The 72,089-nt window shown below is 38.4% G+C and overlaps 1 protein-coding gene and 1 long non-coding RNA gene across 5 annotated transcripts; one reads left to right on the top strand and one right to left on the bottom strand.

Moving 5' to 3' along the window:
- Window positions 1–10,203: 10,203 nt before the first annotated feature.
- Window positions 10,204–19,027, bottom strand: AMIGO2 (adhesion molecule with Ig like domain 2). Of its 3 annotated transcripts, XM_086884604.1 has the most exons (3): window positions 18,607–19,000; window positions 15,366–15,484; window positions 10,204–11,949 (listed from the first exon to the last, which is right to left on the bottom strand). In XM_086884604.1, the coding sequence occupies exon 3, from the start codon at window positions 11,874–11,876 to the stop codon at window positions 10,311–10,313; it is 1,566 nt and encodes a 521-aa protein (XP_086740730.1). In that variant the 5' UTR covers window positions 11,877–11,949; window positions 15,366–15,484; window positions 18,607–19,000; the 3' UTR covers window positions 10,204–10,310. The 3 variants fall into 3 exon arrangements, with proteins under 3 accessions (XP_086740730.1, XP_023786989.2, XP_023787006.2); XM_023931221.2 differs by lacking the exon at window positions 15,366–15,484 and having other exon boundaries at window positions 18,607–19,027; XM_023931238.2 differs by lacking the exon at window positions 18,607–19,000 and having other exon boundaries at window positions 12,631–15,484.
- Window positions 19,028–26,407: 7,380 nt separating this feature from the next.
- On the top strand, window positions 26,408–44,763 carry LOC111932228 (uncharacterized). 2 transcript variants are annotated; one of them, XR_015285570.1, is made up of 5 exons: window positions 26,408–27,652; window positions 28,398–28,553; window positions 29,312–29,410; window positions 33,871–33,998; window positions 44,526–44,763. It is a non-coding gene; the product is annotated as an uncharacterized LOC111932228 (long non-coding RNA). The 2 variants fall into 2 exon arrangements; XR_015285569.1 differs by lacking the exon at window positions 44,526–44,763 and having other exon boundaries at window positions 33,871–37,302.
- Window positions 44,764–72,089: the final 27,326 nt, after the last annotated feature.

Raw genomic sequence — 72,089 nt, 5'->3', positions numbered from 1 at the left:
ATGAATTCATGTAGAAACTAAATAAAAGCAAAATTTAAAGAAACCTCAAAAAAACCTTCCAGATGTTGCTATTTTTCCAAGAAGGAAGTACAGCTGACAGAAGGCAAAGCCTAAACTCTAGTTGTGTCAGCAGATTAATGTCAAGAATATGCCAGTGTCACTCCATGGAGTGGTCAGTGGTGACAACTTTTTCTCAATAAGAAGCAATAAGAGGCTTCAAATCCATACAGCCAAAATCAGCATTTCTCTGTCAGCCTAGAAATGTCAGCTGGCATCCAATCTTCACTGATCAGTAAGGCTCCTTTCTGGCTACCACAGCACACAGCTCAGCTTCAAGGACTGGCTTAGTATGTGAGTTTTTGGAGAGCCTTTCAGAGTGAATATCACAGAAAAGTGTTTGTCACAACTACAAAAATGGCCCTTTGAAAAGATTCAGAGCTAGGCTCAAATGGTCCATTATGGCAAAATTCCTGCAGACTAATATATGCTAAAGGACATTAGTCTTCCATTTATTTTCCCATGTGGTCAAGTGCAGAGAGAAAGGCTTTCTGAAGCTTTAAACTGTCTTCTGGAGGAAAAGATCTCTCCTCAAGCTAAGCAGATGGCAGGAGGCTACAGTATGGGAGTTCTTGTATTTAAATGCAATAGTCGTAGCAAGAATGTCATGATCTCTTTGAAAACACAGACACTGTATATTAATAAATACCTACCTGTAAACATATTTTCTCCTCAAAGTACAATGCATGCTTACTGTTCTTCATAAAAACATTCAAAAATAATCCAGGGTGTGGAAAGATCTTAATATGCTACACGCTACTATAATGCTCCCTGTCCCCAGAAATCAAAATGCTTTGCTACTACTAATGAAGTACTCCACAAAGATGCTCAGAGTCAGATTTTAAAGTAGACATTACCAAAATATCATTAACACAGTATTCTACAGTGGTTATCAGTAATCAGGAATAGTAGCTTGCAGCTTCCTGGACGTACATTAAGCTCCTTTTTTAAGTCCTATAAGCCTGGTCAAACTCCTTTCATGTGCTCTAGGAAAAAGAAGCACTCCCTATCAGAAAGATAAGGCTAATCCTACTTTGCTCTATATGAGTGTATTGGAATACCTGAAATGTGGTACCTGTGCATTCTGCTGACAGGATACAGTTGGTCTAGAAGAATAGTGTTTCTTTTGCCTTCCATGAGCAGAGAATCTCCCATACTGGCTGTTCAGAAAACCATACAGAGCAACCAACATCTTCTGTATTTAGTCTCCAGAGACACACATGCATTTTCCCCTCTTACTGTGTCAGTTCTTCTCCTCCCACTAAAAGGGTGAAATATTAATTGGCACAGCTGACAGCAATAAACATACTCTGTTGCAAATACATCTCTAAAGAAGAAAATGTTACATTTTCTCTATGAAGCAAATTAAGTTAGTAACTTCATTTTCTTCAGGGGAAAGAAATAAAAATCCTGAACACTTCTACTTCAATGACAGTATTTCAGTACATTACAAATGATGGCTTGGAGAGTGAGGCAGGCTCCATGCAGAAAAGTGTGGAGGGAGCAAAGTTATGGTAGTCCTGTGTTCCCCTTGGCATGCCTTTCACAGCTGCACCGTGCCTGGAGCTCTGGGCTTTATGGTTTTCTGAACCCTAATTGTTGGCAGAACCCTAACCCTAGACAGAGAACTACTCAAAACCAGAAAAACTTAACAGAAGTTTCCAGGTCACTAGTCCTCTGCAACTCTTAGAAATCAGTCCAGTTATCCACTGTCTCTTAGGGAAATTATGGATTAATATTAACATGGTCTACTGGGAGCAATGTGGCCTGAACTTGTGATGAAAATTAAAGATAACCAGAAAGTACTGCTCTGTCCATGTGTAAAGCCTTGTTATTTCTGGGATGAGTGATCTGCACCTGCGTTATTGAGACAACAGTTCTCCATGTGGGAGGAAATTAGTAAGTCAGTATGGAAATTTAAAATATTTTCAAAAGCCTGAGCCCCTATGAAGGTTCAGGTGCTGCTTTTGTTTTTCACTTTTGACTTCTGCACATTATTTTCCCACTTTTAATCAGAGGGTAGTATTCTTCTGGCAAAATTTTCCCACTGTAACATTTCTATTTTTAACAAATTGCAGCCCGTGCTCTCCACAAAAGAAGCTCATTGCTTCTGGACAGCAAGAAAACAGCACCTGAGGCCTAGTCTTCACTCTGAACAGTTCTGATAAGAAAAAGGGGTCCTCTCACACATCACCACTGTGAAATGCACCCTGCATAATAGAGCAAGTGACATATCCACACAGATAATGAAAGCTAGTATAGTTCTCAATTCCCTTTAGTAGATGAGCATAAATTTTGCAAGTTATGCCTTACTGAGCAGAATTTGTAGGACAGCTTCAGGAAATGTCCCCAAAACTCTTGAGTTATGACCAGTGCCCATAGTATCTTGTACAGGCCTAACTGGATACTATTGTATATTCTGGATAGGGAGAGATTTACGGGTATTTTCGAAGAGTGTGAAAATGACAAAATAGCTTTATAACATTTTTATGCACAATAATGAGTGAATTTATGCACAATAAGAATTAAAAAACTTCCTTGTATCACTTCTATTATGAAGCAATTATAAATCACCATGAATGTGCCAAGTACACAGCACATTGATTCTTCTGGCATGCTTTCCAACAATTTCTCCCTGATGAATATAAAAGGAGCAGGGTCTGGCCGTGCTGGAGAGCTGGCCATGTGAATTCTTATCACTCCCAGGCACTTAGATGAGGTGACAGGCACATGACTAAGTTGGGAATTCATCACAAGCAGTCCAGCAAACAGCACTTTGCAACAGCAATTTTCCACATGAAGCACCAATGAGAATTAGTTTTCTTTAATACGAAATTATAACGCCAACTGCCACACTGACAACCCTATAATAAAATTCTTGGTGAATAAGTGATGAGAATGTATCTTCTACACTCTTACAATATAAATGTTTTCCTTGCTATGTGAAGGGAAGAAGCCTGTTTTCACAACTGATACGAAGCAGGTGCTGTTGAAAGCCTTCTGACTCTGCATTCGGTGTGAATTACTAGGTGGGACTGCTAAAAGACAAAAAGTTACAGCGTTAAAGGACAAAAATTACTGTTTTCAGTAAATGCAGTGATTTCTGACATTCTACTGTATTTTTTTTTAATCTGTAATGGGAAGGAAATTTAAAAAAAAATTATATGCCACAAATGTAGCAACAATAATAACAGCAGGTCTAAATATATTTTTAAAATGTGAAATGACATACATGACAGCATAATCAACAAATCAGCTTATCTCTACAGAAAATATGGATCAGAGAGACCATTCACTGCAACATGATAATTTTGTTTAATTATATGGGCTGATTATCCATGCTTGAAAATAAAAAGGGGAGGGGATACACATATATTGAAAAATAGTTGCATTATTATTGACAAAAAGAGAAGGAGAAGAGAGAAAACATAATTCTTTCATCCCCAAATTCCAAATCAACTGATAGAGTTCCAACAAAAAATGTCATTCGCTTGCATTCGTGTAAGTAGTTTAAAAAATAAGACTTGAAGTGATTTCAGGCAATAGCTCAAATACATTAACTTTTCCTTATCAAAACAAGGTCAGAGAAGCAAGTATACCCTCCACACTTTTGTAAAACACCTCCTTCACGACGATCTAGCCTTGACTTACATGTGAGTGGTGAAAAGATTTATTTCCCTTCCACCAGTGTTTTTATAGGCAGTGGTGGACTGCCTGGAAAGAGGCTCAAGATTTTGTTTGTTCTGAGTTTTCATGTAAAAAGCGAAAAATAATAAATAAATAAATAAATAAATAAATAAATAAATCTAGTGGCTCTCTGATTCTGGTGTCAGGTAAAAAGAGCAAAGAGGACAGAAGTCAGATGTAGCCTGGTCTGAGGCTCTTTCTAGTACTATAAACACTTCTGCTCCAAAGGCAAAAGGGTAAATGAGCTGCTCCAGGCAACAGCAGCTCTTATCAGAGCTAATTTATTTTGTGGTCTATTATTGCCGACATCACCTCAGCTACCAGGGAAAGCGCTAGAAATCCTTTTGTTTCTGTGAAAGGACATTTTGTCTTATGCAAAGGCAGCACTTGCTGAGGCTCTCACATATTGTAGCCTCTATCCCTTCAGGAGAGGGTGTCTAAAATTTGTTTGGATTTGAAGAGCACTTTGAATTTAGGACCATTAACCCTTGAGAGGAGAAATTGGCAATGTACCATATTATGCAGCGCTTAATCAAACATGTTCACTCCCCCTCAACTGCTCATTCCCTCTCCTGATGTTCCTATCAGGAATATATGCTATAGCAGCCTATTATTCTCCATGCATAGTTCAAAAGTACAAATAAAAACACTGAGTTCAAAATGGGATCTGTAGTAAACCTAAATGAGGATTGCAATTGAATTTGTTAAGCTAATCTCATTGAAGAAAACATCTTCCCAATTGTCTAGGAAAGGTCTGTATAATACAGTTTGGCTCTAGCTTGCCTAGGAAATACAGTTATCATGAAAAGTATTCATATAGACTGGACAGCCTCCCTATAGACCAGAGTCACTTTATGCTAACAGAGCTGTTTCACATCACTGATGGTTTCTATATCAATTTAGTTAAGTTGATGCAAGAAGTTTCAGGAATAGTCTTTCTTGTTTAAAAAACCCTAAAATATGCCATTTTGAATTATTCAAATGAGACAGAAAATATCAGTTAAATGAAAACAACCCACAGGTTTATGCTTGAATAATCTCGTGTTTGATCAAAGAATACTTAAATCCACAACTAACTTTTCCTGGCATCTCGATGATATCAAGCTGATTATATAATTCTTGACCCTCCTTGCCCTCCCTACTAAATGCAGACTTCATTAGGAGAACTAAATGAGAAAATATTATTCCAGTTAATTACATTACTCTGTAAAGGAAAGGAAAATAGATTCATACAAAGAAAAGAATCCTCCTAACAAAAGCAGAACATAAACCAGTAATTCACAAGAAAAATACTTTCTCCATTGCAACTGTTCAGTTCTTTAATGTTAGAAATTTCTTTTAAGTAAGGAAGAGAAGTATGGTCCTTTTACCTATGACATGATTTCTCTTCAGCAAATTTGGGACAGCCCTTGTTCAGAAACTATTAATAATACTGTTATGCTTTGATTTTTGTATGGATAACTTTCATAGCTTTGTTACTGTCAGAACTCTGTTAACATACAGAACCTTCAAAATACCCATGAAATCTGAATTTAGGTAATAAATTCTTGTGGTTTTTTTTAATATTTTTTTTTTAATTTTTAACATGTACGCACTGAAGACAAGAGCTAAGATATTAGCCTTCTTTTAAAATATCAAGTGAACTTTTCACTTGGTTCAAATTATTTCTTGCCCTTATCCCCTTCAACCTCAAATTCCTCCTTTTATTCATATCTGAGCCCTACTGGACAAATGGAAAAAGAGTAACAGAGGAAAAAAATCCTTAAATATGTGTTTTCTTTTTTCTGTATCTTTAATGATTCAAGTCCTGTTTACCAGAAAGAGCAAACATAAAGTAAAATCTAAGTTGCTATGTCTGTAAACTGAATGTGTATCCTAAGCCACTACTTACCAATGCCAGCTCTCATGATTTAGAATCCACTTGGAAGTAGTTGTCTTAATTTACCAATTCAAATAATCTCTTACAGCAACTTTGCAGTTCATCCAGAAAGCATTTTCAGGAAGCCAGTCCTTAAGCTGAAAACTATGAAGGAAGAGGCTGGAAAAGGTTCTTGTACCTGCCATGGCCAAATGGTGACGATTCAGCCTTGAAGATGAAGACAGGAGTGTGTGCTGGGGGCAATGGCCAGGGGCTGCAGTTCACAGGGGAGTGTCACTGCTGCATTGCTTTAGAGATGATCAGAACAGTGTGATTTGGCCCATAAAGACTGCTTTATTTTCATTCAGTTCAGAGACATGAGAGGTGAATAGGAACGAGCTGTAGACAAGGTATAAAAGCACTCCAAAGGAGGTTGATTTACTCTAGAGGGAAGAAGTCATCTTGCGCGATCCTAAATTAAAGTTTTTGGTTTAATCACAATTTTGCCCTAGGGTTTTGGCTGTTCAGAAGAATGAGCTATATAATCTGATAGTTCTTTGACACTCAGTAAGCAGTCCTTAGAAATCTGACTTTTTGAAGCAGTAATGCTAAGGAGACAGACACATTACTAACCTGGAGCACCGCTTGCCTAGCAAGCAGGAGGTATATTACTGAGCTAAAAGCACATAGTATTTCTAACATAACTAACTGCAGATTAAAGGCTGCTGTCAGGATAGCACCCTCAGCTTCCAGCATGGATGGCAGCTGCTCTGTGTATTTGAGAGGTAGTAGTAGTAGTAGTAGTAGTCAGATATTTTTTGTGTTCATTGTTAGTGAGGTGATCTGAGTCAGACACTGAATCTTACCAAGGTCAGAAGAGACGACCAGCAAGCAGCTTTACCTGCCTCCTGCCACTACAGGTAAAGAACATGGGGACAAAGTGGTTGTGCAGCTGCTGTTGTTGCACTCCAGACTGACCTGAGAGGTTTCATGCTGGTTTTACATGATTTGTTTCCAACACACTCCACAGAAGCTGATGCCTGCAGGCATGTGTGGAACTGGAAACAGACAGAGGCAGGGACATAATTTCTCAAAGCTGCCTTCAGACCTTACCCTTATTTTTGATCCATGAGACAGCTGGCACAAATTTGATAGGCCCTCAAGTAGGAGAAAAGCTGCTTACCACAAATAAAGGGGTGGAGGACACATATTCAAAGGAGCCCCCACAAAAAAAGACAGTGTTAAACAAAAGCTTAGAGCTCTGCCTGTGGCCTTCTGTGGCATGGTATCAGGCACTGGAAAGACAAAAAGCACCTGAGGTCATGAGAGCATGGTGGGGAATATCTCACTCCAGGCATCTTGTAGAGGCAGCAAGTGATCCCACGCCCAGTCACAGACTTCTTGCCAGTAGCTTGGTACTCTGCCTCACTGAAAACCCATTTTAAGAGTGTGCCTGGACTGGTGCCAGAGCATTCAACACCTCACAGAGCTGCACTCTCTCTGCATTAAAAATATCATTCAGCTTCTTTGTAGTTGCTGGAAACATCAATGGGAAATCCAGGACACAGACTAATGGGGAAGACATGGTTGTAGGACAGGCCTGTCAACAATACCTTTCTAGGAGAGCAGAGCACAGCAGAGCTGCAAGTGTGGCATCTGGGCAGCCCCTTCTGCCAATGGACAACCAGGGTGCTGCAAGGCCATGGAGCTGGACGGCAGCACTGGCTCCCTGCTCACAGCCCCGATGGGGCTCACGTTGCTGTGGGAGGAGAGAAACTGATGAGCTGCAGTGGCTTTCCACAGCCTTCCAAAACAAGAGGGGACTGGGGCTGTGGATTATGGTGTTGGTGCTATAGATAAATATTCACTAATCATTAAAAAAATCTTTATCAGGCTTCATTAAACCTACTGAATGCATGAGGCTATGATAACATAAAGAAGCAGCAAAAAAGGCAAATCTTTCAAAAGCTTTGTTTTTACCACCTTGTTCATACTCACTGTTTCAGCTGTGAGCACTTGGAAGGAATCAGTAAAATACAGCCAGTTAACAGTCACAGTGAGTATCTGCTGTTTAGATCAATGCTCAGCTTCTCCAGTCATCTGTCAGGATTACCCTGATCCCACAAATCCCCATGCTTTTGCTGCAGGGCAGCAGCCCTGCGGGGGAAAGGAAGGAAGGAAGTCTCTCTCCCTTTTTTTGTTTCTGACTACCATACATGTTCTAGATGCTCAGTGAGTTCGATATGCCATACTCCCACTGCCCTGTGCTGGAAGGAGCAGTGGCATGCACCTGCTCAGCTGTAGCTGATAAGGAGAAGTGTGTCTGCCTCCCAGCCACACTGACAACCGCCTGTTTTCTTTTTCTGCTCAATTTGGAACTGCCCATCCGCGCTCTTGTGTAAACACTGAAATCTGGGTCAATCAACCAATCTGTATGACAACAGAGAGTAACATCTGCCCACAGCTGTAACTGATCTGTACAACTGTCTGCAGAGTATTTGTCACTCTGCTTCCCGCTCTGCCTCACCACCATTTCAGCCCTTTGGCCCTGGGTCACCTGTCATCTTCTTGCACAACACAGAGGACATCCACTCAATCACCAACCATATGTGTGAAATAGCAGATCATGCCACTTACTGAGATCTTTTAAAAAAAATAAAAACCTTTGAGAAGGGGACAAGGTCAAACCTTTGCCACAATGGCAGACGATTCAACCTGATTCTAACAAAGACAAACACTGTTTTTCCATCATACTTTATATGTAAAAATACAGATTTTGAGTTACTGTGTATACACAGATGAAAGAGGGAAACAGCTTTATGAAAGGACACTAACCTGCTTGACAGCAGAAGCTATTTTTAAATGTACACAGATAAATGTACAAATAATAGACCCAAACTTCTGGTCATATTCCTCTCCTCAGTATTTATTATCCTCTGCCTAGAAAAATAATTTCCACTTTCCTGAATATCTGAGTTAATATCTCCAGCTTTTTTATAATTCCATGTACTTTGTACACAATACAGATACACTGTTTTCTGAGTTAATCTGTTTGTCAGATAGCTTGTCTTCAAACAACTAGCTACATCAGGATTTCTCCATAGCAAATCAATAGCTCTGGCTCAGCCAGAGTCAAAAGCTTTAGCATGTTGACACGCCTCTCAAAATAAATCACAAAAAATGGCAAGTGGCTGTTACAGTAAGCTTCTCAAAAATAAAGTTGCCATACCATGTAGCCCTTTGATTCTGATTGAGTTTATCCTTTATCCTCTCAGTACATTCCCCCAAAACAGAATGAGACAGACATGCTCCATTTACTTGTATTTGGTAAGTTGTAATTACTTGAGAAACTCCTTTGAAGTTACTACTTATCAATGTGAGGAAGACTGGAAAAGTCCAGCCCAGGTCCAAGGTAAGCAAGCGTAAAAAACAAAAAAAAGGCACATATAACAAAAAAAGAAAAAGCTAATAGAACAGAATGCTCGTTACAATACATGCTTCATGCAACCTATATTGAATAACCAGCCCAGATCAGTTTTACCACTCATAAACTTTATGATACATGCAAGAAAGAAAGCACGTACGTACATGACAAGGGCTAAGTCTGTGTTTTCTGAATTTATAGTGTGTAAAGTCTTTTATAGTCTCATGAGTTTGTCCAAATACTGCATTTCCGCTTTTAGAAAAAAAACTTTAGGAAGCAAATTTAATAAGGCTACAGAAACCACATGCCACTGAAAAAAAAAATAAAATATTTTCCCAATTTCGTAATTATCTTTGAAGAGAAGTCTCTCACCCCTAAAATGAAGAAGGAGCCCTGGTGATGGTGGCAGATTTGTTTACCACACATGATGCCAAGCACACAGTGAGCAGGGGAGGTAAAGACAAATGGTTATAATCAATCCAGTTATCACAGCTTAATTAATTACTGCTGACTTGTGTAGGTCCTCATATGCCTGACAACTTCCATTCTTTGACTGAGGCAACTGCAAAAGTAGCATGTTAACTTCTACCTGTTTTCATTACATGAAACATTTATGAACAAATACAACCATATTTAACACGTAATCTTGTGACTATGTTTTGAATAAAATTATTACAATGCCCCTCATTTAATGTTTTCAAGCAACTATTTGCAAATACATTATCAGTTGAAGGCCACAAAAATTTAGGCAGTGCTGCTAGGCATTCTGGTGGCAAATTTAACCCTTTAGTGCCAAGCAGTCCAAGAAAAATCATGACTTTTTTCCCACAGTGATTTTATGTAAAGATTGGATGAGCCTGTGAAAGGAATTGCAGAAAGTCTGGACATTTTTCTCCTTAGCCATAAGTTGTTTTTGTGCACACTTCAGAAAAGCTGAGTTATCAGCATGACTGAGTGTTGCATAGGGGTCAGCCCTGCCTCTGCAGAGTCAGCTGTATGGACTGAAAGTGTCTCTAAACAAGCACAATAAATTGCTGTGTATGGACCAGACTAAAACCAAGCTTGCATTAATATTATTCACAATAATGACAAGCCGTTCGCTTTTCCCAAATGAGGGATCACTGTTGCATGGCCTCTACAGAGAGGAGACGCAGATCAAGGACTGACAAAACATAGCTTTTTTTAAAACATTTTATCTCTTTTTATTTGTTTGTCCTGATGGATTGCTACAGGCAAAGGAGGTATTAAGAAATGGAACTGCACGATACAAACACAGGCAGCAAACTAAGCTGGCGGCATGAAAGGTGTATCTGAGAACACGGAGTTGACAGAGTCGGAGTCGGATTTTGTTCGAGCAGTTTTTAAGATACTCTCTGTAATGACACTGTCATTAGGAAACAGTTTTACTTTCCCATTCTGACTCTGTTTTGGTTCGTGCACAGGTTCCAGGAAAACCACCCGTTTACCAGTGCTAGCCTTCTTCTCGTCAGCTGGCAGCTCTTGCGGCAGTGTGGAATTCAGTATGGATGGGTGGGCACTACTTTGGTTCAGCTTCCTCTTCTTCTTTTTTGCCTTACATTGACATGGGCAGGGGGTCAGATAGAGATACAGCAGCACTAAAATAATACTGGCCACACAGGCAGCAAGGGTGGTAAAAGCTGTATTAAATGCTTCATGAGCGTGGGACCTGTTCACTGTGAAATTGCTAACATTTATTCTGACCTCTATGGTTTCATTTAATAGTCTTTTCTTATTTATTGCAATGCAGGAATACAGCCCTGAGTTCTCTAGCTGGGCATCTGTTATCTCCAGGCTGCCATTAGGGAACACTTTGAAGTTGTCGGTCTCCCTGTCTGGCTCCAGCAATCTATTGTCTGGACTAACCCAAACAAACTGTGTGCCCGTATCGCCGATTCTGCTGTCACAGTGTACAATCAGCCTGTCACCAACCTGGGCATCGTGAATAAACCCAAAGGCTTGGAAAGAGCTGTTGACAGTACTTTCAGAGCAATTCATAATGTTGTCATGCAGCAAAGGCAGTTGATTATGACCTCTTGGGTCTGACTGCAACAAACAGCTGTACTCATTTTTGAAGTCCACCACTGAGCTGAAATGCCTTTGATACCAGAAGATTAGCATGGAGTACAGGACACAGTCACAATAGAATGGGTTGCCATGAAGATAAATTCCACTAAGTTGTCTGGCTGGCACTGAACTCAGGCGCTGAACAGGCATCGTCTGGATGTGATTAAAGGAAATGTCCAGCAACACAAGGTCTGTCAGTTTAAGTTTTCCAACATATAAGTCCAGTGGGAAATGCGAGACCAAGTTGTAGCTTAGGTACAGTTTCTGTAATTTGTACAATCCTCCAAAGGCTAAAGACTCGATCTGGGTTATTTGATTGTTGTACAGCAGGAGAACCTCCAGTTCCTTTAGCTCCTGAAACACAGGGCTGCTCAATGTTTTCAGGCTGTTGGATGACAAGTCTAGATACATCAGATTTGGAGTTGTGGAAAAGCTTCCAGCGCTAATGCTGCTAATGCTATTATGATTGACTATTAAAGTGTTCAGTTTCTCAGACAGCACTGGGACCCATTCAGGCTCCAAAATCCCAATTCTGTTATAACTCAGATCCAGCCTTTTCATAGATTTATAAAGATTTCCTGGCACTCGAGTGAGGTTCTTATTTGTGCAGCTCACGATATCACTGGCACAGATGCAGGCTGCTGGACACATCCCCGGGGCACTGCCACAAACACTCACGGTGAAGACCAAGAGGCATGCGAGTCCTTTGCAGTTCACTTTAAAAACTCCAAGTTGAGTAAGAAGTGTCCACCAGTTTAAAGACATTGTCACTGTCTTTCAGCTGTCTCCCAGTGCTCCTTGCCACAGATTACTTGTGCAGTTAGCTTTGCACTCGTTGCTGTCAAAAGAGGGATACAGAGGTACAGCACGTTAACATTTACCATTTGTACTCTGCATCATTTCCTATGCCTTTTGAAAAACAGGGAATTAATCCTTACGGTTTCATACAACTAATGGTAAAATCTAGTTCTAAGGTGAGGTAAACTTAACATTGGTTTTATGCAAATGTGAAATTCTGCATTCATGTGTCAATATATATACTGTAGATACAGTATTTTTTATCTTTAAAAATAATGTAACTATTCTTAAGTCTTGGACAAACTAATGCAATTTCTGACAGTTCATTAAAAAAAAATTAGAAATGTTCCTCTGTGGAGTATGACTTGGCAATGGCATCCCCTACCTGTTTCCAAACCAACACAGATAGAATTCCCAGTAGAAGAAAGAAAAAGCCTCATTCTAAAATGTTGTTTCTTGTCTAGTGGGAAGCAGTTACAACATGCTTTTCTTTACAATCAGAAAATGTCACACGTTTTCAAGCAAAGAATTTTCTCAGCCTGCCTAGCTTTAAATGTCATACCAATTTCTTTTTTTTTTTTTAATTCAGTAACTTATGGTTCAAGTAGGAAAAGCCTATTTTGAAAGTTATTAAGGTTGTTCAATAACAATATTTTGTATTCTGCTTCTTCCATCTTTGCCAATATAAGTAATGAGGAAAAAATTTATGCCTATTGCTTACCTCAGGCATAAGTTTCGGGAACATTCAGTAAGGATGAGTCAGCTGTTTCTCAAAACTTAGTAAAGAAAAAAAATATTTTGTTCCTGTGTAGATAGAAAACCCCAACCATACTATTTTCTGAGAATATTTTATAGTCAGTACTGTTTGAAACAGGGATGTAAAATTTGGCACAGTAGTGACTGTGCTAAGGGATACACATTTTATCATCTTATGGGAAAATGTACACATACATAGCAGAGGAATAAACATTTCTGTTCATTCTTGCTCTCCCAGGTACCTGCTTAGAGTTTGTCATTAAATTCACAGGTGAGTTCATCTGCATGAACCCCTTCAGAGTTCAGATGTGGTATTCAGCCCCCACATTATTATCCTCAAACTCATTTCTCCAATTTCAGCCACCTGTTGGAGCAGTATCTGAGCAGGACAAACCCTGCAATGTCTACTCCGTGCTGCTGATAGTGGCTATGGCCAGGAGCCTGTGGACAGTGGGATGAGGAGAAAGAAGTAGCCTCAGATGGAAAGGAGGAGAATAAAAGAAGAAATTGTATTCTCTGATGATGCAAGATGGATGAAGAAAATATTAGACTTGAGGGCAAAAAAATTAAAATCAAGACCTAAATGGTGGAGGCCAGCAGGGCAGAGGGATAGTGAAAGAAGGAGAGAGAGAGAAAGGTAAGAGACGTGTAGGGAAGGAAGTGCAAAACCAGGGGAGGTGGATGCCAATGGAATATCATCACTGTTACTAAAGAAACTGAGCAGGAGGCAATCTGAGGATGCAGAAGTCAGTTAAGGCACACAAGACTGGAAAAGCAGATGAGGATGATGTAAGGGGAAAGAAGAGGACTATGCAGAAGACAAGAGTTTCAGGAGGTAAACTTTGGAGCACACCTCTCCAGAGAATTTACATCTGCTACTTAAAAACCTAAGATTACTGATGCAATTAATTAATATATGCCAAAAGCAGAAATTTTCACTCCACTTCAGGTCTTTATTTCCCCTTTTCTGTAGCCCTCTGCCAATCTGGCAGGCTGCTGTCTTCTGCTGACAAATCTACTCTTAAGTCAAGTGGTAGAAAATGTGCTATGAAACCGAAGAGCTGAACCTTCTAATGATCCATTAAAAGAAGAAATATGAAGGCAGCAAGGGAGAATGGGACATTTCACTTTTCAAAAGAACTTATATATATTCTCTTTGTTTGCATTAAAAAAAAAAAGATAAAAACATTAAGAGAATTGCAAGACTGCAAAGTCAAATGCTCAAAAGCAAAGTGTCAGAATTACATTTTTTTTTCCATTTTAGATTTTATATACAGTCAGTCCTTGGTTACATGATTGCTCAATTTCCCCCCAAAACCTTTCCTGACACTGTGCACCGGTTTGGAGGAAGAACAGGGAAATACATGGGTGATTACATCAAGAGCTCGATAAATCCTTATCCCTGAGAACTGCAGTTGTCCTTGTCTTTGTCACAAAATTCCTCTGAGATCAGGCAAATTATTTGAACTGGTGACTATTAAAAAATAATGAACATATTACAGTCACCAGCTTGGCACTTTTAAAATAAGGAACCTCTGCATGTTAAATTTGGGAAGGACTGATCTAAGGAAGTACTGAGATGAGAGTCAAAATGCCATGACTCCATCTGACACTTCTGATTTTACAGGGATCCCTTGTTTATACAAGGGATATACTAACATGATTTTAGCTATAGAAATATTGTAAAAATAAATTTATTTGGTTTGAATTAAAGTTTAAATCAGGATTCATAAATTCTTCCAGGCTTTTAAAGTCTCCTGAAGCCTCTAACTGCATGGGGTTTTCAATGAAAAGCTAGGAATCCAGAGGAGTATTTTTTTAACCAGTCCCAAGCTCCTTACTTAGTTGTTTTTGCTAGTTAGGTAGTCTATAGCAACAATTAATAGAAGTTCTTCTAGAGGGTGAAACCTATGAAGCATTAGAGAAACTGCCATCAAAAATAAATCTGTACCACAGTGTGAATTTGTGTGGCATACAGACATAAGGCACAATGAAAAAACACTGGCAGATGAAAAAGGTATTTAGCAATTGCTCATTTAGTTAGTCTACTGCATGAAGCAAGGCATCTGAAAAACACATTACCATAAAACCACGCGCCTGAAGACTGGATTATAAAGCATCCACAAAACAGGAGATGAACAGTTGCTGCAAAGGTTGCCTTTCCCACTAACATGTGAATGCCTGATTCTGCAAGCTATGCAGCCTAATTTTTTAAAAGTTTGTTTTTTATGCAACAAGTGAAGGGCAGTTAAAGAACTCATCTCCCACGTTGAATGTAACTGTTATCCTGGAGATACTCCAAATGGGACATACTAGATCAATGCTCAGCTTGTAAGAGTTACCAAATTTAATACTAGATAACCTTGCATGTTCACTTCTGTCTGTGCCTACAATTACCTCATCAGAAACTCCGAGCGAGTCTGCAACCAAATCCCATGGGCAGACACAAATTAGTCAATGGTTTAGATCAGCATAATACCCTTTAGTTCTAAGCAGCAAAAACAGTTCACATGGGCTGAAAACTGGATTGTCCATTTTCAAAGCTCACTGGAGTTGCAAAATGAAAGCTGTTTCAGATAACTTGCCTTGTCTGGCAGAGCAAATCCAAATTATAAACATCCTAAACATACCACAGGACACACAAGAGTATTTAGAGAGTACTCTGATGAGCAGAAGCCTTCCTTTCCACACCCGACTCACAGTGTAGTGCCTACATTCCCAACAGGTTCTTTGCTCTTTTGGAGAGTAGGACTGCTGAGCTGCAACTTGCTTTTCAACGCGTATTCCCCACATCTTCTGCACAAATTACCCAGGATGTTCTGCAAAGCCAAGCATGTTCAACATAAATATTTATAGGGTATGTGATCATTTGAACTTACTCAAAATGTCTGCATAAACATTTCTGGGCTGTAATGTGTTAAGTGGCAAGAAGAACAAAGCCTACAATTAGCCCTATATTTAAAAACTCAGCATTTTGTTTCATCCCAGTGATACTACTTCAGGTGTTAGAGAAGACTTATTTTACAAATTTCAATATTGCATATTTTCTCAAGAGAGATATTGTTATTGAATACTATCAGCTAACATGTGCCAACAGACTTTGGCCAAGTACTTCACCATTATTTCTGAATGAGCTGGGTAGATACCTTTTCTTATTTATAGTAAAGTGAAGGGCATGGTTAGGAGTTTTGTTCTTGAATTCTGTTCAAAGAAATAATTTCTATGTGATGTTGAACTGCAGTACTTTAAGTTCAGTGCCAAAAACACATTACTCCCTTAGATGATTCATCTGAACACTAATGGTGCACATGCTTTTAACTGTTCAAGAAGAAAGGCTGGACATATCCTACCATCACAGGGAAAATCCTCTGTGGTCAGAAACAGCAAAATTGACAACAATCAGTCACATTCTAGAGAAGCTTATAATTTAGTTTGTGGTTTTGAACTTTTTAATGTGTATGTTTGTGGTTGCTTTTTGTTTATTTCTGAGGGGGTTGTTTGTTTGCTGTTTTGTTTTTAAAAGCAACAAGCACCTAGACCTGCTGATGGAAAAGTGGACTGCCAAGCAACATATAGTCTCACCATCAGTTATCACATGAAGATGAACTAATGTCCTAAACATGCCTTTCTTTCTTGGGGCTCTCTCTCCTACTGATGTGACATTAATAATATCTACACTAGTTTTCTCATCATCTGTAAGTACCTTCAGGCTTATTGCTGTTTCTCCAACAGAACCTGTACACCAAACTACCTCTCCCAGTTCATTTGAGACTTTGCTAAAAAAATCTTTGTGTAGCACATCTCTTAATTTAACCAGTAAATTGGACTGGAGATCACAATTCACCTGAATGATTTTGCAAACACTACTATTGGTTTTTTCACTGTTAATAAAATTGGATTGCTAGATGTTATTCCTACTGTAAAGTATTTTCCTGTATGTTGGTGATACAAATAGTCTCACATTTAGCTGGTACTTTCTGCACAGTGAAAATACAAGTATTTGCACACAACCCTGCTGCCTGCTGTACTACTGCAGGAACAGTGTTGAGCCCCTGGAGAGATCAAGCACTGGAAAACATTCAAGACCTCTGTTCATCCTCCAGAAGGTTCATACCATTTCTACATCCCTTACCTCCTTCCCTTACACCACATCTCCTGTAGTCACAGCCTTCTCTTGAGTCTCACCCCAGTCTCAGCAGCCCACAAGACACTAATACATCTCTGCACCTCTCATTGTCTTCAATGTTCACACAGGTGCTCTCCCCCTACACCAGTCTACATACCAAATGAATTAGGGCTGTACTAGTCCAATATAACAATACATGAAATAATAAAGTGATGGCTCATGTGTTCTGTTTTCTCACAGCCCTGTTTTGTTTTGTGGCATGACATTTGACAAAGGTTCCTCATGAACTCAGAAGCAAAAGTGATTTTTAGAATGGGGTTTTATTAAATTATAGCAACAATATTATACAAGTATAATTATTCATGCTTTTAGTCCCAACTTTATGAATCCTGTTCAAGGACATGATACACCCATTAATTACATATAGACTAATGGCATCCTATGCAATTAGTATTTTTAGAAGTTTCATTTTTAAGGAAGGTCTGCATAAATGTGCATTCCTTGTGTGTGTGTGTGATACTGTCGGAGAAAATATTCACACAGCAGCCACCTCCCCTCAGTCTCCAGACTCTACTCTGCTTTTATCACTCCTGAGTGGAAAAGGCACTCTGCATCAAATCTTCCTGACAGCTGTGCTCAGCATCTCTGACTCAACAGACACAGATTACCCAAACATCATAATCCATGAGATTTAGTGACATGATGGATTGAACAGCAACGTTGGTGAGCTACATCTGGGAGATGTCTTGATACACTAGACTAAATCCCTGAACTGGGCTAAACTGTGCTTGGTGCAGGACCTAACAGTGATGAAAAAATGGCTTTACATCATATTTGCAGCAAGCTGATCCTGAGATCAACAAGGCAAATGGAGTGTTCTCTCCAGCCAGCATCTGGCCAGACCTCAATCATGCTGAATTAGAGATTAATTTGTCCTAGTAACCTTAGCCAGATAAAACTAACATCTCTCACTAATCCCTCACTAAAGATTGAATTTCCTTGAAGAGAGATTTTTCTCCTTAAAACACGGTAACTCGCTTGTCTTAAAGAAAACCGAGACACAGAAGAGCAACTGGGTGACGTACAACAGAGCCTCAGTCGGACTAATCAACAGTCTCTTGACAGCAGTACCAGCTACATGAAGTCAACATCTCTGCGGCTCTTACCCCTCTGAGAGAGTAAAAGGGAAACACGCATCAGTGAAACAACAAATTCCTGCCTTTTGCCACGTTACTTTGTAAATCAAGCTGCAACCAAGCTTCAACCTTGCAAATTACTTCAGTTGCTAAGGAGATCAGCAAATAATTAAGAAAAAATGCAATGATAAGTGGCAGCGTCTATTACAGCATCAGTAATCAGTCTCCAAGCAATGTCAGATCTTACCAAAGTTTAGTTGCCCAGAGAAGATCCTCACTGCCTCCAAGAATTTATCTGAGGGCTAAACTTCACAGAAACCCCCGTGCATACGATTTTGGGGGGGTCTCCCGCTAGTCTCACGGCGGGGACTGCCCGCTGCAGCCCCAGATTCCTACCGGGAGTCGGCGGAGGGCAAAGTTTCCTAGAACCCGGAGACCGAGCAGGCTAACCCGGCATCGGCCCGTGGGCACCCACAAGCATTCCGAGGGGGTCTCTGACAGACTTTCCCGGGCAGGCGCGGCCACTGCCGCCGTTCCGCGGCGGAGGCCGGGACCAGGTCTCCTCCGCCCGCTGCCGGCGGGCCCCTCAGCCCTGACTCCTGCCCCTCCGGACGCTACCCCCCGTCCTACCCCGGCTACCGGGGGGAGTCTGCTCCGCCACCCCTCCGGGCAGCGTTACCTGGAGCTTCCGATGGCCGCTTCATGTCCGGGGAGCGCGATGCCGGCCCCGCCGCCGCCTCCAGCCCCTGCCCCGCATGCTGCGCTCCGCTCGGCTCCGGGGGAAGTTGCGGGACGGCAGCGGCTCCGCTGCGCTCCCCCGCGGACGCAGGCAGCGCTGGCCCGCTGCTCCCGGGAACGGAGCTGAGGCCCGGAGCTCGGCACCGGCGCCGGGTGAGCAGGGAAGGCAGAAGACTCCGGTCACAGTGTCGACACAGTGGGGTTTTTATCCCCTCCTGCCTACGCCCTCCCAGTCTCCGCCGCCCCGCAGCACCCGACCCGACCCGACCCCACGCCGCCTGCCCCGGTGCCCGCCCGGGCGCATCCGCGGCAGCGGGACGGAGCCGTCGGTGCCCCGGGGGAGGAGCGCGGCCGCTGCCCCCGCTCCGCCCCTCGCCGCCGGGGGCCGCCACCGCCCCGCCCGCTCGGGCCCCGCCGCGCGCCCGCCTCAGCCCCGCCGGCAGCGGGAGCGCTCCGCCGGCCGGGCGGGCCCTGCCCTGCGGGCCTTGCCCTGCGCCCAGCCCAGCCCGCAGGCACCTCCTCGACGCCCGGGTAGTAGGGCACAGAGCCCGGGGAAACCCCTTTCGTGGGAGGGGGGCGCAGCGGAGACACGGCTCCTCGTTAAAGATGCATCAAAACTCCCCGTGTGCGGAGATGGAACCGCGGGGTGTTCGTGAGGCGCGGATAAATGTAAAAGGCATCGTGTTAGCTCTAGAAATTGTCCTCTGGTTAATTAAATGGTCAAACCCCACGGAAGATCCGTGGTGGACTAGGCTTTACTCAGAGCAGAGGAGTCTATCAAATGATAAAAGGCGTTATCTAAAATTAGTTGCCGTGCACAGGGATTCTCTTGACCATGGAATCTGTGGGAGAACTGCTGCAAATCAAATTGAGAAGTGTGACCAGATCATGAAGAGGCAAAGCTGCAGCTGAAAGCCAAAGTACACATTTACATCTTATTCACACTTATTTTAACCTCCCCCGGCCAAGTTTCTCACGACATTTCCATCATACTTTAGAGTACCTTACTCTAAAGTTCTCAGCAAATGGGCTTGTATATTAAAGCTGCTGCAAATCACACTTTTCTTTTAAGGGCACATAGCAAAGCGGTTTTTAATATTAGGGTTCGTGGCTACATATAATGCTAAAAGGCTCCTTGTTGTAGAATTCACCCTACAGGAAAACTAAAATTCTTTAGTATGATACTAGGTATATGTTAAAGATCTAATCCAATATATATCAAAGCCTGGTGAGATATAGGTGTTACTGCTATTGATTTAAAAGATTTTTTGAGCTACCTTATAAAAATCCAGCTTTTTATTCATCATTTTTATTTTGTGCTGAATTTCTATGCAGTTAGGCTATACAGCACTGAAGTAATTTTAATCTTGAGGGTATCGATTGAATACTGATTTGTTTCAGACTCTGCATTGGAATATTCATTTGTTTAAAGAAGCTTGTTGTCTTCATTTAGACTGAACCATTAAACTTTCCTGATGATCTTAATACTACAAAATACTGGGTGAAATTTAAGTTGATCACATTACCAATACAGTCTGAGGAAGAGGGTAATCACTTTTGTAGTCTTCTTTGCCCTGCTTTCAGTGCTGAAAATGTTGAGCCTGAATTCTTCCTAAAGACTTAAGTTATGGAATTAAAATTCCTTCTCTGTTAGCATATGCAGTAGCTCTCCATTCATGAGTTTTGTGCACACTTTTATAAAAGTAAACTGGTTTTAAAATACTAAGGGTTTTTATTGCAGCTTGTTTAGACCTCAGTAAGTGTGGAGGATAAGTAAGTACAAAGTGAAAGTACTGCTTGTAGCTAAGTTATTTAGATTCCAGCCATGAGATCTGGACATAGTAATAATTGCTCTGCGGAAGGCAGAATCCAGATGAAAGGGAAGTCCAATACTTAGTGCAATTAGAATTTTGATTTCCAATTTTATTTTTCTTGTTAATGCTGACTGGGATCTGCTTTTTATATTGGAGATCTCAGGGCCCAGAAGCTCAAAAAATTGATGGGCATGAAAAAAATCATGAAAAAAAAAACTTTCATGAGTTGCTTAGCTTACAGAGAGAGGCCATCTGCCAATAAACAGACTTTGCAGAGAAATCATGATCAAGGGATGTATCGAACAGTCTGAAAGGAGTTCAGAACCACAGGATTCTTGTAAGTCTGGAAACAGCTGGTTGTAAGCCTAGCAATTCTTTGTTCCCACTGAATGCTGACAAATTTGAACATGGCATGATGCAATCTAATTCTTTGTGCTATTTCACAACATAAAGGTGCTTTTGTCACTTTTGCATACTAAATTAGAAGGAAGATTACTTTTTAAAATCTAATTTGGATGAGAACAATTGGTATTTATCTTTCCCAAACAGCACTTACATGAAAACAGTACCTCTCCAAAATCTTTGGTGGTCATACATGGGCACAAGCTGTGTGAAGCTGACAGTACATTAATTAGGAGGCAATACCTCTCCTTTGATAATCTGTACAAATGTAAGGTTTCTGGAATCACCAACAGAGATTCTTATTGCAGAGAATTGCTGGTAGCTGTCTGCTCCTTCTGAAACCAACAGGATCCTGCCTGTGTTTCCCTGCCCCTGCACCAAACTATCTATTAGAGTGGAAGCTTTTCAGTGCTTGTTTTCACATCCTCTGTAGTGCCAGACAGACTGATGGGGCTTGATAAGGTCTTTTAATAACAATATTTACCATGTGATCTTGAAAGCCCCCACAAGTACAGAAATGCCTCTAGTATCTTCAATATTGAGGTATTTTTTTTTTTATTAAAACCACAAATTTATTACAGTTGTATAATGAAATTGGTCATTAAAATACTTTTTCGACAGCCGTTTGGCTACAGGGAGTTTACAATACCTTCATGAACAAGCGATGTAACTACTGTGCTAGAGATTAACTAGGAGGCAGAGTACTGGAAGAAAGGAATATTCTCGTCCTCCTCCTCTCCTCTTACACTCTGCATCTGGCAAGGACATGATTTTTCTGCCATAGTGCTCATGCAGGAATAAGGATTTCCATCCTCCAGTTTAAGTCCTGGTTACATACATTATAGCCATTATATATCACACAGTAATAAGTGTCAGAGAGTCATATTCCATTTTTTGCAATCCTTTCTGTCCTGAAACTGAAAGAAGAGCAAGGTTTTCTACAAAATCTGAAGCGGATCAGAAGCATGCTCCAGTGAGGGGTCACCCCAGCATTCCCAAAGTCACTGCAAACAAGAAGGCACTAGACGGTCGTTATGGAGATAATTATGCAGTTGCTGCAGTGGACTGTGTTGGTTTATGGTTGTAACAAAAAGAATAAGTAGCATAATAAACATGAGTCTGCATACAAACAAAATTTTTGTCATATTCCATTTTGAGGATCACAAAATCCTCTCTCCATCCTGAATTAATTCTCTTTCAGTGCAAGTCCAGTCTGGGGGTTAGGGTACTTCAGTGAGTTGGAAGATGTGACCTGCAGTCCCTCTGCAGGAACTCTGAGTCCCCAGAAGAAGACAGGGATGCAAGTTGCACAAGGACTTAAAAGCAGATTTATGAGGGGAGTCCTCCTCTCCCAGCTGGCACAAATATTTTCAGTAAAATCTACACCAGTCTGACAACAGCTAGTGGGCCTAGCTTAGTGGTGAATCTGTGGGCCTTGGATCCTCTCTGGACTTCACTGTGAGACACAAGCACACATGCTTGGTCCTGTCATGGCTCTAAAACTTTTGGCATGCCCTGAAGCAGAACATGTCTTCTACCCTGTCTGTGTGACCGGGAATCCTGCAATGCCTCAGGAGATGAAGAGAACAAAAAGCAGGTCTGGTGGGGATAGCTGTGGCAGACAGGTCTGGCTGAGATGGAGTTCATTTTTCTCACAGCAGCCCTCACAGTGCTGGTCTTAGCTTTGGTAGCTAGAAAGGTGTTGATAACACAACACGATAGCATCATGTTGATAGCATCAGCCCTGTCTCTCAGCATTTCCCCCCCATGAGTAGGCTGGGGGTGGGTAAGATCTAGACAGGGGACACAACTAGGCCAGCTGACTCAGCTGAAGGGGTATTCCATACCATATGGTGTCAGCTCAGATGTAAAAGCTAATAGAAGGAGGAGGAAGTGGAGAACTTTCATTATTTACAGTGTTTGCTTTCCTGAGCAATTACTACATGTGCTGCAGCCCTGCTTCCTGGACAGTGGCCTGACATCACTTGCTGGTGGGAAGTAAAGAATAAAATTACTGTTTTTTCTCTTTGTTCATGTGCATGCAAACTTTCACTTTTGTTTTAGTAAATTGCCTTTCATCAGCCTATGAATAATTTTCCATCTTATTTTCTCACACTGTTCAGTTGGGAAGGGGGAGTGCTAGTATGGCATAGTGGGTACCTGGCATTCAGCCAAGGTGAAGCCACCAAAAATTATAAGGTTGAGTTCCTATGGGTAAGGATTCGGGGGTGGGCTAACAAGGAAAACATCCTGGTGTCTGTCATAGACCATGAGGACGAGGAGGTGAATGAATTATTTTCTAAGCAGCTGGCTAACACTTCACAATCATCAGCCCTTGTTCTTCTGGGAGACTAACCTGCCTGATGTCTGCTGGAAACTCAACACAGTGGAGAGGAGGCAGTCTAGGGAAATCCTGGAGTGTTTGGAAGAAGAGTTCCTGACTTGGGTCACAACCCCCTGTAATGCCACATCCTGGGGCGGAGTGACTGGAAAGTGGCCCAGTGAAGAAGGACCTGGGGGTGCTGGTGGCAGTGGCTGAACATGAGCCAGTGTGTGCCTAGGTGGCCAAGAAGGCCAACAGCATCCTGGCTTGCAACAGAAATAGTGTGGCCAGCAGGACCAGGGCAATGATGACCCCTCTACACTTGGTGTTGGTGAGGCCACACCTCAAATCCTGTGTCCAGTTTTGGAAGAAGACTTCAAGAAAGACATGGAGGTGCTGGAGTGAGTCCAGAGAAGGGCAGTAAGGCTGGTGGTGAAGGGTCTAGAGAGTAAACTTTATGAGAGTGGCTGAGGGAACTGGGGTTGTTTAGCATGGGAAAAGGAGGCTCGGGGCAGACCTTATCACTCTCTATAACCACCTGAAAGGAGATTGTAGACAGGTGGGGGCACATCTCTTCTACCAGGCAGCTAGTGACAGGATGAGAGAACATGGCCTTAGGCTGCACCAGGGTCCCTGAAAGGGTGATTAAACATCAACCAGGAAGGTAGTGGACACCAACATTAGAAATGTTCAAGAAACAACTGAAGATGGCATTCAGTGCTATAACTTCATTGTTATGATGGTTTTGGGTCAAAGCTTGGACTCAATGATTTTTGAGGTCTTTTCCAAGCTTAATCATTCCATGATTCCTTTTGGCTCTGCTTCCCAACCAGTTTGAAACTGCACCCTGGAACAACTCTTCTACCAGGACACAACTCACCAGACTGCTCAGTCTCCAAGGAATCAGACTCTTTTCTCTTTCCTTTCCTTTCCTTTCCTTTCCTTTCCTTTCCTTTCCTTTCCTTTCCTTTCCTTTCCTTTCCTTTCCTTTCCTTTCCTTTCCTTTCCTTTCCTTTCCTTTCCTTTCCTTTCCTTTCCTTTCCTTTCCTTTCCTTTCCTTTCCTTTCCTTTCCTTTCCTTTCCTTTCCTTTCCTTTCCTTTCCTTTCCTTTCCTTTCCTTTCCTTTCCTTTCCTTTCCTTTCCTTTCCTTTCCTTTCCTTTCCTTTCCTTTCCTTTCCTTTCCTTTCCTTTCCTTTCCTTTCCTTTCCTTTCCTTTCCTTTCCTTTCCTTTCCTTTCCTTTCCTTTCCTTTCCTTTCCTTTCCTTTCCTTTCCTTTCCTTTCCTTTCCTTTCCTTTCCTTTCCTTTCCTTTCCTTTCCTTTCCTTTCCTTTCCTTTCCTTTCCTTTCCTTTCCTTTCCTTTCCTTTCCTTTCCTTTCCTTTCCTTTCCTTTCCTTTCCTCCTTCCCCTTCCCTTTCCCCTTCCCCTTCCCCTTCCCCTTCCCCTTCCCTTTTTTCCTTGCTGAAAAGCTCCTTTTTTACTCCCACATGGAATGAATGCTGTTTATTAGACTGAGGACAAAGAAAATGGATCTTTAGACCCACACACAGTGTGGTGATGTGAGAAGATTGTACTCACTCCATACCTGTACAGGTGGTTCCTCTCTCTCCATACTTAGGCATTCAGAACTGACTTTTCTTCCTGTCACTCATGCATATTCTGTTACTCCCTGTTTTCCCTTTCATAGCTCTGCAGATCTAGAGGGGATGTTTGAAGACATCACCTATCCACCGCTGCCATCTTTCCTCATTCTATCCTCAAAATTGCCATCAGCTGGTAAGTACTGTTGAAAAGGAAGTAAGAATGGCTAATGATAACTTGAGTTTCTCATTAGGAGTGTGTATATTTCAGAATCAAATTTTTATACTACTTTTATTTGTTAATATACCCCTGACTTTTGGCCTTTTCTACATTCAAATGCCTCTTTAGTACTCAAAATATCAGTTCCTCAGTTTGGCAGGTTTGCTGTTAATTGCAGTCCTCCCTGATGTCTTTGTTTTCTCAAGGATTTCACAAGACAAAAGATAGGGAAAATATTATCAGATACATCTTAAATATCTCTGTTTATCAAATTTATTTATTTTACTTGCTGTGTGTTGGCACCATCAACTTACTGACTGAACATGCAATTTATGTCCTGGATAATTTCTAAAACACTGAAAGAGCCTAAACTGAGATATTCTCCATCCAAAAGTGTGTTTCATACATTGAATGAAAAATAAATGAACATTCTGAGATGACTTCTTATTTTGAGATAGATCTGCTCTTGAAATCAAAGCTTGGAAAAATGGAGGTGTCATTATCTTTGTGTGCCTTACAGATTTTTGGGGTCTGTAAGTCTTTGAATTTGCAGACCTCAAAAACACCCAAAGACCTTGTTAAGCAGTATTCAAATCTTCAGAACATATTTATATGCAAGGAAGGCATTGTTAAGCACTGGAGGATAATTTATTTTAATTTTCTATTCCGTAGGCAGAACTTGAGAAAATGTTACAAATTAACAGTAAGTTATTGGTTCACTGAATTGAGCCTTTAAAAGTAAGGACATTTGGGAAAGTAATTTGTCATGGCCTTGAGCAGTCTATTTTAAAGCAGTATAGTAGCTTTTCTATGATAACAGGTAACTTAACCTTTAAAATGCAGCTCTTCATGCAAATAAGCCTGGGTAATGGACTTTAAAAGGTGATTTTGCATGCCCTCAGGCATTACTTATTTCTTGGAACACTATGTCTCTCTCACATATTCAAAATAAAGCAGGAAATCTTTTCAGAACACCAGCTTCATTTTGCATTATAATGGATGTAGCGACGTCCTACAGTAACTGTAAAATATTATCTAAAGAGAGAACATGCAAGTGGATTTTCTAATGAAACATGGATACTACCCCACAGCAATATATAAAGTGTTTGCAATATCAATCATAAGGTAAAGGAAGATTGACAGTCTCACTCTTGGGCTTTAATTGTTCATGGATACAGCATTAGAGTGGCTGTATGTGTCAGGAGTTGGAGTTCAAACCCATTTTGTGGATATGCAGCACTGGTAGGAGATTGAGAAGGTTCTTGAAGTATCTTATATTGAGTGTGTGACTCATTTAATTGGCTCCTACGTCCTGCTCCCCCTCATACTTTTCATGGTGCTTTTCTGCACATTTTCTGTCTCATTCCAAGACCCCACATCAGATCTGAATATGGCAATCATGAATGGTCACTGTTAGACGACCTGTCAGGTGAGTGTGCCTGGGCTTACAGAGTGGGAGAAAGCACAGGAGGTGGTGCATTGCATAGAAAAAAAAAAAAAAAAAAAGAAGAGAAAACAAAAGCAATTAAAAAGCCCATCTAGAAGATCAGTACAGCCTTCCTCTGCATCGCCTTCTCCCCGAGGTGTGAACTGTGGGCCTCCATTCTGAGATCAAAGTGTGGAACCTCAGCTCACAGTGCCACAGGATTCTCCAGGCTGACACCAAGACACCACATCAAGTACAGCTGTGAGTTTGCTCAGGGGGTGTGTCGGGGTGTAGCTACATGTCTGAAAAGGACAGGCAAATTTCTGACACAAATTCCTTCAAAAGGGAGTTACAGATCTGTAACTCCTTATGACAACAAGTTATTGCTGCAAGTCAACACAAATACTGTTTAGGAGATGTAGAACCAATGTTTTATTTTTACATTTTATAAAATAAGAAACCAAATCTCCTAACAATTATGACGTCTTTCGCGCAGCCTGTGTCCTTTTTAATTCAGAGATTTTACCACCAGCTTTTAGCAAGTGGCTGACAAATAACATAGGCAAGCTAAGTAGGAAAGAAATAAAATTGTATATTACTTTGGTGAACAGTGCTTGAAAAGGCTTTTATGATCCATAGTAATCCAAGCTAAAACTGCTCTGACTTTGCTTCAATAATAACAGGGATGAGCACAACCATCCATTAATATTTGTTACTTTTGGGAAAAAAAGGATATAAGGAAAAATCTGCTCAGAACTGTCACTAAGATCCTGGACATGAAGGCAGCTTCTGTGCTTATTTCTTTAGGCAATATATCATCTGGAAATAAAAGGACACATTGCCCATTATTCATAACCATGCATCTTGAAAGCAGCAAGGGTGACTACAAGGGCAGAATTTTGTTTGTATGCAGACTCATGTTTATTATGCTACTTATTCTTTTTGTTACAACCATAAACCAACACAGTCCACTGCAGCAACTGCATAATTATCTCCATAACGACCGTCTAGTGCCTTCTTGTTTGCAGTGACTTTGGGAATGCTGGGGTGACCCCTCACTGGAGCATGCTTCTGATCCGCTTCAGATTTTGTAGAAAACCTTGCTCTTCTTTCAGTTTCAGGACAGAAAGGATTGCAGTGGTGTTCATTGCAGTTTGCTCTGAAGCAAACTTGTGTTTTCAGAAATTGGAATTCCCTGTCCTGCTGTCTCAGCCTTGTGCAGAGGTAGAAGTCAGAATCAGCATTTCTTTTAGGCTAAGTTCATAGTAAGGGATGCCTGAGAGTCGTCTTTAAACCCTGATATTTGTAAGAAGGGAAACTAATTTAAAAAAACATGTTTTTGGTTTGTTTTTTTTTTTTAATTTGGCTGTTTTGAGGCATATGACCTGACAAAAGTTATGAGACCTAATTATGGCTTTGATCATATATCAGTTTCAAAATAGCAGTTAATGCCTGTATATAAATGAATACATTTTTATTAATAGTAAATTCTTGTATTTGATCTTGTAAATCTATGTATTCTTGTCCGTGTACTCAGTGGAGGTTGTAGTTTTTTCTAATAAGGATTCATTTCCAAAACACCTGGGTGGTGGCTGATAGCATCTCAGTATCTGGGTTTTGAAAAATGGAGAACTGATAAAAAGTAATATATTCAGAATAATCAGAAAATATTTCAAGACATCTCATACTCTGAACTTCAAATGCATCTGAAAAAAATTGACAGGTCTAGAACTTGAGACTGATTTTAAAGTGGAGGAAAAGAGTATTTTGAAAAATGATTACCCAACAAACAAAGGAGAGAAGAATCTTCTTATTTGTAGAAAAAAACCCATTATGCTGGAATAAGAAGCTTCCACAATCCATTGCTTCAGTCACCACCTCCAGTAACATTAAGTAAAGCAGAAATGTTTGGGAGCATGAGAGATCATATGGTAAAGACGTACCCTCTGTCTCCCTGTTTACATTTCAGTGTTCTGAAAAAGCAATTATTTATTTAAAATCCTGAAACAAGAAACTTCTTTTTTAAAATCTTTGCATTTGCACTTGATTACAAACTCCTATTGAAGATTTTCATATGAATAGAGCATCTGCTGGGTATCCTGTCCAGATGGAATCTCCAGTAAAGGTAAAAGCTCACGTTCACTTGCTTGGTTCTTCCCACAATCAGAGCATTTGCTTGTTACTTCTCCTTTACCCAGTGATTATTTTTATGAAGCTTGTTAGTCTAACGTTATGTCTGAGACTTCTGTTCCTCTGTAAGTTTGGCTGAAACTTGAAGTCCCTGGGGAGACAGACAGCTACAGCGACAGACAGTCTGTCTGCACAAGCCTCATTTCCTTGAGAAACCATGTTAGAAAGAAAACAGCTGAGATGGGATTACTGCGCCCAGTCCCTGAAGAAGGAAAAGCGGGAATACTCTACATTGGCTTTGCCAATAGTGCCTTTAAGAGTGGGGGACTGCAGTCAGCTTTGTTAATGCTCATGTACCTATGGTATAATGGATTTCAGCAGGTACCTCCACTTAATAACCACTTATAGCCTCATTTAGGGCTGACTTAACTGATAAGAGACTGAACAGTCATGTTGGTAGGTACTGCAGAAGTTAAAATTGGTTAATTCTGGTAAATGACACTTTAGAGTCTTCTGACCTGCTCAATTCAAAAAGCTTTAAATATGTAGGAGAGAAAGGACATCCCTCCATTTATTATTTATACAGGTAAATTCATCCCCTTATCAGTTCCCTGAACTGATCTTACTTTTTCCTCTCTTGGGCTATATATTTTGTTAATAAGACTTTTCAGATCTAGCAGAAATTTAAAATACAAAATCTGAGGCTGTCTAAGATCATCATGGCATCCAAATTACCTTTTTTTTTTTCCCCAGGACATACTCATCTCTATCATTCTTGTCAGCAAGTAACCAGAAGGAAGAGATTTATAAAGCAGATGTCAGAATGTCAAATCTGACTTCAGCTGATTTTCTGTAAGTTTATTATCATATGAACTACTGTGTTTAAGGATATATAAAAAAGCCCAAGTTTTGCTTGAATTAGTAAATAAAATATTTTAAATGAGAAGCCTACATGCCAAGCAGTGGAAAAAAATTCCATTCTAACCTTTGGAAGGAATTTTGCTCTTTTTCCACAAGAACCAATCAGTTTTTATCAGACAAAGCCTTTATTATTTGATAACTCCCTGTGCCCTCACAAATGACTGCTTATTTTCCATCAGCCATCTGACTGCTAGAAGCTTGAAAAACAACACATGGTGGGGCAAAATAACTGCCATACTTTAACCAACTGTGTCTGATTTTCTCTTCTGGTAAGGGTTTTTTTGGCTATAGAAAACATCTGTTTTTAATGAAGACAAATAAGTCAATAAAATTAATATGTATGTTATTGTGAGGTTTCCTTCCCTTTCTATGTAAATATGATTAGCATTTTGAACTCCAAGTACCTTTTTTGGAGTTTAAATATAGCTCCCTGTTTTTTGGCATCAATACAATAATAATGATCAAACACATTGGAAGAAGCTGCAAGGAAAGAATAATTTGTGCACCTTCCGTGGATATTCTTGGCCTCATATAAATCCATTCTCTCTGGATTTCCTAGAACTGATTTCTGTATTCATGCTTGTGTCCAGTAGGATCTTGCAAAGGTCAGTGTGAGTGGAGACAATGGTAAGATTAAGATCCAAGTAAGAATCTGAATCTGTTTTAAATAGTAATTCCTTGTTTGGTTTTTTTTTTGTTTTGTTTGTTTGGTTTGGGTTTTTTGTTTGTTTGTTTTTTTGGCCATTGAAGTGCAAAGGTTAATTTTCTTAACTTGTAGAACTAAATTTTGAGAGTCAGGGTTTTTTATATTAGAACAACTTTGTTTTCTTCACCTTTGGCCATTGCTACCTATTTCAACTTGAACAGTTTGTACCCACACAATTTCTTTTATTTTTTGTTGTTTATGGGTTTTGTGATGTTACTCATGGCTTATACCCAGCCAAATATCAAAGCGTGTTCTCAAACAGTATGCATGGATAGTTTTACAGAGGTATCAGGTCATCTATGCTCTTTATTCCTTTTTTTATTTAGTACCCTTAGTAGCTGCAGGATCATTTAATCATTGTATTACTACAGATCTTTTGGCTGGGAAACTGGAAAGATGTAGCCAGTACTCATCCTGTTTTCCAACCTTGCCTATTCACCTCTGGTGTTGAGATCCAGCAGTCATCTTCTTCTCTCACATTTTCCTGAGCCCTGCAATAACTGTGGAGAAATAGTTCAGTTGTTTTTGAAGTAAATAGAAGTTCATATGTTAGCCAAAAAAAAAATAGTTTGGTATATTTAGCAAAATTCATGTAACAGCTAACATCACCTGAGCCAAGCCACTGCTTTTGAGACATGCCATTTCCATTCAGAGCTTTTATTTAGATGAAGACATAACAAAATTTGATTTCAGCCAGACTTGATTTTAGGTTTAATTTGGACTGATAGTGCATGGCTAATAGATACTTGAAGTTAGAGGGCAGGTTGTCATGTAAGTTTATGCTCTAGTTTGTTAGTTTGTAATGTCAATTTTAAAGTAATGACCAAGGGATTAATTTTGGAAGGGCTGGTAAAGCCTTATTTTGTTGAGATAATTGATAACCTGATAACTGATAACCTGATAACTACAATTCCCATTGCAGGTTTCAGGTTTTGATTGTTTATAGCCTTGTAAATATTTCACAGTTGGAGCAAGAATATCCCACACTAGTTCTCTGCCTCAGTTGGTGCTTGATTAGGTGTCAGGCATTCAGATATTTCTGAAATGTTCTGAAGTATGTCTAGGGATAAAAGGAAAAATTAACAACCAGTACTGCCTGTGTTAACATTCATGAAGAATTTTCCCCTAGCACCTCATTTTGCAGGAATTTGTGAGGAAGTAGTTAGTTTGTAAATCTTTGAATAATTATATTTTGCACATTAATACACAATATACCTTTAAGATTCTGCCTGGCACTGGAAATTCCCTAGTCCAGGATGGAGCAAGGGGAAAAAACTGTTCTTTGGTCTTGAACCTGGCATCTAAACTGGGAGTCTAGCTCTTTTTTTTTGGTTTTTTTTTTGTTTTGGTTTGGTTTTTTGTTTTTTTTTTTTTTTGTTTGTTTGTTTGTTTGTTTGTTTTTTTTTGTTTTTTTGTTTTCCTAAGGCTCACTCTTGGGGACTGAATATCTGGGCAAAGGGAGATCCTTCTGTGACAGCAGGGAAGAGGTGGATATGAGAGAAAAATGGTAATGGAAAAAATAGTAGGCAATGAGTTCACTGCACAGAGAAAAGTTATGAACGAAGGTAAGCACAGGCAAGCTTATTTCTGGTTGACACTGTGTGATCAACTGTATCAGTCAGAAACTCTACTTAACCCCAAGTTTCATCAAAAAATCAGGTAATCATAGAAGAGTTTTAGATGGGAAGGAACTGTTGGAGACCATTTGGTCCAACCTCCCTGCTAAAAGTGGATCCAACTGTGAAGTCAGATCAGGTTTCTCAGGGTCTTACCTAGTTCCAGCCTCTCTGAGCAACGCTTTGCCATGTCCACTTCAGCTTGTCCATAGTGAGGAAACTCTGAGCCTCTTTCTCAGGCAGACATAACTGACAGGCTGTCTCCTGAGTGGAAAACTTCTGAATCACTCAATGCTGCCTAGTAACATTGGGTAAAATTGTTAATTTCAGTGTAAATATTGGCAGTGGATGGCAGCTTTTTGACAGTGATTTTCTATGAGACTTGTATGAAGTGAGGTGTACAGGTAGCCTGCAGCATCTGTCTGGAGTTACAGAGATCTCTGCTGTATTTCCCTCACTTTTGCTGCATCCAGAAATGTACTTTTTCCTCTGTCTTCTGTCCTTTTCCCTGGTTTACCTGTTTCTAATCTAGTGGGAATCTTACTGGAAACTAAGCTTTTATTCAACTAAGCCTGTCTCTATATGAGCCACCACCTGCTCCTGATGGACACCCCACTCAGCCTGAAGATTTAACTTGGCAGAACTCAAGGTTCTCAGGGAAATAAACTTTACAATTTATCCTGACATCCACCCAAGCACATCACATAGTACAGAAAGTTTGGTAAGATTTTTTAAGAGCATTGCAAAAAGGAAAGAAAAAAAAAAAAAAATAGAGAAAAAGCAAATTTTGTCCTTATCCCTGTTATACAAAATAATTAAGAATGTTTGAAAATCTAGAACAATATTTTGATTAACAGTAATGTATGTATTTAAACTTGTATGCCTGAGCTTTCTAGATTAAAAGAAAAAGTGCATATGTCTTGCATCCAAAAATAATTTCAATTTACAAGTATGGACAGTATTTATGTCAGCACCAGATTTGGTCATGGCAGTTTAGCATCTGGCATGTGGGATTGGCAGCACAGTCAGCTGTTGTATGGAATAACAGCCTTCTTTTTTATTTGTGATTTTTGCCTATTTTCCCATTCATCTACAAATGGACAAAAAGAGCTCAGGAAAAAACCCCTGCTGCTAGGCTTCTCTTTGAAAGTGTAAGGTGGTGAATTCATAGGAATTACCTATTATATAGGTAATTCACATAAGGTGGTGAATTCCTTATGTGGGTTTCATTAACACAGAATCTTTCTGCAGGTTTTCCAAGGCAATAAAGGCTATTCAATCATTCTGCCTGTGTATCTGGGTATCTCTGTTCCGTGAGAACAAAGGTTTACTCTACTCTTCAATGTTAATAACGTTTTCTCAGATAAGCAGACCTTTTGTTATTAGGTTACTTAAATATAGTTCCTATTGCTGGTGAGTAAGGAAACCATCCCTGGGAGAAAACCTGCAAATTGCCTGCTCTGTTTGGCCTGTTGCTGGCCAGACACCTGGTGAATGCTGCTCAGCAACTCAGCACAGCACAGCTGGGAACCAGGGTGGGATTGCAGGGTGTGGATAGTGAGCAGTTGTGGTGGCTGGAGCTGCCACAGCAAGGGGAAATGCAGCACTGCAAAATTCATAAGATTAAAAGCTTCAAGAATTCCTTTGTTGAAAGAACTTGATACTTTTCAACTTAAAAGTGATATATCAAGTTTAAGGCATGGTGATGCTTTATAGTAAGCTATCCATTATGGTTAAATACAGGCTCATGTTCTTCTGAACTCTGAAATCTGATTTGAAACTTTGTTGGACTTCTGTGGACACACAGTTATCCTTTTAGTGAGTTTGTATTTTATCTGGGACCAGTACACTCATTCCAAGCTGATTAGTACGCTGTGTGCTCTAATTGTTTCTCTAATACACTTAAATCACAATGATATTTATATGCTGTAGGAGTACTTAAAACCTAAAACCCCCTTTTTACCAGTAGTAAAAATCCATGTATGACTGAGTGACTGATAGATAATTTCTGGTGGTGAAATAATTTCTGTAGGTTGTATGTTTTCATTTTTTAAGTCCTTTTCTTATAGGTGGGCTAGTTCTCCAGCCAAACTTCAGAGGACCTATGCAAAGCCAGGAAAGACTCTTTGGAGTCCTGCAAGGTTCAAGTCAGGCAGAAGAATCCACCCTCCCCATGGGCAACAGATATTTTTTCAAGGTAAAGAGACTCTCAGGGATGACTGCTCCTGGGGAAGGGAAAAAGGGTGTCAAAAGATGAAGTGAAAAACTTGAACACCCTTGACTGGAGAAATGGTCTCAACTCTTCACAGCCCAGTCATAAATAAAGTGCTGCAAAGGAATTGTTTTTGTGACAAACTTGCTCGTGGGCATTTAGAGGACAAAGTGCTTTGTATAGTGATTTGTGCCAGACATCTTGGGACCATTCAGTGTAGTTTTGGATCTCTTCCACCATTTTTAGATGAAAGGATGTGAAAAGAATTGATCTTTCAATTTTTCTTAAACATGGTGGGATTTACATTGCTCTGCATTTGTTCCTTTAGAGTGTTAGTTGACGAGCAGTATCATAGGATGTTGCTCAGCTCATTTATCAATGTTTATGCAAAATATTTATGGAGGTGGGTCCTATGACTGTTTTAATTTCACAGATTAAATGTTTCAGGAACAGAGATGGATAACACCAGACATTCTAAATAGCATCAGGTAAATGGAAAAAATGGATGTATGTGTTTATTGCCTTTTCCCATGCCATTTTCCACAGAGATTTGTCTAATAGTTGCTTCTATTTTGATGTGGGAGCTATAACTTCTAAAATGGTTTTAGAACAATGAACATATGGTTTCTTCATGGAAAGAGTAGCCAGCTCTTTCTGTGAAGTTTAATAAAGTGATCTAATTAATTTTGCATCTATTAAGAGGTGAAGACTTTAGAAAATGAAGCCTGATTATGGAAAAAACCCTAATACCATCTCCTTCCTGGGTAGGTTTTGCTGTGGTGTTTCTGTTCTGGAGTGAAATGAGTATTTAACTAAATTAAATGAGCTTTTCACTGAAATGAAAACAACAGGCCTCCTTTTTAATTCAAGGTAAACACTATTTGTGAAATACTTGATTTCCTTTGAAATATCTACTAACCAAATGTTGATTTCCTGAATTTAAGACTAATATTTGTTAACAGCAAAATTATCATCAATCAGGACTAAATTTCCAAGAGCACAGACAGGCACATAATGCCTGATGAAATATGGTGACGTAAATGAAAATCATTTAACTTAAGAGGGACAGAACCAGGAGCAGGATTATTTCTGTGACTCTCAATTCTTAACTATTTCATTACTCCATACACTTTAAGGAAAGAAGGATCTGCAATTCCTTTTTCTGTTGTCTATGCAAGCAGGTAGAGAAATCCACATGGGTACCGAGCCAGTTACAATTGTTGTTGATGTGTGTTCTCCAGCAATGTATTCAGACACAATTTATCAGTAGTAGAAAATGGGGTCTCCACCATTTTCCATGACAGTTTGTTTCAATATTTACTCATCTTACCTAAAGCAACCACTGCTTTTTTCACTTTGATTTGGTATGGCTTCTTTTTGAGTCTTTGGCTTCAGTTATGCCTTTGACATATGCATTTTACAGATAGGCATGGTACATGAAGACCTGCCAAGGTGCTAAGAATTTAGCATGACCTTGATAAAAATCCTTTCCAAAGTCCATTATAATGCTTTTCTGCTACATCATGCCAACAACATCACTCAGTAAGCCATCTCTGCTTAGGAAATTGAGCTTCAAGACTAAGTAGGTTTGAGTAGGAACAAAAAGTCCCTCTGCATGTAATAAACAAAAAAGTTATTTCTGTTTGATGATTAATTCAAAATTGATCTATCTTTGCTTAAGAGTAATAAACATTCCTGAGACAAAGTCTGAAAAAGAGCAGAACATGCAATTGCAAGAAATTCGATTGTGAAATTGTGTTTTTATCCTGGATATGTCTAACATGCATATAATTTGATTCAAGCTTAGCACAGGCCAGAATTAGAACAGCAAATTGCTTACTTTTAGGAAGAAGTGTAATCCAGGGCTTTACTGCTTACATTATTTGTGTAATTAGAAAAAGGCTATGGTTGAAGTCACTAATTTAATCTCCAAAAAACTGTGGCTTTTGGTAACCTACTGACATTGAAATCACAAAGATTTTAGGGCACATTTTAACTAATCTGTAACTAAACGAATAATGGATTTGTCTTTTTACAGTGTTTTATTCATAACACTGTAACTGAAAATGAAACCACAGTTTCTTAACTATTTTACATGATTGGAAATTTCATTTTATTATTCAAAGATAATGTATAGATCTTGTCTAATATTTACAAAATACAGTCCAATATTTGAATTCTCAAAGAAAAGTCTGCTTTCATTTTCAGGTCTAGTGATAGGTGCTCAGTTTTCACAATACACCCTTCAGCCTTTGTCTGCTCTCTGCCTGTTAATAAAATTTAATCTAAGTGATATAATTCACTGATGATAAATCATGAATTATATAAATTATAAAAAACCCGTTAAATTGTATATTTTTAAAACGTTTTTTGCATATTTACATTTCAGTTAGGTTCTGTATAATGGCATTCCCAATATTACTCATTTGAATTGTGACTTTCAAGTAAATTTAATCTTTACACTTGAAGATTCATCTTGAATTACAAAAGATAAAATCTCTTTTAGGTGAACAACTCCTACAGTGTTACAATTATTTATTAAATGTTTTCAATATGGCAAAATGTAAACAATATATTTCTTCGTTACCTAGTAATCCAATGTGTGTTGGAAGTTGTGGCAAGCATCATTTGATTGGAAATTAGGACCCACTTAGACAAAAAATAGATTCTTTTCTATTGAATTAGAAACCTTGTTTCATTTCTTTAATGAAAGCAATAAAAATATCAGGTGCTTTTATTACTCTGTTTCATGGAAGAAATTCTGACAGTACTTAAAAGCTGAACTGAGTCAGGAGAAGACCAAGTCTTTCAAAGATTTAGACTTAATAGATCTTCATCTCATTTTTATTTCTGAGCTGAAAGAAGAAGACAAGATTTATTGCTTTTCTGACTTTTCATTTGTGAACCATATAATCTGATTCATGGGCAAAAAGACAATGTCCTGAAAAAAAATACTTCAAATTTTAATCACTTTCTGTTCTGGACAATTAACCGATATATTCTGTCTTTCTTTGAAATTTCTACAAACTTGTATTACTTCAATGGCTATAATTTGTTATGGCTAGTATGACTGATGGGTAGTATTTAGGGGCATAGCACTGTTTTCATTTTCTGTTTTTAGGCATTTAATTTAGTATTTTGTATCTGGAATAATGGCATGGACTTTCTTGACCTACCTCTTTGAAAACTGCTACTGTAAATAATATATTACATTGATAGAGAATTGCTGGCAAGTATGTTCCAAGTAACAATTAATAATCTTTCCAATAAACTTATTATTAACACAGGGTTTTTTGACTATTATTAAATGTCAATTAGTACTATATTTCACAGTAGCAACTGAGAGGAAAGCCATGAATGTGCTTCTGAAAGGGAAGAAGCATGATTCAATTAATTCACCTACGTCAACAGTGTTTCCTCATCATTGCTTTCAAAAGTGGATTATTATTAAGCAGTGTTTTTGGTCTGTAGAGGATCAGTTGTGTCTTAGGCATGCACAAAATAATGTATTACAGGCAGATTGCAAGGTGAACCATCTCTTCTGAAAAAAAAAAAACAACAACCAAGCCCAAACACAAATCCCCACCCATAGCAAAAACCCAAACAAAGAACCCCACCAAGATTAAATAAAAAACAAGACATTTCTTCCTGTATTGTTTTTACACTAAACTGAAATATTTTGGGGAAGGAGGCTTTATTGTAGCTTCTCTCTTACTTCCAAAAGAGGTGAAAGTTGCAAGAGGAAAATAAGAGACAAGATAAGGAATATATCACCAACTTCCCCATTAGCTGCTTTTACAGAGATGGTCATGTCCCTTCTTCCTCACCTTTCCTCCTGTACATCTCTGCTGCTTCCCCACACATGGATCTAGTGCTCGTCCTTTGGAAGCTGGATTACTTTCTCAAACCATCAGCAAACCTAGAAGTGTGCTGCTTCCAAAGGCCACTGTGTAAGTGAGCTAAACTGAATTACTGGGAAGTTAGACAAGGACCAGAGCCCCCATAAAATAAGATACAGAGGTACAGAGTAAAATTAGTCTGTGAGATTGGCTTAAATTTCAGAAAAAATAATTCTCTGAGCCTTAAAGTGGAACCTAAAGCAAGGGATACATGCTCTAGAATGTGGATCTGTGCCTTATCAGCACCTGCTGATGGAGAAAGGAGTTAGAGGGAAACTCATCCTTACATGATGGAGAATATTTGTTACTTCTTCTCAGTCCTATCTCTTCTAGCTTATGCAGACAATTTCAACCCAGAAGTAAAGCTAAAACATGTTAGGAGACAGGAACTGGTCTGCAGCATTATGTGGCCACATGTCTCTTTGAACATGAGTTCAAAGTAAGGTGAGTATTTGGTAAAGTGAATTCAGTCCAAAATATCTACAGCTCTAAAACTCAGAGACAGACGTGTTGGTGGCTGAATCAGGAGAAACACATCCTGAAAGACTTCTTTTTGACTGAGTACACGTTCAACAATATGTAAAAGGTACAAGGTAAAGATATAATCATCAGGGCTCTTGAAAACAGGATTGCACAAAGAAATACTTCAAAGGTAGAGCAAGAAAATCCAACTGCATATGTACACAGCTTGACTTTTTGACACCACAGGATCTGCAGCATCTCTGTAAATAATTTCCTGAGTAGAGCCCTTGGCATTCTTTTGTGCAATTTATTATTCAGTATACAGTTCATGAAACACTGGGGAGAATGAATTTGTTGTTGCATCAGAGATGCTTGACTGAACATAAAGTAGGACTCTATGGCTCAACATGTTTGTCATTGATAATTATTAGTGCTACACTTGCAATTCCACTGAATTTGTGATAGAAGTGGTATTTGCAGCTGGGTACTAACTGATTACCTACCAGAGAAATTAGCAGCTGGCTCTTGCCCAAAACTATATGCTGATTTTAGCATGAATTGCCGTAGCTCTATACAAAGAGAATTAAAGTATTAAAAATTTCCATTAACTCTTTCTGAAAAAATGCTTACATTTGTTTCCTTCCAGAGAAGGAAGCTTCTGTAAAGCAACCTATAGGGGTTCCTTTCCCATATGTTGGAAGTTCTCCATTATACAGTGATTAGGGCACGGTTTCTCCTGCCTCAGTCTCTCTGCCCTTTGCACACACTGGAGGGAGGATGCGGTGCCTCAGCTGGGGCAGCCCCAGGAGCAGGCTCTGAGAAGAATGGATTGAAAGCAGCCCTGGAGAGAAGGACCTGTGAGTGTCTGTGGACAAGAAGCACAATGTGACCCGATAATGTGCCCAGAAAGCCAGATGTTTGCTGGGCTGCATCAAAAGAAGCACAAGCAGCAGATCCACCCTGACCTGGAGTGAAACTGTTTGGGCTGGAGTCAGAGCTATGAGCCTGGGAATGAAGAGTGAGCATGGGAATGGGGAAGAAGGGAAGACATGAGAATGCAATATGAAAAGGCTGGCAACTAGGGCTGTAAAGCCATTTTTGAGGGAGAATATGGAGATGAGCAGAAAACGAAAGTTATTCCAACTATTTCCCCTAGGGAAAAGTATGAGCTAAAAATGAAGATTTTCCCATCTGCAAGCTGAAGTTTGCTTCTCCCATCTTTCAAATGCTAAACTGGGGTGGGAAAATCAGCTAAATTTCTTGTCAACAAAACATTTTAATATGATATTGATCATAGGTAAAATAATGCTCTTGTTGAAAGTGTCTTTGTATCAGCAGAAACAATTTGTTCCTTTTTAGAAGAAAACAAAGCCAATGAAAGACAATAGGTCTCTTAAAAACTTCAGTGCCTCAAGCTTTAGGAAAACAGGAGGCAAATATGGACAGAATTCCATCTCATATACAACAGAAAATGTTATCAAGGGTGAAAAAACATGCAAGTTAAAAGATCTGGAAAAGTTATTCAGATTGAATAACTTAACAGCTTATCTAAAATACTTTCTCCTACAAGAAAAACAGCTTTCCTAGTTTTCTAATTTTTACTGGAAAAATATAGTCAAGGCTTATCACCTGATACCTCTTTCTTCTTTTTTTTTTTTTTTTTTTTTTTTGTTTTGGTTACTTAACAGAGTCACAGAAGCAGAAATTATGAAGTTTAATCTTTCAAACTAAAAGCTTGCCTTAATTTCACAGTAATACAGCATCCACATTGATGTAGACTCTGAAAACATACTACTGTAGACTTTAACTTGTTTTAGAATGTGGATAGATGTTAAGCAATGTCTGTCATGTATTACAAAAATCTCTATGTATGAAGTGAATATTCAGGCTTCCTTGTCTAGTACAGAGGCAATAAAATAGATCTTTTTCTCAATTCTATTAATATCAATGGAAGACTTCATTGAGCTGGAAGTAAAAATAGCATACATTTCAGCACTGCTCATCTTGCAATGCTTTAGACTACCTGCATTGGATGCATACTGTCTCAGCTTCTAATAAAGATGCTGCAATCATTTGTTTTGATCAAGAGGACATTATTTTTCCTTGAAACTTACCACAGTTTATCATATTATGCCGTGCAGGGGAAAACACATTTCTATTTGTTTAGTAAAATGCCAAGGGGAATGAATCAGGTGGAAAAATTACATTAGAAAGCTTTAAAATTGTCAGAGAGGCAACCCTCTGTGGACAGGACAACAGTAGCCATCAAATTCTGTGTGGTTATGGGATCCTTTGCCTTCTTGTCTCGAATTATGACATAGCCCAGTCATGAATGTTTACAGTCTGAAATCACTTTAAACTGTATTTCAACAGCCTGGTTTAATCCTAGATTGAGCCATGCTTTTAATCTGTTTCTGGGAATTATCCAAAAGAATTGTATGTATTTTCTGTGATGAGTTTAGGAGTTGGAAATCTTTAAATTAAACTGGAAAGGAATTAACCAATGTGCTGTGGGTGGTAACTTAGAAGCCAGTGGGTTACTGTGGAGATTTTGGATATTTGCACTTGGGACAGACTGAATGTAGTTTTGGGTAATTCATACCAATTTTCAAAAGTATCTGACATAGTGGAACTTATAAAATCATGTACTTTACCTTGCCATTGGATCAACTAAGGATATGCACACATTCATTTAAGGATCACTGGTCATGTGACCAGCAGGAGCAGGTGAAGTACCTTAATGTAATCATATACACATACTATTAATCACCTTTAAAAATAGTTTATGTCTATCCAAGAGTGCTGCAGAAATGTAATTGCCAGACAGTGTCTAAGCCTTTTGCCAGCACTGTGAAATATAATCTTCCATACAGATAATATTTGCAAGACTCTTTTCAATAATGGATCCTGTTTGAAAATGTAACAGACTAAACCATGCTTCTCTGGATCAAAAGCTAATCAAAATCCCTTCTGCTAATGAGAGATGAGATCAAAACTGTGGAAAACATATTGGGGACAGTCATCAATTAATTGTGAAAATATGTTTAATTTGGGGTTTGAGCCAGACATGCTGTGAATGGGGTTGTCAGGCACAAGTGGTGCTGAATTATGTGGGAGAGGAAGGGGAAGCTGTAATCATCCTAGTCTCTGGTATGACTTCTAGATGTTTTGTCACAACTAGTTGGCTAAAGATCTGTCTGGCCCTGGAGGAAGCTATCTAATGTAGGTAGACTCATCCTTTTAGAAATCAGGTAAAATGACAGGTTAGGCAATATTTTGACCACATTTATTCAACTCAAGAGGTACTGTGATACTTTTAAAAAGAAATAGAAATCAATGCAGTAGAAATCAGCTGAGATATCAAATTTAGGAGCACTTTTCTTTCTATTATAAGAACCTGAAAATGAAGTATAAGAAAACTTGGATCACAACAGTATGTCACAAATCTGGTTGCCCACCAAGGAAACTAGGCCTCCTCTGTGGTAATTAAAGCCCCTGGTAGACATAAATTTGACAGTACTGCTAATTACCCAACCTTGTTCACTGAAAGGGAGCTAGTTGCCAGTAAAATAGAATAAGTATAATAGAATAAGTATAATAGAAATGACAAAGACTCAAGTTCAAGAGAAAAATAATACGTTTTGGATTAGGAGCACAAGTGCCTTTATATAGTTTCTCCTTCTATTAATGCAGACCTTAAATTTGTTCAGCAAACAACTGTGGGGAGCAAAGAGCTGATGTGACTCATGAACACTGGCCCTCCCATTGGCTTGATTTAGTTTATCATTCTGAGTACTTCCTTTTTTCATTAGTTATCACAGTGAGCCCCTATTGTGTGTTTTGATCTGCTGCTCCTCATCAAGCCCAAATGACGAGTCAGGCTGGAAGAATCAGGCTGGTCTTGCTTTGTAAAACACTATTTTTGTAAAGCTTTCTGCCTGTTTTGTCTTCTACCAATAATGTAGTGAAGTGTTCATGGAATTCATACTAAGTAACATTTTTTTTTCTGTTGGTTTTTTCCCCTGTTTTTTGTTTGATGGTTTGTTTGTTTTCTTGATGGTGATTTTTTTTTATGTTTTGATTTTTTTTGTTTAATTAATATAAACCATGAACAGGGAGAACAAATAATTGGATGAGGGATTCACATATGAAGCTTGGATTTCTACAAAGTGTTCTGTGAGCAGCTGATTGTGCCCATACACCCATCTGCATTTTTAAACATTTTTGTTTCATGTTCAGCAGAAACAGTATTGTTTATTTCCTAAAGGATAAGCAATTAGAAATGAATATAATTAATACATGTGGCTCTTTTTTCCTGTCTCTTATCAGAGTCCCGACAAGCCATCCACATGCTTCAGTAGGTTTTATGAAACATTTGCAAATGACAAACAGATGGCCTTTTTGGGTTGCTGTATTAAACAGTGAAGATTAATATTGCCACTCTTCATGCAGTATGTTCAGTCATATCTTGTCTGCCAGGAGCTGGTTGTTTTCAGTGTCTCTGTCTGTAAATACTTATGGCTTGTTCTATAATTGAAAAAATAGAGAAATAAGCAAGCTTGACTAATATTCTTTAAACAAACTCTTAATATTCTTAAAAATATATCCATAATAAATTAGATTTCTCATAAAGTAGGAAGAACCTATAATTCCTTACTGAATTTATATGTATTCCCTTTTTAAAATTTATTTTAAGTGACCATAGTATATTTGTATGCTTTTGCTGTCTGGTTCTCTTTGAGGAAGACAGTATTTGTTGTGAGAGCTTGTCAACTAAGGGAAAACAGCACATGGCCATTTGGTAAGGGTATCAGCTGACAGTGTAAGAATGACTTCCTATCACTTCCCATGTAGAAGTGCTTTTATAAAAGGCAGATCTTTCACCTAAAAGTTTTTCTTCTCAACAGATGAATAAAGCAAACCTACATTGTCCTTAGGCTGGAGATAGGGTGGACTTGGCTATTTCTAGATTTTCAACACTTTGGAGAATTTGGCTAAGGACATCAGTGGTAAGGTTTGTATTTATACATAACTACTACTCTGCCTTGACTTCCCAAAGTGAAAGAGCTCCAGATGATTCCCATTTAGGAGCAGGAATTTCTAAAGAGTAGACCTGTCCATGCGAGATGTTTGTCTGTCTTATATAGAGACATTTCCTAATCTCTGTTGATCATTAATTAGAAAACTTTCTAATTAGAAAGACTTTCTGACTGAATTATTTTGATACAGCCATTGACACATTTAATTAAATTTTTCTATTTTAAGTTAAAACAGGGAAGTCATTTTGATGTCTTATTACTTTGGAGACAGTGTATCTCTGCCATTCAGTGAACTTCTACCATACTAAATCATCCTTTTGGAGATCATTAAAGTGTCTGAAAAGCTGCCTCATGCTGTATTCTGCAGCTCGTTGCTTTTCTCTTTTATGTATATTCTTGCTCATGCTGATCAGTGGTTTCATTATCTGTGATGCTACAAACATCTTCATCTTTCAGCCTCTCACAGTCACAAGCCTTCCTGGAGTAGTATTTCATACTAAAGGTTTCAGGAATAAAAAGTTGAATTGGATAAAAAAAGTTATCTGTGAAAACTGTGTGTTGGAAAGTGCCAGACTTTTTATTTGCTTTGGCCTTTTTAATAGGTTATTTTTCCTGAGGATTCATTAGTTGGCTTTGACTGGATAATATGAAGATTCTTGGCACTCTTATTAGAACTCAAGATATGACAGCTGGGTCTCACCTCAAAAAAGAAAACTAAAATTAAAAAAAAAAAATCAATTACTGTATTCCTCAATGTGAACTACCGTTTCTAATACTGTGTGAAATCCTGCTACCTTGTACAGTTGTATGGTTCTAAACTAAAAGAGCAAGATTAGGAAGTCTGTGTTTTCAGACTATGGAGTAATTTATATCTCTGGTCCACCAGTCATGGCATGATGTCCCCTGACAGAACTGAGCCTAGGGAATGGCCAATGTTCCCATGCTGCCCCTCCTCTTGAAATCATTTCATGTCACAGCATTTGATGCAGTTGGTGCTTAAGATATGAGATGGAATCACACTCTAAGTGGATGAGTAAAATCAGAATGACCAAATACCTAGGGAAGGTTTAACTTGGCTTTGACAGATGTAAACTGTTTGACTTTTTATGCAGGGGGTTGCAGGTTGCAGAATGCTGGCTATTGATATTACAGCCCAGGATTGCACAGCAGCTTTCTTTGGAAGTAACAATGGTTTCTCTTCAGAAGAGGGAAGACAAACCTCCTCCTGAAGGTGATGATAACAATAAAGGGAGCCTAAGAAATGAAGCTAGACTTAAACTACACTGCTACTTTTTAGGCAGCTGAAATGAAATTATTTTTTCTGCCATGACAAAAATAAAATAATAAAAATAGAGACTGAAAGATGTTCATGATCTCTGTATTTTCCTTTTAAAATAGTACCTTATTTGATCTTATTGCCCTAAAATAAAAGAATGCAAAATATTCAAACAAAATAATTCCGTTTCATTAAAAATTACTCTTATTATTAAGAATGCCTGTATTCTAAAACTAAATTTAACTTACATCAGTTTTCAGATCCTGTTAGAATCTGTCTGTTAAAGGGCTGCGATTCAACAGACACATTTCTGTCATGTGTATGTATATATATGATGCTTTATAAACTTACTCAATTTAAACTGCACAATCCCTGTATCAGGGGCATCACACTCAGACCATTTTGGTATGCTCATGGGTCCTGTAATTGTAGCTTTCTAGTTTTTTTTAAGCAGAAGCCCTGGGGAGATCTTTTTTTGAGCCTAATCTGTTTGTTGTACTATTTCCTAAAAAATTAATCATTCTTCTACTGAAACAAATATGACATAAACACAGTTAAGGGCACAGCTGGGAAAACAACTTTGAATGAAAGAAGGTAGAATAGTCTAATTTTACTGTGTTTAAAAATGAACATTTACCTGTAGCTTATTTTAATGGCTTTTGTATTTGTTTATTTTTATAATTAGAAAGTAGTTCTTCCTAAAAGTGGATGGCATGAATAATTTGATTTCATGCATTATTTAGCAACATATGTTGCTAAAAATAATCATGATAAAGCTATAACCATGCATCTATATTTTGGAAGTCATAAAGTTGTGCATATAGATACGTACGTGAAAAAGGGGTTTGCACAGTAATGAATGAAATTAGTGTGCTTTAGGATTTTCACCATGAGTCTGATTCAATGTTCATTGAATTTCCTTCAGTGAGATTTGCATTGTGCACTCATGTGAAATCCATTTAATTTTCCAACTTGATGCTGCATTAAGGCATTATCCACAGCACGTAAAGGCCTGAGATGATAAATATGAAACAGTGACTGATACTTCAAGAACTAAAATAAAATCAAAATGCCTACGATAATTATACTGTACTAATTAAGAACAAAAGAAAATTAAATAATCTGTTGTTTTAATTTGTCAAGAAAAAGTAAAAAGAAAGTATTTTCAGTAGCTTCTGATAGCCAAAGAAAACATTTTCCTATTCATATTCATTAGATTATCTTTTTGCCTTTTAAAAATAATTCAATGACCTTTGTGTGTGTGACTTGCAAAAAATTTTGTTATAGAGCTTCACCTTATCAGTTCTTCTGATATTCCAGTTATTTCTGGACATTATCTAAGAATGCAGATAAATTACCGACTTCCATTTAGGGAAGAGTGTAGTAAAGAGAGCATGAATTTCAAATGAGTATGTCATTTATTTGTAAGTGAAAATCCAGCTCTCATAAAACATAAGATTTCTCAGTGTTCTCCAAAATTGTTCTAAATTTAAGGGTGGTTTCTTTAGCAAAAGAACATTTGAAAATAATGTTCAAACGAATGTACACCATGAAGCCTATTTAAAGAGTGGTGAGTAACCCCGTATCTGAGACACTTCCTGACAGATCCTGCCTGTACTTTCTGACTAACTACTCCTTTTATCTCTCCTACATAATATGTCCCATAATTTCCATCCTGTTTATGTCCATAATCAGAAAAGCACATAACATATTCATCCCTGAATTGGCGGTGTGTGCAAAATTCTTCAATGTGTATTAAAGAACAATGCAACCAACTTCATTTATTTTCATAAAGAAGTAAATTAGACAATGAAGTTGTATAGTCTAAAATACAGCTTTTAAATAAGAAAGGAAATTTAATATAGACATATTAAAATAACAGTTTCAATACTGCTATGTCTAATAAAATTTCAATCAACATTAATGCTACTATTGTAGTTATAATGCTATTGTTGTTTCTCAGTTTAATATCCTGATTTGAGAAAAAATTAGTTTTGATTCCTCTTTACATGGCCTGGACATTATTCCTAAAATGCTGTGAAGTGATTCTGTGGGTTGGTAGAACGTGAAAAACTTAGGGATTATGGTGATTTCACAACTATTATTCAGTGCTGAAATTTTAATTGGAGGAAAGCCTGTGTGATTTTTGTACAGGACATAAAATATATGGCAGCAAAATGTGCTTTGAAGTGCACATATAAGTCACTTGCAAGCAAAGCAGGCTCATTACAAAACCACCTCTCTTCCTGCAGCTCCTCGGTTGTGCTCAGTGGGCCACCAGTCATCTACAGGACATGCTGTGGGATGCTCTCTGGAGAGCACAGTGGTTCCTGTGGTGTTCTTTCACTTTGTTTCCATTCTTTTAATTGCATAGAAAGAAGTTAAAAATCTGTCAGTGCTTTTCCAGTACAGTCTAGCTTCACTGGAACAAACCCCAGGGAGTCAGGGAGAATTGTTCACCCCAACAGGACTGGTTTGGCAATTTGCTGCACTGAAATACTGAGGAAACATCCTAAGTCGACTACCCAGTAATAAGCTGCACTTTTATGACAACTGCTTCACATTGCTAAATATTTACAAGATGCTTTAAAAATAAAGCAATAAGGAAATTAAAAAGAAATAAAAAATGTGCATTTAGAGGCTAAATCTAACATGCTGTGATAAAGAGAAAAATGCAACTGATACCTAGACCAGCTTTCTGTAATCACACACTCCAATAGCTGATGACCAAGGAGAGTTTGTCTGCCTGCTGTTGAAATTATTAAAGAAAGAGAGGGTTTGTGACTTGCGTTAAGTGAATTTAGTCAATATTTGATTTCCTTCTAAACATATAATGTAATTGTGGATGAGGTGGAATTCATTTTCTGTTGGAAGGACTGATTACAGTTTGTCATGATCTGAGAGAAGGAGGTACACAGACAATGCTTTTCTTCAGATGTCATCATTTTTGCTCCGTTTTAGTCCCCATTGCACCGTCCTATAGTCTATACTAAGGGGTTATGGTCCCCATTTAAAGTCAGCAGAGACAACATTTATGTCACAGATACTTTCAGTTGCTCCTAATTTCAATAGGCTCTTTAACTGATTTATAGAAGGAAAATCTACGAGCATAACTCTTTTTTTAAATACTGTTTTGTGATTGTTGTTCCACTTCAATGTAGTTTCAGTGAAATCTAATTTCAAGCCATCTCAGCCGAATTATTAAATAATAGCATTAAAAAAAAAACCAAACCTGAAAGAAAACCAGATACACACTCAGATCTTTTCCTGATTGCAGTTAAGGAAAGCTAAAACTATACAATAAAGAAGCTTGCAATTATTTAAAACAAAGATATATTTTTTTTATTGAACTAATTGTAGGTATTAAATTCTGAGTATTAATATTGGACCTGTTTGGACAATCATCTCTTCCGTTTGCTACAACCACCTTAACATCATCTAATGGTTGTAATGACAACTTTATATAAATTCATTTTAATATCAATGTTTATTATCAAAATAACAGTTATTTAAGTAAAAATGCCATGGTTCAATTATCTGGCAGATTCCAGTTAAACAAGATAACTTTTACTCCTTCATAATATAATAAATTTAAATATTTACAATTTCCATTAGGATCAGATTTTTATGATTCTCTCAACCTTCCACGCATGATCCATTGAATTCTTTTGTAGGGATCTTCTTAGCAGTAAGATAGACAGAGAAAATAAAGACAGTTTTCTACTTCAGTCTTTGATGTAGCCTTGATGTCACTGGGTATTCCTCTTTGGGCACAAAAGAGCTGGAGAACCAGCTTAATGCTGAGACACAAAGTCGAGATGTGTGTGGCTCCAGTGCTTGGGGCTGACATTTCCAGGAAACACACACTGTGGATCTCCTCCTGCTATCCAGCACTGGTGGGAGCAGCCTCCTGGTGTCGTGGAAAACACCCATAAGTTAAACCAAGAAATATTGCAGTTATGGTCATGCAACATTTTAAAATTTACTGGTGATTGACAGACCTGTTTCAGAGTTGTCTCAGCTGCTGCCCAGTGAGGAGTCAGATGCAACTTGCAGCACATTCCTGATCAGAAGGAAAGCTCTGGAATGGCCACAAAACTGTGCCTCATTGTTTGCAAATACAAATTTCAGTGCAATGACTCGAACTATGCTTCTGTTACTTACCCACTGATGATGCTAATAGTATCTGAAGAGTAAAAATATTTTCAATTTGTTATATTTTTAAATTGCAGTTGTTCTCTGACAGCTGAAATGATGTAGTAAACATTTTTTTTCTAAATATAGTAATTTTTTTTTCTTATTCAGTTTGCATACTAAGACATCATTTTTCTGTGGCTTTGCAAACAAGTACTCATTTGTAGAGACAGAAGCTTGTCAGATGTATAATACATATGCTTCTCTAGATAAAACATCTGTTATGTAACTTGTCCTCGGTCAATCTGCTTAATCATGACTTCTTTTTTATGCATCACTGTACTCTGCAATTATCAAAGAAATTTTATAAACTTTGTTGAAGTAAAAAATTATGTCCAATCATTATTTCATCATAAGTTTCTTCTATGCAGTTAAACAAAGCCAAAGAATGAGGAATGATAACTTCTTGCGGCTTAACGTGAAAAAAGAAATGTTTGTGTTTGGTGTATCTCAAAACTTAAAAGTAATTATTTCTACTATTGATGTAGTGAATATAAAATAATCTTACTTCACTAATAACCATGCTTTGATTTTAATTATTTAATGCCCCTTTAAAAATGCTCTTTTCTAAGAAGCAATTATGTAAGTTTCCATAGTCGTAATTACTTTTTCTTGAAAATCGCTGATTCTGGTTCTGCTTAAATCCATTGTAAAAATGCTGATGTGTTTCTGAGGAGATTCATGATGCAGATGTACATAACACTGATCACATATAATCAACAGGTATTCACCAAGAAATCCATCTGAGCAAATGTGAGTACCTGCTTATGGGCAGGATGAGGCAACGCCCCAGCGGCAGTGACCGAACCCGTCATGAACACCACAGGTCACAGCGAGCCCTGATGAAGACTTGTAGACAGTTAAAATAGCACAGTGGTTTTTACCTTTCATCCTTCACCCCCTCACCCTTCAGAGCTCTTCTTTTCTAGCAGACTGAATATTAAGATCTCCTCTTGTAATCATCATTGGAGAACATTCAGCCACCCACCAAGGAGCGCATATTTTGCCAGAGTCATTGCAGTATAAACAGTTCATATTTCAGAGGATAGAAATAGTGCCTCAAAAATGCAGCCCTGTAAGAATGTGCAGTTAACATTTTTTGGTTTGTATTTTCACAGTTCATCATGCTCTATTTCAAAACATCCAGCTGTATTTGTATGGGAAGGGCCTGTTGCTGATTGCCAGGAGACACTTTGAAGATGCTTGTTTAAACTAAATATTTATGTGAGTTTATAACAGATAGGAAGAAATTTAAACAGGATAATCATTCTTAAATTGGCTTAGACATATAATGAATTTAGAAAGGAGAAATTGCTGATGTCCCTTTAAAGTCAGAACTATCTTGTCACAATTGTTAACAATCTTTTCTCATGGATCTTTCTCTCTCCCAAACATATATTTAGGGCAAGGACTGTTGGAGATGCTTCATATGCTCAGAGACCAGGCATATCTAGAAGCAAAATAGTGTTGTATCAGTCTTGTCATGTAAAGGACTTTGTTTATTTATTTAGGGAGTATAGGTCTTTCACTGTGTCTGGGGAATATTATTTATTTTAGGGTGAAAACCTGTTCTGTAGCAGAAATAAGTATGAGTGCATCAACTTTTACTGTGTGGTAGCTTCTGCCTGATGTCTCTGAGAAGATCATTGCTTTATGGGAATTCCAAGGAGAATCTGTTACTAACGTCAACACCTTCATAGGCAACTTAGCTGCGAGAGTAGCTGTGCATCAGCTGAACTTAGGCCACATACTGGATGCACTCCAGGAACACTGAGAGTGTGCTACAGTAGCATAAACTATAGAAGAGGTGGATTCAACAAAGGTGTTCTACTTTAAGAGAAGAACATGCTGGAGGAAAGTGAGGCAGCTCGCTCAGCCATAAGTTTTTTGGAGCTGCCTAAAATTTAGCCTGAAATAGGAGAGTCAGCTGAGCCCTTCTGGCATTTTAAAGTCAGTCAATCACCTACCAGCTTATCAAATGGTCTCTCAAATCACACCATACATCTGTGAAAGATAATCATAAGCTCTGAAGAGTGGGTATAACTGGAAATACGATAAATCAAAATATCTCATATAATGTTGCGAATGGTGGCAAAGAAGTGAAAAGATGCTGCACAAAGCAAGCAACTAAGGACAAAAATGCTATTAAGGCCCTTATGAAGGTTCAGGATTCACCAGAAATTAGGAAATAAAAACTAACTGGAAAGCTTCATATTGTAAACTGACAAAAAATATTTAATTTTGAAAGTTGTCTTGCTATTGTGCAAATGCAGTAAGACTTGCATATAAATGGATTTGCTTGGTAGCATCAGGGCAGAGCTGTGAGCTGTATGTAGCAGAACACTATAAAAGGCAGAAGTAAATGTCAGTGTTCTCCTATGATGTACTCTGTAGCTTAGGCTTTCTGAACTGGCACAATTAGATCTCAAAAAGTCACAGCTCAAGAGGGCAATGGCTGATCTGCAATTGACAGCAATAGGAATAGAAATAGTGGTACTTAATCCTGTGATTAACTTTCTTACTGGAAAGAGGCCTCTTTTTATAATGATTTGAAATACTATATTGAAGGCAATGTGACATTCATTTTCTCATTTCTCCTTTAACTCTTCTTTTCTAGTGCTGCCTCTAAAGGATGCATAGCTCCTCTTTCTTTTTTACAGTAATTGTCATCTCCACCTTACCTGTCTCAACATATCCCTGTCTCCTTTTTTTTCCAATTTTAAATTTCACCCTTTCCTCTACATTCAAATCCACTCTACATCAGATTTTTACTAGACTATCTTGTGAGATACTTACTGTATCCATCCTAAATTGCTCTTATTATTGTGCATATTTGTGCACATTTGTTTGATGTATTTAGTGATAATTGCTGTTAATTGTGTAGGCTGATTCTTTGTACTAAATCTGGAAAGATAAAAAGATTTTTAAGTAGTAGAAATCTTTTTTTCAGCCACTTCTTTCCTTTTATAATAGCGAAAAAGGAAGGATATTGGGATTTTTTCCCCCCATTTTTTAGTTTTAGTTAACTGTTACATACCTGAACTAGAGACAGTAGAGTGAAACTGCATTTTATAATGTGGCATGTGGTTGAGCTGGTCCCAAGAGCAACACTGTGATAGACTTTTTTCATACTTTATAATTGAGACCACTCTTATTTTCCACACTTCTTTATGATATCTGAGTGGGCATGCACTTGGAGATATGCATTTCTGATGCTCCTGGCTCTAAAAGGAGCACCTGTAGGATGTATTCAAATTTGTGTATGATGAGAAACAGATGAAAGTGGACAAGGCCTCTATCTCCACACAGATTTGTCACATAAGCTTGACAATGCATTCTCTGATTTTTTTTTTCTGCTGATGGGTAGAAAACAACTTATAATTGTCAGCAAAATACAGTACTTCACAAAATGCAGTCTAATATTTCACTAAAGGTACAACTGCAAGAAATGCAGTGACTAGCAGTAGAGAGTGTCTGGTCTTTTAATGCTCTGTTAAACACAAATGCTACTTAATGACACTGTAGGTATCTAGAGGATCTACTGTCTGTTTAATATGACAACTGGACAATTTGAGCTAATTAAAACTCACAAAAGTCCTGCTTCTGCTGTTGTCTGGGAAGAAACCTACAATTTAATTTATTGGGAAAAAGGCAGGACCTTATTTAGGTTATACAATGCCATGAATTTTTTCTGACAGGTAGAAGACATTGTACTTTCCAGTAAAAGAGTAAGAAGCATGGGTAATCTTTCACAGCTTAATGAACTGATTTATTTCTTAAAATTGGTCGAAAGTACATGGGAATAATTTTATTACTAGACTTTTAAAATGAGATGTCTAGATCCTTAGGGCAGGGGCTGCCTTCCAATGACATATATAAAACTTGGTCCTTGACTGGAACTTCTAAGCACTGTTACACTGCAAATTATAAACATCCACAATAAAATACTTCTTACACAATCTGTTTGGATCTGGCTCAAGAATGAATAAGTTACTTCTAAAGATTCTGGAGAATAAACTCCCATCTCATTTGGTATACATGCTGAACTTTCAGTAGTTTGCTAATTATTCTTAAAATTAATGCAGCCTAGGAATGGCAGGAAAAAATGCAGCAAATCCTCAGCCATGTGAACTTTTGAACCCAAACTTTTAATAAATTTGAGATGGTCACTGAATAGAGACTTTCATCAGAATTTAATGGGCTTCATTCTGTGCTAAACTGCAGAAAGAAAACAAAATTGCATACAATCCTTTGGGAATAAAATTTGGCTGAAATTATAGCTCCAAAATGTGTCCCTTGCCAAAGAGCCTTATACCCTTTATATGCTCCTCTGAAAAACCAAACCTCTGTTTCTGAAGAAACTTTTTGAGATTAAATCTACTAAAACCTTTTGTTTTATTACAGAAATTTAGTCCAAGAAAAATGCTGACAAGATCTCAGGTTGTCATGTCTTAGAATGAATCAAGTGCACATTTTTAAGGGGGAAATAGAAAGCTTTATTTTTTCCCCACAAGATAGGGAAAATCTCAGAATTTCAAAGACACTTTTGTAATGGCCTAGGCTACAGCACAAAGTGACTAAAAGGGATATAACACATTAAGACTCTATGGGCTATGACATTTCACATGTCTCAATGATTTTGGTACTGTGGTGCCTGAATGGGCTGATCTGGTTTTGAAGAGCTTTGGTGCAGCGCTACAGATGGTAACTGGCATTCTTGCTAGCTCCCTTTCCTTATTCTCACTTCTAAACCTTTTCCTACATAGTTTCCTACATAATTTGGGGTTCCAGAAGTATGTGAAGAGCGTATGGCATCTGGTAGTGAAGTTCTGATACTGATAGAAACTCAGCCCAGACGTTTTGTACATGGTTATGAAAAATCAGGCTGATTCACTGGGCAGTCATGCTCTCAGTATTTTAACCTGCTAACCTTTTCTCTTCATGCTGATTGGTATTTTAAAGGTAAAAAACCCCACAAATAAGTTAAATATTAGGAATTCAAAAACTTGTGCATGGTGTCTGCCAAGTTTGGCTCTTGGATCTGTCTCAACCAGTAGGCATTATTTCAATCAAAACAATTTTTGAGGAAAGTCAACCTTGGGCACAGGTTCAACTATTTATCTAGCTAGAGCTTAAATAGTCTATTTTCCCATCTATTTCCAAAGGAATTTATGGTTTTGAAGTAAGCCTTTATTTTCTGTGCTAACACAGTTTGTACTTTTTGAATCCAAGGTCAGAGTTTTAGCTGGTCATAAGCAGTGCAGCATTTTCAACTTGCTGTTATTGTAATTATAATGTATAATTTTTTAGGATTAGCAGTCTAAAATATAAACCATGTCTGTGTGTTATCATGGAAGTAATAATTTAAACAACACTGGTCTTTTGGAAGCCTTTCAGTATTTTTTTTTCATCAAGTTATCAGTATCTAAAGGATTTCATCTCTTAGGTTTTCTGAAGCATAGCTTAAAAACTATTATGCTGGTTTTTTTTTCCCTCTATTCAGACACAAATCAAAAGTGTTTTTCATCAGTTTTGCTAGTGTTCACTAGTGAATTAAAACTGGCATTATAAACACTCAATGTCCTTGTGGTAGAAGAAGTAGACCTTTTGATCTTTCATTCTTCACAGTGTCCACTTGTCAAAATCAGAAAGAGGAGTGGAGGGAAACCACATGTTGGTAACAAACAAATAAGACACAAAGAATTTCTGTTTTCAAACCTGGCATGTACTCCAGAACAGTTCTTGCCATGGGAACACTTGATTAATCTCAGCAGCGTTCACTTGTCCCAATCGGGTACTGTCCTGTCACTTATCCTGGTAATTGCAAACACGGAGTTGTTTTACATAAAATAATGGGTGAGTTGATGTTCCTACTCATTTTGCCAAGCTGCAGCAGCACACTCTCAAGTATATTGAACACTACTGGAGAGTGCATTTACCCAAGGGAAAATATGCCCCAAAATAATTTATGATCTGCCCTGTTCTAACAAAATGCAAAGAACATGTTGTCCTCTCTGGAGCACTGTGACGCAGTTTCACTGACATAAAATTAGACAAGGCTGAGCCTGACTCCTCTGATGGTTGTATGATGGACTGCCTTCATGGCTTCCTCTGGGAGCACTGAGTATTGCTAAAGGGCCAAGGGCCTAGCCTTTCACATCTCACATGGGTTATTAGGGCCAGGTTCTGAAGGGTTCTCCTCTAAAGCAGCAGAAGGTTTATGGCTTCAGTGCATACTCAATTGGTCCCATTGCTCATTGGAGTGAATTGAAAGACAAGCTTATAATATTTCATGTGTCTCCTGTTTGTTTGTGTTTGTTTGTTAGTTTGTTTTTGTTCCCCCCCTCCCAGGTAGAGACATGAGGACAACAAGAGAGGAAACAGAGAGGAGAAGATCAATTACTTTGATACCTTCAGCAAGGAAGATGGGGATCCCTGTCATCAGTATTTCAACACTTTACAACTTATCTCTCTGAATATTTAGAAGGCCTGAATAGAGAAGCCTTAGGTGGGAAATTAAACTATAATGAGATCATTATATGGAGAACAGCATTTTTATGCATATAAAATATTTTCATGTTTACATGTATGTAACATTTTTATATACATTTAAAAATATAATTCAGGCATATGTAAGAGAGCTACCAGATATTTCCAGGATTCTTCCAGTATTGAAACTACTGCAAATCAATGGAATGCTACAGAATAGCAGGCTAAGGAAAGTGTTAATCATAGGACTAATTACCAACTCTCTGCTTATTGGAGTACACTGTTAAGGCTTGACTGTGGATAACAGTTTGAAAAACATTTGCAGAGTGTGAGAATGAGTCTAACTATTCCAATTTTAGGTCTTCACTTGCAATGAAATGCTGCTATTAAAACTACTGAATAGCAAGATACACAGGGAATCCTCAAGTATGCTTAATTATAGTTTCTTATAATGCAAGAATCAGGAGGCTTTCGGTTCTTATAATTAAAGAGATACATAAGAAGGCAGAAGAAAATGATTTTATGCATGTACTGGGATTGACCTTGGAAACTGGAGATATCAGCTGCCCACTGTGAGGAGAACCTTACTTGGTATTGCTTTCCAAACTTTTGTTGCATGTCCTGAACTTTCTGAGACAGGTGCTTGCCTCAGGCTTGAGTTATTAGTACTTTTTACCCCAGCATCTCCAATCATGTCTTGTACACACTGCAATGTGATCTTTAGTGGTGCAGTTACATTCTTCTCTTCAACTCTCATCTTTGAAGCGTGGAATTTTTGGTGTCAGGAGCTGCAGGCAAAGGAGGACAATGCTTCTGTCCCTCACCCTCTGCAAGACTGGCACTGAGGGTGTCCCAGCCTTATCCCACTTCAGGGATAAGAGCCAGGAAGAAGCTGTTTCTCTGCTTTGGGTTTGAGCAGTGCTTGTGGTGCAGCCTGCTCTCCAGCTTGGGAATGTTGTTTCTTTCCAGTGGTCATAAAGCCTTTGGGTTGAACCCTCGTGTTCCTGGGCAAGCTGATGTCGATGTCAGGGGTGTAACCCAAAGAACAAATATCCTCTGCTGAAGGGCGTGAAGAGGATCTGGCAGAAAAGACCAGGTAATTATGTGTTGCATATACTTACTGCCAAAACACATGGTCGACACTGGCCATCAGAACATGCTGTCAGCCAAAGGCCTAGTGGTCCTACAAAACTGTGCATTAACTGGCAATGCATATATGCAATTGTGAAATACTGTGTGCAATATATAGGGCATAACCTCCCACCACTATTTGTGAGAAAATACAGTAGAAAATAAAGAATGAAACACAGTTTTTCAAAATCAAAATCTATTGTCTTTAATAAGTTTCCTCCGGTTTTTCACCTACTGATTTTCCACCAAGACTGATCTCTTGGGGCAAAAAGTTGGTTTTACAGAGACCAGCTTTGCATTTATAAACTTCAACCCACAAAAATATCTCTGAGACTGCATTTTTTTGCTGTGTAGAAAACAGGTTTTACTCTGCATTTCCTTTAAAATAAAACTCAGTGAAAGATGTTAAAAGCTGAGCTGCTCCTCAAATCCAAATGCAAAAGTTTGGGGCCAGTACAGGAATAAAAATGAAATTTTGTGGCCTGGCTTGGGGAGGACTGGTCTTAATCAAGCAAGAACTCTTCCTGATTTTATCTGCAAAATGGTCTAATTGAAATCATTGCCAGTCTGAGGTTCATTTGAATGTATTAATGGAGTCAGCTTCTGAGCCCTCTGGCGGAAAAGTCCATTGAAACTTTGTCATTGATTTTGAATGAAAAATGTGCTGGTCAATTGCATGAGGAAATAAAAGAGAAAATTATTGATCAAAAGCAAGACCAACTACCTTATTTTGTCTGCAGAGATGGGAATTGTTGTAGTGGTACAGGAGTAACACAGCTTCATGCCTTGTCTCCCTGTTGATCCCAGGATTCTGTGGCTCTGTGGTTCTGTGACTGTCACCCTGTTCCTGTGGCCACTCCAGCTCTGAAAAACAAAGATGTAAGGTAAGTGGTAACCTGATGGAAAGAGGGGGAATTTAAATCCAGACCTGGAGCTGGTAATATATGAAGAGATTCATGCTCATCAATCAAACAAACAAACAAACAAACAAATCCTCAAAAAAAAACCAAACCCAAAAACCCCAATACAATCCAAAACCAAACCAGTACCCTCCATTGTTCAATTGAGAAAAACACAAAGCAGGTGGTTTCTTATTTGCTACTGATAATTCTGGCCTCTGCCAAAGGCAGTTTTAGGATCCAGCTGGGATCAACCCCATCCTTGGAGAACACAGGTGCTGTTTTATAGTTCTGCCAAGCAAAGCAAAACAGTTTTTAATAACAGCTGGCCTTTGTATGAGCCTCACAGGCGGAGGCTATCCTGAAGAAATTTCAGTGTCATGCATTTCCTCCCCATCTTGTTCAGGTTCCCCTTGCTGATTTGCCTGGGGCTGATTTCTCTCTTGCAAAGAGCACCTCTTTGTCTTCATTCCAGTGTTTTCCAAATTGTTTGTGCTTCAAAATGATATTCTTTACTTTAAAGCAAAGTGAATAGCTAAAATTTTTATTTTTTTTCCTAGAAGAACACTTTTTTTTAATTTGGCTTAAATCAAACAAATAAAACTGGCTTAAATAAAAGAGTTATTAAGTAAAATAGTTTATTTACTTTGGAGAAAAGTGGGATTAAGCATAGCCTTTTTAAAAACCAATAATCTGAAAGTAAATTTTGCAAGTTTAAAAAAAAAGGGAGTGTGTTTTTTGATCACAGTGTATTTTTTCATTTATTAAAATCGAAGCAATTCAGTACATTCAACATGAAGTTCCACATACTTTACTTGACTAGAATCTTTATCTTTTATGAGTAAATTATCTGTCTAAAAGATCTGACATTGTTCTGTGTGAAAGTTTGATGTTACGAAGCCTTGATATTATTCATTTGGATTGCCATGGTATCTGATCACTTTGACTAAGATTTCCTCTGTTTGGCTGAAGGTAAATAAAATGTTGTGTGTTCCAAAAATGAGATTTAGGATCTAGAGTCCCTTTAGATGGAAGACTTTCTGGTCACATGTCACACAGCAGAACAGCAGAATTTCTTTCTGCAAAGAAATTGGGAGGATTGTCTAAGAGGAAAATAATTTTAGCTTGGGAGGTTTACCACATTAAACACTGGCCCTAATTTCTTTGCTCATTTTCTATGTTTTATGTTATGGAGATTTTCTGCATATGCAGACCTCTTCAGAACTTAGACGTGTCTTCAGAAAAAGATGAAACACAACTTTGAGGATGTTTCTGTGTGTCCCTGTTTTTTTTCTGACAAACCATGGCTGCACGTGAGCTTTGGGATTGCCCTATTCTTTAAGCAGCTGGTAGCAGAGCTGTGCTCTGAGGAGTATTTAGCAAGTGCAGATGATGGGCCAGGTTCCTTGTTCCTTGTGTATCACAATCCATGTCTAGAGTTGAAATGCCCCATAACTAGGTGGGGTATTCTCTTCAGACTTAATATGGATTTTTAGAAGTATGTGCAAGTATAGTGTGGGTTTAACAAATTATTATTATTAGTGCTAAAATGAGTGGTGGGCCTCAAATCTATTCTTGAGTGACACTACATGGATATTTACAGCAACACACAAAGGCAGTCTGGCTTTCTTTTGCAATTCCACAATGCACATCATAGCAAAATGCTGCCCATCCTCTTCTGGCCGTTTATGCAGTCTTGTGTTAGAATATATGGAGAGCCCATAGTGTATAGATTCATCATGTAAGCAGATGCCTCTGATATCATTATTTGGTGGATACTCTTCTCTCCACAGGGCAGGAAAAGGAGTATCAGGAAAAAAGGATAGTTGGGGGTTGGTGTAGAACCAACCCCTCAGTCCATTCATCAAGAAGTAATTTGTGCACATCTGATGTGAAGTAATTCCGATTCATTCATCTGTTTCTTATGTATTATATTATCAGTACCAGATTTGATTAGAACTGCTATGCCAGATTCAGTTGCTCAGCATCCTAAGTGTGCTGCCTAGTAAACATAGCTCATAGTTGAGATAATATTGCATTTCGGCTGATCAAATCCAAGTATATTCACAACATGAATTTTATGCTTACAGGAATTCTACATAGCCTATTTAATGTCACATGGAGTTTAAATCTACTAAGATCATAAGTGTAATCAAACCATCTTTCAAGCTCAATATAAGTTATTAGAAGTTTTGAACTAAACATAATCATAGTGAAATATTTCTCTGCTCCTATACTTGAAGTACAATATTCTAATGTTTAATCAATTTTTAATTTCAAGTCTGTTGTCTAGTTTAAACTTTGTGTTTTAGTTGCTGTGCTTGGAAGGTCTCACTTGGACATATGGACTGGAGAAATTGCCATAATAATATTTTATCTCTTGTATATTCGAACAGTATTTGTACCTAGGGGCCTCCTTCAATCCCCTGGGATGAAGGCAAGATGCAATGATTGATGCAAATGGTTGATACTGAGAGGTGTGGAGCAAGGCCACAGCTGAGCCCTGTTATGGGAGTATGGGGAGAAAATAAAGGGACTGCTCCTGATTAAAGACTGGGACATGGTTATAGGGAGACAGAGCAAGAACTGAGCCCCATGCAATAGTTTTTAGCAGCTGGTTTGGGAACTGACACTGCTTTTTATAACCACCTCTAGTGAACCAGCTTGGATTAACACAATCCAAGTGCTTTAGGTAGGCAGGCAAAAAATGGGATGGAAGAGAACCTGTTTGAGGTTGTGGCAAATCATGACAATCTGCTGTCTGCTTCCATAAAATTTGCAGCAGTTTCAAGCTAGTTTGACTCTGGAACCATGTTTTTCTTCATCTGGTGTTTGCTGAACAATATTTATCAGTTCTGTAAGGAGGCTTCTTGAACAAACATAGCAACTTATATAACAGAACCTTAAATGGAGCTAATTTAACTTGATTAACATTAAATAGTAGGAATACAAAAGGCTTATTCTCCAATCAGCCTCATTCTTCAACATTTATTGTATTTATTTGATTGTAGAAATTATGTAGGACTTATGTATACAGATACAAGTGAGTTTTTTAAGGATGTTCTAAGTGACACATACTGTTTAAAAATTTTTGGGCAGAAATGCATCCATAGAGTTCCTATTTCTATTCATCTGTCAAAGTAAGCAAACATATTTAAAAATAACTTTTCTTTTTTTAAATGGTGCATTCATAAATGTATCAGTTATTGGTTTCTGAACCCTACAACTGTTTTGCACAGTAAACATGCAGCTAATACATTTTTACTTGTCAAAAACTTCAGAATTTTATCCCAAATAGATAGTGTTTAGATAGAGAAGAGACTATCTGTAGCTAAAAATATTCATTGTACTTCAAAATTATGACTGAAAAAATGTGTGTTGTGGGGAGGGCAGTTGAACTTTGTCATGTCCCATTCCGTGTCCAGACTTCTCTCAGCTTTCTGAGAGTTTGATGTGTGGAGGAATGATACAGCATGGCCTACAGAGGAAAAATCTTGAAAGCATGTGGATGTGTGGGTGGATAAATAATATAACTGTTCTGTAGAAAGAATTCATGCAATCACAGAATAATTTAGCCTGGAAGGGATCTCTGGGGCCTCTCTGCACAAAGCAATTAAAACTCCAAAGTTTTATTAAGTTGTCCAGAGCTTTGTTCAATTGTTTTTGGATGTCTCCAAGGATGGAGATTGCTCAGCAGTTCTGGGCATCTGTTCTAATATGTGACCACCCTTATGGTGAAGGGCTTAGTATTTGGATTTCTCCTGCTGTAATTCTTGCCTAATTGTACCCATCTAAATAAGTATTGTCTAGTTTACCTCTGTAGTGAATAGAAAGCAAGAACTCCCTCTGGAAGTCTTTTCGGGGGGGATTCAATACCCTCAGGATGTGTTTCAGACACAGAAGAACCCATATAACACACAAAAGTGGTCATAAGGCACTCCTAGACAGTCAGTCAGGTGAGAAGGATTCTGTCTAGTCTGACAAAGATACTTCTGCATGTCATTTGAGCGGGCTCTGATGAAGAGTATTAATGGAGTACCTTCTACTGGATCTGAAGGAGCCTAGATAGTACTGTAATTGCAGCTGATTTTGCTGTTTGGGATTGATTTAGTACACTGCCTTGTTCCCCAGTTTGCTTATCTCCTACTGCCTGACTCCTGGGCCTCATGAGAGAGGTTATCTTCCCTTCTTGGCTGACTCTGAAATGTGTAGCTCTTTCAGAGCGAGTGAGTAATTTGTGAGTTTCGCCAAATCCTCAAATACGTAATTTTTAAGTGTAGACCTTTTTTAACTAGATAATTTTTAATAAAATAATTATTTCATTATATAGTCCATTTGTTACTCACTGATGCTATAAATGGCTCATTCTGTGGGTTGGTGCTATATATATTAGCATTATCTTGAAATATTTTTAATGCTTTTTTAAACTATTTTTTGAGCTTTTTAATTATTATAGACCCTATCGCATGCATGTTGAAAATTAAATGCTTTTGTTTACCATTTGTTGATTCCTTACACTGTATTGCATATTTATTTCTGTTCTATGTCAGTGTGAAATTGTCAAGTACTGGCATGGGAGCAGAATGATTCATGTCATGAGTGTGAAAGAACTAGGCTGGGTTTAGTATTCCTTCTTCTAAGAGAGGAACACTTCTGGTTTTTCTCTTTTTTTTTTTCTTTTTGTTTTTGAAAAATTGTGATTTTTTATGCTAGGAATTGTACTTAGGTTCTTAATTGGAAGAAATAAGGGGGTTTTGTGTTTGTTTGTTTGTTTGTTTGTTTGTTTTATGCAAGGAACTATTGGGAAAAAAGCAGAAAAAAGCAATCAGAAAGGCAGAGAGACAAAGATGCAAGCTGTTGAGAATGAAGTGGAAGGAAAATAATCATTTCAGCCAAGGTCTTACTGCCCTTGCAGGAGTACAGCAGCTTTCATGGAGGAGCAGCAGCGTCACTGCCTGCCTACAGCGTCTTCTTTCTGCAAGAAACTTCAGTTGTAGGAGATGGGGATCATTGGTACTCCTTCCCAAGTGGGAAACATAGTGCTACACCTGATTGAATATTTAAGGAGCTTGAGAGTCACTGTTCATGCCTGATATTATTAGTAATAATAATCAGCAGCAGCAGAATGATAGCAACAGCATCTTTATCCAAACACCTTCAAAAAATAAAGATAGATAAAGATCTGTGTGGGACTGAGTCATTAAATTCAGGCAGGTTCATGTTCAAGGGCAGTAATCACCATGTGACTCTTTCTTTTGTATATGTTGTGAATTTCACAAGGCAGATTGTAAACTTTTTTCAGAAACAAACATCATACAAGAGCACAGAGAAAATATTTTTACATGTCTTTCTTTGGTAATCTGAATCTAATTATCCAATGGCAGAGATAGTCCAGCTGAAAGCTTTGATAGTGCAATTTTTAAGGAAAAGGTGTTTGCCTGCCTTTCATTTTTTGGGTTAATGTCTTGGCACATAATGCTTTGCTTAAAATGTTAGTTGGGTCTGTTCTGTTTTATGTGGACTGGATTTTTTTTTTTATACTATTCTCCTGGGTGCAAGGAAACTTAATTAAACATAAAGAAAGAAAATTAAATAAAGCAAGTCTGAATTTTTAAGGACAGGTACACTTGTGCTGGGAGGAGAAAGATAAATTACAGTTTTTTTCCAGCTCAGGTGCTGAAGAGGGCTGTATGGTCTTTCCACAAACACCTCTCATTAATGTTTCCCCTTCTGGAGACAATGTCTGCTCCCTGGCTGAGTTCTGTGTTCAGTCTGCCAAACAGTACAACAAACAGATCCACAGCTCACAGCTCACAGCTGCCACTGTGCTGGCACCAAGTGGGGAAGGAGATGGAGGGAGCATGCCTGAAATCCTGAGCATGCTCCATCTCCTCCAAGCACGAGCACTCGTTCCAGGTGGACAGTACAGACAGAGGATGCCTCTGTCTCCCTCTCTCCTTCCTCCTCAGCCTTTTTGGTCCCAGACTTTTCTCCAGCCTGGACATACTTGTCCTCAAAAGTGTGCCCAGGGTCCTCCCATTTGATTCAAGCCCTTTTCCCAATCTTGCAATATAATCTTTGTCCAAGTCCTTTTCCTTTGCCTTCCCAGCTGAGTTCCCCAGCCTTTTCACCAAAGTTCCAGAACTCCATTTTTTTGTCACTCCATGAACAAGTTTTTGTCTCACTTATTGCAGTTTCCAAACCAATATTAGTGGGGCAAAACAGAAACTGGCAGAAGCAAAAGTATTATTAATTTTAAAATATCCTTGCAGACAGTGGGTTATTAAATGCTTTCTCAGAGTGGTCTGATAACTTATAAGCTATGTCCCCACCTGCTTTGCTGATAGAGGCAAGGATGCACAGACTCCTTGTACTGGAACACCTCAGAGGAGGACAGCTGTTTAAAACTCTGGCTTAACTCAGTTCCTTGTCCACAAAACTTTGAACTGGGAGCAATTAAGTTTATTTTTCATTACATGGTCTGTGGTTTCAGGGATTAGGCTGGGTTATCATAATGATTTTGTTGGAACTTAGTGTATGTTAATTCTGTCTGGGTCCCTCTGGTGCTTGACATTTCTTCTGAGGCTCCTCACTTGTGCAGTGGTGTGTGCAGGCAGCAGAGACAGAGCTGTGGTGCTGCTCTTTAAATAGAAGCATTTGCTTCCTTTGGTGCAGAGCTGGTGGCTCACATCTTATTCCATCAGTCATTTAGCCACCCTAAATTTTAGGGCACTTTTATATATAAATCAACAATATGTGCTAAATATATATATATATATATATATATATATATATATTTGTCTATGAAGTTATTCTTAGACATAAGCAAAAATAAAAGAAATTGCTAGCAAATGATCCGGGCAGGATCAGAATAGCTCAGTAGTCCTCAGGAGTCTAGAAAAAAATCTCTGTCAGTTCAGTGCTAACAATGTTCAGTGATAGGTTTGTAAGCTGCTTTTTCTTTACTCTATGGCAGCCTACTAATAACAATAGATGAAAAATGAGGGGAGACAAAAGATGAACCTGTCATTAATGAGGAAATTTCTTGATGCAAATAAGCATTTTTATATGAACCAGCAAGGTTTCTGACTTCAACACAAGTGTGTGCAATGTCTGTTGTCATATCCTTACACAGCCATGGAAAGGCCAATGCAGAATTTCTTCTAAAGTCTGTGATTAACAAGTCTTAGTAGACTCTTGAACAAACAAAAAGTACTCTCATTATTGGGCTAATAAGCAAATCTTGAGTACAGAAAAAATATTTTTGGTCATGTAAATCTAAGTGAAGATGAAATGTGAATAAACACTGAGTTTGTGTGTATAAATCCCAGATGGCTAGCAAAAAATTTGCTATAAAATATTTATATTGCATAAAGTCATGTATATTTATAATTTTGTTCCATTTCCAATTCCACACTTTTTTCCCTGCTGTATTCTATATTTTGAATATTGTTTGGTCAATTAAACAACAAAAAAAAATATGCACAAAGTAATAAAGGGTTTTTTCCTGGCCTAACTTTTTAAGGACTTGCATCTTTTGCCATGTGTAATTTTTAATTTTATGTCTGTCTTCAAGTCGCTCTCTTCAGTGCTGAACCTGTCAGAAAATGAGTAATCATCTAGAGAGGAAATTTACTGGAAATATTTAATAGCTATTGGGGCTCTGTGCGAAAGCATCCCACTGACAGTGCTGCCTGTGCATCTCTCTGTGATATACTCCTCCTTCCACTCTTCCTACTTGTTTGTTACAAGTAGAGACTGGCAGAAAAAGAGAAATACAAAAATCTATGCTTTAGAAATTGAGGATTTCCCCTGCCTAGAAGTTATCTTCATGATCTGTTGTGAGCAAGTCTAACAAGTCAACAGGAAAACATCTAAACATCTGTAAACCACTACAGCAATGGGGCAAATGGCCAACATGACATTGCTGCTTCAGGGAAGAAAAGTTACCCTGCACCTGAGGAGTGACTGTCACCAGCAGACCTCAACACCCTCATCCCTGGGCAGCCACTGCTGCACCTCACTTTGTTTTTGTTCCAAACCTGGGTCCTCTGGGTCATGTCACCTGCTCCAGTGCAGGGCCAAGGCAGGCCCTCCATCCCTTTTTTTCTTTCCCCTGTGATTCCAAGTAAGGAGATCACACGGGTAAATCAAAAGTCCCAGAAAAACAACACAAATGCATGGAGGTTATAGTTACATTTGTTGCTTCTAAAGTCCTGAAGAAAATACCAAATGGTCTTTAATTCACGACTAGTTTTATTTGGCCACACTGGTGTGGATGGTCTGTGCAAAGCTCACTGTAAGGGGAAAGCTTTTCTTTTGGTTTCTGTATTTATTTTCTCTTTTTTTCCTGTTTTTTTGTTTGTTGGTTGGGGATTTTTTGATAGGTTGGATGTTTTTTTTGGTTTTGTTTGTCTGCTTTGTTTTTTTTTTAGATGCTCTATTCTTCTACTTCTTTTATAATATTATTTGCAGTGTTTGCAAAGTTTGATTCAGTTTGATTGAGTTTGATTGTTGGTCTCAGTCTTTTAATGTTCTTGTATGGTTTGTCAGTAATGAAAAGTAGATGATAGCTTCTCTAAGCTATTTTTTGCTTCTTAACTACACTGAAAATGTAAATACTTGTAGCTGTAGCCATGCAACTCCAGTATGTAAATTAAAGTGTTTTGGGGTACTCACTGCATAGCACAGGGTTCCTCATGCCACAGAGAAACCTGAGAAACTAAAAGTTTTTGAACTACCCTCAGAAGTCCTGCAAACCCATTGCCATTTGAGTTTTCCAGATGATTGGTCCTGTGTAGAACTTGTCAGTTGGAAGATTGGGCTTTTTCAGCAGGGATGATTTTGCTACTAAATAAGTGGTGGAAGCCTCCATCCAGTTCTTGTTCCATTTTAACAGGAAGACATGGCACGGGGGATCCAGTGGCACAATTTAATGAAGAAGACTTTTTACAGCTTTAGCAGAACACATCCCTCTTTCTTTAGTGTAATTTCTTTAGTGTAATGACACCATCACTATTCTGCTGTTGACACTTGCTTGAGACAATGTGGTTGTTGATCAGACTGAGTCATCACTAAGCAAATGAATGAAAAATGCTCCTAAACAAGGGACATAAGACCTAGTTAAGCACAGTGAGTACAGAGACTATTTCATATATATCTATTGTTTAGTCATCTTACCTTTCTCAGAAAAATCTCCCTATAGTGACCTTTGTCAATTTAAGTAATTTTTATGGGTTTATTCTTTATTGTATATGCTTCATGGCAGGTACCATTATAACTTTTTATTCCTATTTAATTGATGAAGAATTAAAATCTGAGACTTACAGTTAGGTGTGGTCTAAATGAACAATCTTTGTTTCAAATAGATGACCACAATTATAATTACCCTGTCCTGAACTTGCATTTGTTTCTTTACTTTCTCTAAGCAGGATAGAAGTTTCAGGTATTTGCTGTAATGAGTAATTAAATCAGCCAGAGATAAATCTCATACTTGTCTGCTATAAACTGAATGGGGAACATGCAGGAAGCTTGTTGAACTAATTAACAATATTTCCTCTTTGCAATTAAACAGTATAAATTATTAGTGACCTTTTAGGAAATTAGAAACCTGTTTCATAAACCTCTCAGAAGAATAGATGTGAATTACAGGATGACTTCATAAATCTGAGGATCAATAAGAGAAATAATTTTGAATCTTGATTACTAATTGATTAATCAAATGAAATATTACAGATTCATTTGACTGTTGAAATTGGGATTATATACTTGTACCATGTTTGTAAAGGGTATTACATTCAGTGATTCACAAGGTCTTTTTCTATCTTCTGTTCTAAATTATGAACTCAGAAGTCAGAAACTGAGAAATCTCTTCCTACGATGCTGTTATTAAAGGCTCATAAGCATGGACATCTAATAAAATCTTTCAGCTGCTTATGATAATGATTACAACTATGGAAGGATGTCTGAAACTTATCCTTATATGTCAAAAAAATTTTTCTGTGACTGTAATTCTTGGCTCTCTAGAGGAGAAAACACCCTCTTATTCCTCAGCACAATTTAATTTTTTTTCAGTATCAAGAATGTTTCTGAAGCATAGCAAGCGTAAAAAATTTGAAAAGTTAAATTTTGTAGGGGGTGCAAGAGGTATCTACAATGATGATTTGGAGATTGTCTATTATCTCCCTCTCCACGTTATTCTGAGAACCTTTAAATAGTATTAACAGGAGGTTTCAACCCTTGTCCCATTTTGAAATTGAATGGAAAACCCTAAATTCAAGTAAAAAAACCTGAAAATAAAGCTGTCCCAGGAAGAAAAATGTATCATTTGTAAGAGAAGACTGGAGTGAAAACCAGCAGGAACATAGATGTGGCCTGGAAAGGGAGGGTTAGCTGCCACCCTTCAGGCCTCCATCAGTGCCACATGACACAGTCTGTACTGTGAATTTCCTTAGTTTCTGAGCACTGCTGCTCCCAGACCCTTCTTCAGTGCATGCTTAATAGTGCTACAGAAAACAAAGCATGGTTTCTATCTTTTGAGTGAACCTGTTTGGGGTTCATAAAGAAATTATCATTATGCCTTTTTTGCCCTCCCTCTGCTGGCAGCTTAAAACTTTCTCAGGATTGTCTAGTGGATCAAGCTCCATGCAGAGTGCAAGAGCAGTCATTGCAGTCTTTCAACAGTGGGAGGGACATTTGCCTCCTAAATATGTACACTAAGCATGACTGCATGATCCAGATTTGATGCTCTGATCTGGCCAAAGCCATTTTCACAGGAAGGGGCAGCATCACCAGGCTGTGTTTGAGCTGAGAGGTAAAATCTAGATCCCTTGAATGAAATACATGGTCAGAAAAGTCTAGAGACTTTTCTAGGAAAAATCTGCTGTTGGGTTGCCAGTAAAACAGATGTCTAATAACCTTTCCCCCCTAACCACCTTGATTTTGGAGCTTGCATTAGTGGTTATTAGGTAATAGAGACACATGCTCTTATAAAGTTTCTAAAGCCTCTGAGTAATCCAGATAAGAGAAAAAGGCATCTAACTGCAGAATGAAGACTATAGGTTTTCTAGTCCTAGAATAACCTGTACAACTGGGAACACTCCTTCAAGGAAGCAGGCTCAGACCTTCCCAGAAAAAAAATGAAATCAGGGGTTCCCAGATTCTGGAGGAGTACCAAGCTCCTGTTTGCTGCTGCAGAGTCAAGTTTCCTATCTCTGGGGGCACTGGAAGGAACATCCCACTGACAGGGTAAGGAGATGAGCCTCAGTCTGAGGAATCTACCTTCCTGATCATAGTGTCTCCTACACAGATTCCACTTCAAGCTTAGACCACTTATTGTGTAGGCTTTAGGAGGCCCAGCTAGTTGTATCTGTCACTTTGGCATGTACAGGTAGGAAGTGCCAGCCTTCAAAAGAGGGTTTGGGTTATGAATTCCCAGAGATGCCTACATTCTCCTGTCCCTTCTTTTTCGGGTGGATTTCTCTGTTGATTAGGTAGTCAGCTCCCTCTACAGCTCAGTGCTTTGTGTGTCCTGTCTGAGGCACTGTCTTGTCTTGGGCTTTGGAGGACAGCAGGGCTGTGGATATTGTATGAAGGACAGAGGCCTGGAAGTCAGGTGCTGCAAAAAGTTCTGATCTTGAGTTTTGTCGTACTGGAGATGAGCTCAGGGAGTTCATTAACACAATGAGGAGTCTGGGTGAGAATGTTTACCCTTGGCTGGAGCAAATTCAGGGTAAAGGTTTGCTTTCCTTCTGAAAATCAATCAACTTCTGCTCATTAAAATTAGCTGGAGAGTGCACATTAAAACACCACAGTGGAGATGCAAAGAATTAGCAGGATTATTCTTGTCAATTGTAATCTTCAAAGTGCTTTACAGACATTAAGGTTCAGCTTTGGACTGAAACATTGAGACACAGAGGTGGTGCAAGTGGTTGTGTCCATCCAGTACTCTTGTGCCTGTGCTCAGGCTCTGAGCAGTTTGAGCCCTCTGAGCTCTTTAGCCAGTCAAACTGAAAGCCTCTGCTTCAGACATCAGAGTGAAGGGAGGAGGAATATCTCTGTCCTTTTCTTGTGGAAATGGTTTCCAACCATGGGCAGCTGTGAATTACCCAACCTACACAGCTACTCAGCTTCTCATTTTTGTAAATTAATTTTTGTCCAGTTTTCTGTGTTGTAAATGGTATTCATTAACAACTGGAATGAAAAAATATAAAAATTTCCTTGAAATCAATAATTCTAAGTGTCAGCTGCTGGGTACATGCATCCAAGGGGTGCATGCTTTGATTGTTATGATCATATCATATCATAAAATGTATTTTGAAGCAGGGTGTAAGTCCTGAAATCTCAGAGCAGGTTTACAAGAGAGATGTATACATGCATCTCCAAGTTACACAGTTATTTTATCTTTATGGTTTACCCTTTGCAAGATTTACTGATTTGTACTGTGCAGAAAAAGGCCGGATGATAAGGTCCATGAATATGCTTCTCTCAGGAAAATATATTCACTAGCTCCTTGTGTTTATAAGAATTACCATAAAATAGTAATGTATCCTCCAGACCGGAAAATCCTTTTGAGTCGCATTATTTTTCCATTGAAAGCCTTGTGCTATTGTTCAGTGCTTTATTGACCCAGAATGCTCACAGTTTGATGGATGGAAGATAATATTCTCAGTGTTTTTATTTTAATATATATTTTTTTAATATTTCATTTTTCATTATGCTATTTTAACAAATTTATAAAGTGTCCCCAGAGAACTTTCTTGTTGTGCTTTGTTCACACTTCTGGTGTGATGAAATCATTCAGATTACTTATCAGTGCACTTCTGGAAATACATGGTGAGAAACAATATCACAAGAGAAATTCTTTATGTTAGCAGATAAGATGGGAAGGATCAAAAAGGATGACATTCACTCAGGTGTAATAACATAGATTCCATGAGAATAGGTCCATAGTATATTCCAAAGCCACGTCCCAGGCAAAATTTAGTGGCAGAATAACATGATGATAACAAAATGTCATTTTTTGAAAAGAGATTTGAGAAAAAGTCAAAACAGAAAAAAATTCTCCTTAGAGATTTTTCAAATTCCAAGGATTTGATGTCAGATATAAAATTGAATGTGCCCAAAAATTAAAAATTATAATGTTTCAGTAAAAGCACGTAGATGAATCCAAAGCATATTTTTGAGGTGAAAGGTTTGGTCATAAAATTTTGGTGGATTCCACCATTGCATTCTGGTTTGAGATAGGAAAAAAGTTTGAAAATTGTAAAAAATTTCTGGTATAGATAAGGCTTTTCTTCTCCAAGTCAGCTGACCCACCATGATTTGTTAGCCTCATTTATGTCTCTGAGCTACCCTTTATTTCTGTAGAAGATAGAAGAGCCAAATCTTAAAGACTTTTAAAAAAAAAACTTTTGAAATATCTTTGCAAAAAATTAAGATGCTGAAAAAGGTATGTGGTTTTGTCTAATTTTATAAATCTCAGCATTTTAAAATATATTTGAATGTATTGAAAAAATCTTTATGCTTTTAGAGAAACTAAAATTCCAAAGTTAAGGAAACTGGTACTTTAGTTGCAAGTGAGTGCAAAATATGGTCTATTTGCTATGTATGATAATGCCTTTTCAGAGCTTTTTGACTGTGTTGTATTTTTGTTGTTTAGCTATTGGATCTTACATGTATTCTGCAAATTTTTCTGCCCTTAGGCATGTAAAAATCTGAGAACCTTGTCTACTTTTCTCTCTTATCTTGCACAATATTTTGTTTTTTGTTTTTACTCTTTAAACTTCTGAAAAATCAGAGAATTTTTTTTGGAAGTGTCATGGCTTGATTTGTTACATAGCTCTTAACTGTTTGAGCTCTTCAGTGAAGAGACAAGCAGCAAAGCTGTAGATACTTTGAACACAATTGTTTTGCTCTTCATTCTTCTACTGTCTGACTCTGCTCTCTTCTGGTGATGTAAATCATAAATTTATGGACAGAAAAATATCTCAACTTCATGCACAAAGCAGGATGTTTATAAAGCCTTTGAGGATACCTTCAGTGAGAAAGAAAGAAGTGCTTCTGCTGCTAATTTAAGATCACATTAGGTCTTATTCTTATCTGGGCAGACAGAAAGCATTTTAGCACTGCTGGCGAAATGACAAAGCCTGGTGCTGTTGGTATTGGATACTGCTCTGTGAACATTGCTCAGGCAGAAGTGGATGGCAGGGCATAAAACAAAAGCAGAGTAAATATTTGTTCTTTTCTCCCTTTGGCAGACTAACTGGGGGACAAAGGGGAGAGATTTGGCTCCAACCACATGCTTGAACTTCTTCAGGATTTCTGTCCAGAGGAAGAGACTAAAGGGAAAAATGGTTTTCTGTTTAGCAACATGCTGTCTGCAGATATCTAGAGAAAAGCATCAGCAGCTGCTGCCTCCTCTTGCATCCTACAGCCAGGATGATCAGCCTGGGGCCAGAGAGCTGAGGCACAGGGACTGCATGGCTCTCACACTCTGAAGAGCACTCGATCCTTCATAGCCCTTTATCTGAACTCAGGTTGAACCCTTCCAATTAATTTCTTTTCTTTGAATTTTTCAGCCAGGTGTAACTATTCAAAAATTCCCTGTATCAAAGAATAAGGTGTTGTGTCCTACCTGCCCTCCCCCCCAGGCCAGAAAGGGAGCAGTGCTGTGTTGGTGAAAAGGA

This window comes from Cyanistes caeruleus, chromosome 4, assembly GCF_971803275.1.
Source record: "Cyanistes caeruleus chromosome 4, bCyaCae1.hap1.1, whole genome shotgun sequence".
Classification (NCBI taxonomy): Eukaryota; Metazoa; Chordata; class Aves; order Passeriformes; family Paridae; genus Cyanistes; species Cyanistes caeruleus.
Note: the sequence above shows the minus strand (reverse complement) of the source record. Positions and strands in the feature narration are given on the sequence as shown.

What these genes read in the sequence shown, in the direction of transcription:
- AMIGO2 (XM_023931221.2), bottom strand. Translation starts at nt 11,876, where the DNA reads ATGTCTTTAAACTGGTGGACACTTCTTACTCAACTTGGAGTTTTTAAA.